The 72089-nt window shown below is 38.0% G+C and overlaps 1 protein-coding gene across 5 annotated transcripts; it reads right to left on the reverse strand.

Moving 5' to 3' along the window:
* Positions 1 to 9691: 9691 nt before the first annotated feature.
* On the reverse strand, positions 9692 to 26567 carry FAM204A (family with sequence similarity 204 member A). Of its 5 annotated transcripts, none has more exons than XM_087765559.1 (8): positions 26527 to 26567; positions 25550 to 25837; positions 24467 to 24557; positions 23875 to 23908; positions 23173 to 23275; positions 21283 to 21372; positions 10343 to 10449; positions 9692 to 9976 (listed from the first exon to the last, which is right to left on the reverse strand). In XM_087765559.1, the coding sequence occupies exons 2-8, from the start codon at positions 25799 to 25801 to the stop codon at positions 9925 to 9927; spliced, it is 729 nt and encodes a 242-aa protein (XP_087621685.1). In that variant the 5' UTR covers positions 25802 to 25837; positions 26527 to 26567; the 3' UTR covers positions 9692 to 9924. The 5 variants fall into 5 exon arrangements, with proteins under 5 accessions (XP_087621685.1, XP_087621683.1, XP_087621686.1 ...); XM_087765557.1 differs by having other exon boundaries at positions 25550 to 25895; positions 26527 to 26561; XM_087765560.1 differs by lacking the exon at positions 26527 to 26567 and adding an exon at positions 26017 to 26519 and having other exon boundaries at positions 23173 to 23272; positions 25550 to 25895.
* Between the last annotated feature and the right edge of the window lie 45522 nt (positions 26568 to 72089).

Below are 72089 nucleotides of genomic sequence, written 5' to 3' on the forward strand. Positions count from 1 at the left end.
CTTCCACTGGATCAAAAAGAGAGTGCCTGTACTTAGGGATTAATGTACAAGTTCATTCACAGCCTCCCTGTGAGGCAGTGTCAAAGTTTGAGTGGCTCTATATGTACCCTCTGGCAAAACCAGAGATTGCAACTGAGCAGTGTCTTTTAAAAGATCAGTAGCATTTTAACAGTGGGCTCTGGGATGGATCTGCATGTTTAAAAATCTGGCTCGGAGCACTTTTTCCAGGGTCTCACAGTGAAATGGTGCCAGTGCTGGATACTGAATTATGATATTCTGAGGAATGTCTATCCAGAGTTTTGCAAATAAGGCTTAGGGACTCTCGGATTTAATAGAGTGGACACAGCACCACACTAATAGAGCTGCATGGATCTGGGATTGGAGCTGGCTGGTTGCTAGCCAGCTTGGATTGAGGACAGGATGATCTTAGACCTGCAAAAGACGGTGGAAAAATATCCAGCGTCCCAATCCATACCTTAAAAACAAGATCAGACTGTTCTTTGAAGGGTGTGGAGGTGGGGGAAAGAGTTTTTTCCAGATTGTCCTTTTTCCTTTGTGAGGGTGGATCTTGTTATGAGCACAGCTGAATTTCTAGATTAAGAAAATTCTCCTTCTCACAAGTTCTGCTTGATCTTACTATCACAAACTGTGTATACACCCCTAATATATTCCTTGACTGCCACTTCTATGTTCCCTTGCTCTTCGATCAGAGATAAATAAACCAAAGACAGCATGATGCCTGTTATCTAAAAGGATTCAGGTAGAGCAAGTATCATAGCACAATCAGGGTACTTGAAAATTGTATTTTCCTGGAAAGGACTTTTACTTGCCTTCTTGGATCATACACAGAGGAAGTCCAGGGTCTAGGGGGAGAAAATAACTCTTAGTAACAGAACGTTTGAACATTCATACAGGATTAATTACTTGTTTTATTTTTTCTTTAATTTTAAATTATTGTACTGTTAGCAAAAGTGAAAAAATAAAGACTCTGATCTATGCCAGGCACTTAGTACATGCAAATACTCTGCAAGTTTTTCCTATCTTGAAGAATTTCAGTGTGGACTACAAAGGCACAGTGGACTGAACCGATCCCTGGAGAAAACATGTGCAACTCCACTTATATAAAAAGACCACTTGCTTCAATAGAGCTGTACCCATTTATCCTCAGGATGAATTCACACATTTTTTTCTATTACTAGATGGACATCCTATTTCTAATGGACTCTATGTGATCTAAGCACTTCCACTGATTTTTTTCTAGAAGTAAAATTCTATGCTTATACAATGAATTGCATTGCTGAGCAGTGCTCTAAATATCAGCTGAGGTACATTAATATTTGCAATGCCATTATGCTAAATCTGAAATACTGGGCTATATAAAAGATTTCAAACAAAGCTCCTGTTCAGTCTCGGTACAGAAAATCTTTTGTCTGTGGCACATCACACTAGCAAATTAGTGCAACAAGGATTATACAGCTCTTGATATGCCATCAAAATGGATGAATTTCACAACAAATAACTAACACGGGAAGAATTGTGAATTTCTAACAATTATTCCCCAAAACCTATTTCAACAAAAATTTGCATCCTAGATGTGATTATGGCTCATGAATTTCTAGTTAACATTTACTTATGACAATAATTAAGTCAACTGAAAACATTCAATCTGGGACAAAGGCAGAATATGTAAGACCTAAGGGTTATGACCAGTGGAAAATAGGTGCTTCTAGCAGATGACTTGTGAATCACAAGGGTTGCTGCCAGGTTCTCACTGTATAAAAGTCAAATGTCAGGTTGCCTGTGCTTGGTTATGATTAATGTGAGATGAGGTCTCTGTATCCTGTGAGTCATATTCTCCACAGCCTTGGCCAACTTTCCTAACCTGCCTGTGCTCTTACTGGGAAAAAAAAAATAAGTGTATTTACCCTAATACTTAGGACTGCTGACTCACAAGGGCCTAACTCTCAGCTGCGTGCATGGTCAGTGCGATAGAAATGAACAGCATTTGACTAAGGAGCAACGAGAGTGAAATTGGTACTCAAGTAGTATTTTGTTCACATCCGTGCAAGCAGTACATGTTCTGCCTACACCAGAGGGACAAGCAGAGGTTACGCTATAGCTTTATTTTCCACATCGCACGACCACAGGGAGACGTTTTCAGAAGACATTCAGGATTACAGAAACATTCTCGCTAGATTACACTAACTGATGGTTAGTTTGGTCAGTTCGTATAATCCAAGAACTCCCTCCTTCTAAACGAAGGAACTCTCTTGATGAAGGTGTGCGCACCCTCAATTGGCGCTGAAAATGTGTCGTACATGGTCTGTTTGGTGGTTATTCCAGCTCTTACCAGTCTGTCCACAGCGTCAGCGATGGGGATTGGTACACCTCCCGTAGCAGTCATCTGGTTATCTTACGTGAGGGTAACGAAAGGGACATGCCAGCTGTGATAAGCTCTCACCGAATAACACAAAAACATTTCTGGGAAGGTCTTTGTTGTTGTTACAGGAGTAGTTGTGTTGAATTTTACAGAGCTCGCGTGCTGAAATATAAACAACATCCAGGCAGCCTCGAGCGAGTTGTTTAGCACCTCCCTGTACCTAAATACCAGCAAGTCATCCACTCTCAGCTTGTGTAAACCAAGCATCTGGTTTTTCATAGACAGAAACTAACTCACCATTGACATCAGGGGAGCTGGAAGTTTCCACCAACCATTTGCCTCCCTATATGTGGTCCTCCAGCCTTTTCTGCTCTCAGTTCCTTTTCTAAGGTTTCTCTTTTCCCCAGCTTCAATATACCCTTTTCCTTGCATCAAAGAAGTAGGGTCTGAAGCCTGGACATCTCACAACGCTCCTTTGTGGCTATTAGTTAAAAACTCCTCCACAACCTGCTCCACTTCACCTTACTCAAGACTGTAGAAAGCCAATATTCCAGAAACCTCAGAGCTAAGGCCCAGATCTTTTGATGGAGCCTGTTAAATCCACTAGGAATCACATTTTGAGGATCTGTAAATAACTGCTAGAACTCTGGCAACATGCAGGTGCTAGGACCAGTGAATATTAATGCAGAGGAACAGAGCTCAGGCACCTGCAAGGCAGTTAACCTGTAGGAGAGCTCTTTCTATACAAGCTGCATCAACATTTAAGTGCTAATTATGTTTAGCAGCACCAAACATAGCAGTCCCTGCTTCATTTTCTCCACCTAACAGTTGCCTTCGGAGTTTAAAGACTTATACACCCTTCTCCACTCAGCATTGAACTAGGAGCTAATATCCATCCCTCTTAGCAAATGCAGGTCCACGTCTCCAGTCTAGTTTGTTTTCATGCAAACTTTGTCACCCTTATTTGTTCCAGTGCAACCAGCTTTGGCGTAAAGGCTCTTATTGATTGAGGGCAGCAGAATATGATCCCCAGAGATTAGTCTGTGGCTAAATGGTGCCACTTTCACGATGAAAGAGTCTGGCAATATATTCCTAGAGCATGGGCTTTTTGAATGAATCAGAAAAAAAAAAATTAATTACATCATACAATTCTCTGCTTCCAATCCATAGTTATATTTAACAACAACAATGTCCAGCATTATTATCAGCTATCAAAATCAATGGAGGTCAATTCTAATGGGAGAGCTGTCAGACTAAAACTGAGCGCGGGCCCCTCGAGTACAGTATGACCTGTGCTAATGTCAGTACAAGAGGTTTATTCCCTCCCTCTTTCCTCTTCTATAGGAACCTCATCCTTCCGTTTGCTCCCACCTCCCTGCCCCACTTGGGCACCCCCCCAATTAGCCCTATAGAACTATTTGTGGAGTCGCACTCTGAATTGGATTACTAAAAGGAACTCCTTTAAAAATAAGACACTTTTTCCTTTAGGAAGAAGAGATGGAAAAGGAAGGAACAACTGCTGAAACACACCAGAGATGGGCAACCTGAAGTCCTGATGGGACGCAAATCTTTAAAAAGCCTGCTAAAGGTATGACATGAAACAGCAGCCCTGCGGAGCTTGGAGAAATATGCTGTTGCCTGACGAAGCACACCCAAATCCCTCCTCTGAGTTGTTCTTTAAGAATTAGTGACCTAAAGCAAAACTTATTTTAAAATATGTTGTTTGTCAGAATAAACAAACAAACAAAAAAACATAGCGAGAGAAGCAAAGGAAATGATTCTTAACAAAGAGTATTCTGTGAAGTCTGTATTTCTGTGGGAAAGGCCCTTGGCACTGCTATGGTGAGAGTGGAGGACATTTTATAAGCGTATTTCTATAAAGAGAAAAGTATTCAAATTGTAAATGCCCATTTGGCTGACTCTCCCCCTTCGCAGCTTGTGTGCTCCTCCAGCAGATAACAGAGGGGACAGCTCTTGCTAGCAGGCTGCTCTCAACATTCTCTTCATTAACTCTGGGAAAAATAAAAGCTCCATGCTACATTCTTTGATGGTAATTAGAAGCTGAATCATGCAATGTGTCAACCCTACACTGTTCTTTGGGTGTTTACAGTTTATGCTAGTGTATTACACCTAGTTTTATTTAGGGCTTTCTTAGAAACCTATGCTATTACAGAGAGCGTAGTCTGGGGAGCTGGTAACATAATATAATTGTGGAAAAGGTATTTTTATAAATTCTACAGAAGAGGAATCAATGTTAAAAAAAAACCCTCAATGGCCCCTGGTTACACTGGGAATCGTTTCAGTTCACAAAAGAATGTGATGATTTTTCATCACAGATGCAGAAGATGCAGATGATTTTTCACTGAATCAGTCATCAGAGAAGATGCAGATTATTTTTCCTTGTCTCATTGAGCAGTTCTGGTAAATTCAGGGGGCTACTACTTTGGAATTAATGGTCTCTAGCTGTAGAGGCCAACTAGCATTTCAGTATTAAGGAAGATCCCACAAGGTCAGCAACCAATTATCCACCCAGAAAGCCTTAAAACGCTATAAATACCATCTAGCTAAGAGATTCCATGGGCGGCATTACACTTTACTTGGTATCTAGATTTGCTGTTTGGGGTATGTGAATACATTGGCCATTTCAGATAGGCTGCCAAAAAGGATGAGCAAAACTAGCCTCTTTGGCTCTCAGAAAGCAGTCGCTTCTCATTTGGGTTAAGAATCCTTATTTCCATATCTATCTTTTCTCTTACATCACATGAATTGCACTCAGTTACAGCAAAAGTTGCAAAAGGCTAACTCATTGAGACATATAACATAGAAGTACAACTGGTCATTTCAGTCTGCGGTCACTTCATGTTGACCTGAAGTCACTTCATCTGTATGAGCCAAGCAGTCAGCGTACCTGGGAAACTCCAAGAGAAATGAATGTATTATTTAAGTTAGGATGATGATTCAATAACTGACATGCTTCTCTGATTTGGAAGTCAACCAACATCTTGGCATGACACTGTCTTTTCACTGCACATAGCTTTCTCCTTCCTCAGATGGTGCCCTTCGTATTTATGAACATAATCAAAGAATGAGCACGAGAAGAACCATCCCATGCAAAACCTGTAGAGCTCATTTTATATATAAGTTGGCTGTTTACGTTTCTTAGTATCCGTTTAACTCCTCTGCTTTCTGATGAGAAAATGTTCTATTCCAGGTCTGATTCTAAGCAAAGAAATGAGAAACTCTTAACTTGGTTACACACAGTCCCAAGGAAACCGGGAAGACAAGATGTGATGCTATAATAAATGCAGCTGGAGGCAGATCAAAGCAATGCAGGCATTTTTCAACAAGAAAGATGACAACTTTTCTCAAATGAAATTAGGGCTTCTACTTACTCTTGTGATTCTTGGAACACCTGCATTCAATATCCCAGTTTTTTTTACCCTCTCGGTAGGACAGATGGTAATGAGGTACCCAATTCCCAATGGCTTTCAAAGAGATATAGGCACCTGCCTCACATTTTTTCCAAGACTTCTTTCTCCATGTCACATCCAGCTATGACAAACTGCCTACAAACCAGGAGATTCCATTTGCCACTTTGCTGCCAGCTTGCAGTTTGCCCTCACATAAATTGCTCAACCTTTGTATTCTTTTTAGCTACCCCATTTGTCAAGTAAAAAACCCCCCACCCTATTAATATATTTTTACTTTTTAAAATGCTTTGAGCTTACGCTAGAGGTACATTATAAATACACGCACATCTAAAATACCAACATTCAAAAATAACAGGAAAAATCCTTGTTGGTGGATTAACTACATCTGACCAATGCCAAATAAAAAGCTACTCTGGTTTTGCTGAGGTCATTTAGTGCTGTACAATTCTTATGAAGTAAATATTTTTGAAAGTGGGGAATGCTCTGAGATTAAGCAATACATTACATTTTTTGATCAAATGCCAGAAGCCATAGGTGAATAGGAAACAGACATCAGTAATTACAGTTTGTACTTCAGCTATTTCAAAACCCCTTGCTTCAATGAGCAAGTATTAACTGGACAGACACTCCTTCACAAATTAGAGGTTGCAAAGGCTTATTACACACCATATTTATCTTTGAAACTTGTCCAACAGAATTAAACTAAAAAAAAAATAATGATACAGATTATGGTTGCAGGCAAAAAACTATTAAAATTCTAACAACTATATATATGTTTTTATCTGTCAAACTGTCCCTGCAGCCACTCTTCAGTTTAGGAGCTCAGGAATGCGGTATTAAGAAATACTAGTACTTCTATTTGTATGCTGTTGTCCAACTTTAAACTGGCTGTATTTTATCACAGGACTTGATAAACAATTTATTTCTTGATTGGGTAGGCCTTAGAATGCAATAGAATGGCAAGAATATGAGTCTGGACTATCCCCAGATGGGAGCAGAAATGTAAAAGTACGATACCCACGCAAGCGAGAAGCATACGACGAGGAGCATCTACACTGCTTAGTGGAAGAGTGCACAGAGCCATCAACTTGCCATTGACCAAGTCTATTGTAAAACCAGAAGCAATCTAACCACCTCACTGTGTTACAGTACCCGAGTAATAAACTTGGTTAAGAGGCCTTACTGGCAAAGTTTGGCACGTAACAGAGCTGGCTTTGATCAGGCCAGGCAGCTCAACATCTCCATCGTTCTTTGAACAAGAGTGCTAATTGTGAGAGGACATTCCCCTTTTCACAGTTAGTTTTTCTGTTTTCTGTGCAAGGACTGCACTTGCGAAGCTATGAGATTTTTCCCTCAAATGACTTAAGACTACTCAGGATATCCAAGAAGGTACCATTACTATTGTTGGAAGAAATACGAAATTGCGGTGGAGAAAAAAATTGGGGCCAAACTAGTGCATGCATTTAGGTTTTTCAAGGCTTCTGAGGGGTAGGAAGGAGCTTAGGCAAGGCTGCCTTTTAACTGCTGCCCAACTCAAGATATCATCAAATGAGCTCCTAACAAATATTTGGCTTCACAACAGATCTGTACTGAAATTAATAATTTAAGTACATTCCTCTACATACATAATTTCAGTCAGACGAGGAGATAGTGCAAACTTTTCATTTGCTAAAAGAATTATTATTACATCTCAAATTTAGTTCAGTGTAAGAGATTATATATTTAAGCTGATTAAAAAGGTTCCAGTTAACTGAAACAAGCATTTGGATTGTTTTAACACTCTTAAAAACAGGAAAAGTTAAATCTCAGAATGCAGTTTTACTTGTTTGGCCAAAATTCACAACACAGAGAAAAACTACTTTACAAAAAAAAGCGTCAGGAATGCAAGACATCTTAGAATCAGATCAGCAATTTAGGAGGATGCTTATTAAAGGTACAGTTATGTGTTTGTTTATTATGTATTCAGATGATCTCTATAAAGCTGTATTAGGCATCTGTATTTTCCCTGTTAATCAGGTTGGTTATTTTTTTTTTTAACATGGTATAATTCTGGGAATTAACTAATATTCTAAGTGACTACTTTAGGTAGATCAAAATACTTGAAATGCAACCACTTTTAAATTCATTGCACGAGTAACCAAACGCAAATATTCTGCATACTTCCTAAATAGTTACATTATTAATGGCCTAACATAAAACTAATTGGTTATTGTAAGTGAAAAATATTACCGGTGGCTGAGTATGCACTGCTGTGACAAATACAATGCGGCAGGATCTCCGACAATAGCTGTTTTGTGAGGGTTTGGATTTCTTTTAAAGCACACTTTCATATCAAACAGCACTGGTCCTTAGAATTAGATCAAGATCTTTATTGGACTAATAAATACTGTTACTATTAAGAGCAAGTATTACAAAAAGACATATAGCATCCATTTCATATACTCTACTTTTAAGTGTTTAATGGAATACTGCTGATGTTTTCAGCACAAAATTATCAGCATCATTCTGCTTTACGGTATATAACAAGCAGAAAGGTCAACTGTTTCTAATATTTGCCAGCTGCTTAAAAAAAAATAACAGAAACTATGGACATAGTGCCTGTAAGTTTTGGACAGAAACATTTAGAACCCAGAAAAATCTTGATGAAGGTTCATGGTGTGATCTGTTTGTTTATACAAGTAAACATGCAATTCACCTTTATAATCACTTTACAAAGAGGTATCATTTGCTTCCACACCGAAGTTTCTAAAGCTAATATAGTTTGTAAACCATAGTGTGAGATTTATGATGTTATACTGCAGAAACCTGTTTAGCCCCTGATTTACAATCCTGGCAATTGTATTCAACTCTGTCATCATAACTAATTACAGCTAACTGTAGATTACCATATTGCAAACTCTCATCTTCGTGAAAGAAATACGATGTTCTGCTAAAAAAAGAAAAAGAATCAAACATCCTGAGGGCTAATGAACAAAAATGCACTATTCCAGGTCGGACTGCAAACCTAAACTCTTCTATCTGGTGCCGTAAAACTTCAAATTGCTATTTGTTGGCAAGTTGTTTTAGCCTCAAGTACTTACACAGTAAATCACCATTATGCTAATACCATACCTTTGGCCTGAAACATATTAATCTTGGTTAACAATAACTGACATTTACATTACCAATTCAATTCAGGCATTGTGGTGACTAAACATACATGCAAGAGCTTCAGGGAGAAAAGTTATTAGTTCTGAATGTGTCCTTACTTTTCGCTGAGAACAATTTTGGAGAAACTTTATCATCAATTCTTGTTATAATCTTATAACATAAACATTCAAATCCTAATTGATCTGTAAAACATTTGACTTGGAGTAAAATCTGCATTTGTTTCTTGGGTGCAGCTAACTGCACAAAGTTAACACATTTCAGATATATTTCAAGATACCTATTTCTATACTTTATCTGTTCAAAGAAACTGGGACTTTTAAAACTTTTAAAACTTCAGTTCTTGGGAAGAAAATGGGAATTTGAAATATTCTGAAGAACATGGCACCAAGACATGACAAATAGTACCAGGTCCTCCCAGGAGAGGGAAGATGGACTTTTTCAGCCAATTTTTTTCTGTTGATATTTATGAAGCCCATAAATAATAATGGTTTTAAACACGTAGGGTTGTTTTGCTTTTCTTTATTTAGTGCCCTCCCAAATTTTCAAGCAATCAGAAAAGTAGTACTTACTGCATTAAGTCTGCATAACCTTAGCAGGAAAACTTGTCCCTCTCCTTATACCCACGCCTTATAGCTGTAGCACAGCACAGAACACACTTCGACCAAGTATTTTATTCCAACTTGAATTCTCTACCAGACTCCAAATGCATTCTACAATGCGTTACCTTAGATTTTTGTATTTTTGAGAAAAATACTATATTTAGCATGGTATTGATGTTTAGATGGTATTTTTGCTACATTGTAAGAGAGAGCCAAAACAAGATACTGCAGTCTAACAGTATTAAGAGAAACACAAGGAATTTGGTGTGTTGGGGTTTTTTTTTTGTGTTTAGATTTAAGAAGTTGCCCACAATGATTTTTCAAGTAAAAACCAGTATTCAACTCCTGAGGAAAGGAGGATGGATTACATGTATCCCATGTTGCTTTTTGTTTCCCATCTTTTCTTGGCTTCAAATCTGAAATAGAGCACAGAAACCACGTTAGGAATCATGAACATACGTGCTTCAGGTATTCAACCATACTATTCTGAATAACAACAAAAATAAAAACTTAGTTTTAATACTGTAATAAAGACATGAAGGCAAATGTAGCCATATAACCAATACATTAATTCTGGTAAAGCCTCTGTACTTAACTCTGATAACACTGCTAAAAAAAAAACAACACCAAACCCCACCCCCCAAACCCCAACAAGGTTAAACTAAACAAATAAGATTAGCACAAGCCTATTTCGACTAAGAAAACATTTAACTGAGATTGTATTGTATGCACTTAGTGCCAATGAAACCACAAATGTTTAATTCCATACTCAAATGACTTACCCCCAAGCAAGCTTCTTTTTCTTTCGAGCTTCTTGGGCAGCCTCTGCTTCTTGCTTGGCTTTTACAAAGTTGCGGCAAGCAGCAGCTTTGGCAATTTTCACACCAAGCTAAGACATAAAAAGGAACAAAGGAAAACTGAATAGATGCAAATGACTCATACGAAATTTAAGCCTCACAAATTACTTGGCCTGATATTGTTTCTCAAAAGTCAACAGATATTAAAATACCTTTCAAATATTAAGCTGATGCTGTACTATTAGACCAGACAAGCAAGAACGTCTCGAGAGAAACAGAGGAGTGGGATCCTGGGGCAAGCAATCCTTTTCACCAAATCCTTCATTTTCAAGAATAAAAGCAAAAGACAATAGCCCACTAGATCCTTTTCTTTGTTTGTTTTTTAAATAAATATATAGACATAGAGATACACACACAGTCTCCATTATTAAGACCAGTCTGTGACTTCAGCTGTGCTAACACAATAGCATCAGGTCTTACCAATACAAAAAACACCCAAAAAGACAGTTTTATACGGGAAGAACTGCTACTACCACACATTTTCCAGTAGCACCAGTAGTCATGTTTTAATCAGTCTGTCCAGAAATTTAAATGAAGCAGCGTCCTTAGAGTCCATCTGGCATTTAGTCTTCACATTACCAGCTTTTAGATTATTAGTGTGATAATATGCATGCTTTTCAAATAAGGTCGTAATAGGCTGTAGGTGAATACTACTCTACTTTCATAAACTTATTCATACTGTGAGAATTAAGTTCACTTTAGTGAAGGGGGGGGGGGGGAGAATAAAGCAAAAAAGATGGAAGAAGGTACTGTGAACTATGACCAGATTATTTTCCTTAATCAGCATTCATAACTTGTTCATTGTAGTTACATTTTGTGACTGCTGTCATGACTTGACATTATCTGCAACTAAATTATGAAAGAATTTGGTGTCAAAAGTTACCGCTTTTCTCCAAGACAAACAAGCAATTCATTTAGCCAGAACTGCTATAAACGGTGATGTGGACAAACAGGTTTTCTTCCTATCCAGGCCAAACCTACTGAAGTTAGCTAACATTTCTGACTGGATATTCTAAATTGCCCCAAAATGTCATGGGAGCATCAGACGAGAGAGGCATAGGAGACCCAAGTGAAAGAACACTCCTTAACACTTCAGGTAAAGTTCCATTATTAAGAGTAATACGCTTCAATAATCTCCAGCGCCTATACAGGCAATTCTTATTTACTCTAAGAGACTTTTTATGCAGATAAGATGAGAGAGAACTCAAGAATGCATCTTCATGTGTAGTTGCACTGACACATCTTTTACAACTCTCCCATCAAGGCTTTGAGAGTCTATACGCATGTAGGCAGTAAGCACAACATCAGTTTCTGCTTGCTTTGAGGCTCTAAACACTGGCAACACAAACAGTTGAGAGGTAAGCATAATATTTTAAAATGTGCAAAATAAATAATGCCAAACAAGTTTTTCATCTACTATTTGCACATGTTATAAGGTCATAAATATGTACTTACAGAATTATCTTGATGCACAAAATTTACGTGACCAGACATTTCAAAACTTATTAGATACATCATTTTCCCCTGAGCATTAACATTTTATATAATCAGTAATTCAATGCCAACACCTGAACTGCCAAATCTCAAGTCAAAGACTAGAACATAACATTCTCTTACTTGCATTGTCACTTAATATTTAAGGGCAGCTATTAACTTGAATATACTTGCAGTATAAAAATGCCTACGAAAACTGACCTAAAATATTAAAAAAATGTTTACTTGTTAATTGAAATAGGACTAATTATTAGCTTAAAAAAATATAGCAATCTGATGGCTGAAGTCAGTCATCAGCAGAACCATGCCTTTATTTTTGAACTGTATTTTACCTCCTAACATACTTAAGAATTAACTTTTACTACCTGATGAATAACAGCATGTCCTTAAAATACATTCTAGTGGCCTACTGAACACTTATACACGTGCAAATACACACAAGTGAGGTCTACACAAGTGCTGCAGAAAAATCTTTTGATGTGTATTTCTTGGAAGACAGAATGAGTTCTTCCATCTTTGAAGAGTACGGAAAAAATGGGATAATGAGATCCTCTGTAGTGTACATGGAAGTAAAAGGAGAAACATTTTGCAGCATTAATGTTATCATTTCTAGGCTACATTGACTCAAATTTTCAAGATGTGAAAACAAATATGTCACATATAAACACACACAAACATTTTAGTCAGATTAAACGTCTTCTGCTCCCACCCACACCCAGACATACATTTTCACTCCCCCCCCCCGCCCCGCAAAGAAATCCATTGGTTTTACATTAAAAAAACCCCCACGCATTTCAGGTCATCAGATAACTCAATAAAATACCATCTTAAAAGAAGTAAGAAAGCATGAATAAAAATATATACAACAATTTCTTGTGTAGTCAAAGTATCAGCATTTTCCATATAGAACATCCAATATTTTGCTGCATTTTAATTAAGGTGTCTAAACATTATCACAAAGAACTGCAAATTGGTCAGAGCACGCAGTAAGGAAAATTAAGCTCTAAAGGCTTTTTATCACCATATTTCAGGAACCAAGGGTGTAAAATGTTCTAATTTGGGATATATTAAAAGCCATAAAAGGTCTTTCAAAAAGATTAATGGTACTTTGCTTGGATTTAAGATAAGGGCTTTAGCTGGTTGGAAAAGCAGGGCCCTGGCTAGACCCTTGAGGCATTCATCTTTACAGCCACTTGGAAGATTTGTAAAAGCGTCTGCATAACCTCAAGCAAACGCACTGCGACATTTTTTTTTTTTAAATTCCTTTCAATTTTACAGGTTTAAAGTGTGTAAATCATATTGGGCAGTAAAGCTGATATAATGGTTCATCCTTGTAACACAATATATATATTTTTAAGACAAACCTAAAAAACAACTCAGTTTCTACAGGGCAAAGACCTTTCCATTTTGAAGTTGACCAATAATCACGTCAAATATCTTACTCTAGATGTTTAATGTAGCATAAATGAAAATTCCTTATCCGTTAGTTTTCATAAATTTTCCACTCATCTGAAATTGTTACCTTGTAACAAATTTCTGAAGCTTTGCTTCTTTTTGAACAGTTTCAAGGCATTTATTTAAAAATACCAATTATCATACTTTAACTTTTTATGGAATAACAGGTCTCTATGAAAAATATTTATGCCATTCTCTTTTGTTCTTTAATTAAATGAAAACAGATGTTTTCTGAAGTAAAGCGGAACCATTACTGGAGTACTTAAAGTGTTAAGGTCTTTAATTTTTATATCAGTTTGGTCTACAATTCCTGATTGTCTTTACTCAAGCTCAACATTAATGTCAAGCAAGTTACCTAGGAGACGAAAGAGATCAAAGAGACAAAAAACCCTCAAATGTCTGATTAATCAAGCCTGCAAACAGCTTATTTCTTTTAGCCTGCATGCAAGTATGAAAATGAGATTCTGGGAGCCGTACATTGTGCAGATTTGTTCATTCTTATCAGAACAAAGCCAGCGGCAGCTTATTTCATGGATCATTGGCACTGTCATCAGTGCTACACAGAACGGGTGACAGCTCCTCATTTTGAGGCTTGAACAAAATTAGCAAAAAGTCGGCACAAATTAGCCTCTCATCTTTTTAGTAATATGACATTATTCATTTACTTTTTATCCAATTTTTAATTTTTTCCTTGTCAGCTATCCCTTTCTAGTGTTTCTTGCACAGCATCATAAAACACTTTTAAAACAAGCAAAGAAATGGCTGAAGTTGAAATAGTATGTAAAGTTCAGGCAGAAGAGTAAACCTTTTTATTAAGTTGCAACAGAATCTACTGTAACTTCCAGAAAACTTCCTTGAAAATCAAGACATTTAACATTAAGTATCATAAAGCTAAGAGTTTTCATTAAGATAGCACTGTGCAATGTAAATGCTGAATGATACAAGTAATGAGACAACAGTTTCAACAACTGCTCCAGAAATATTTCGGTATGATATACAAAATGCTAAACCTACAGAAGCTCTAGCAAAACACCTATATTCAAACAGGTCCCGAAATATCCGATGCTCATACCAGAGAAGCCAAACAGCCTTTTAATACAGTGTTACAGTTTCTCCTCAAATATGAATCTAGTTATTTCAGGCTTGCCTTTAGCAATGATTTTCTCCTTTTATGTTATGGAATGTTATCCATTGCTGACGTATATAAAATATATAAAGCAAACAAGAATACCGAGTGGATTTTGCAGTGAAAATTGTCCCCTTTCAATGATGTGCTCAACTTCCACTGTAAAATACTTTGTAATACCTTTGTTATATTTTTATGCTGTGTATTACAACATCAAATTATATTTGGATGACACAGTAACGGAGCAAGGACAGAAAACTGTTCTAATGTTAAGCTCTTTGCTAGATTTAAACATTTAAATGCAAGTAACTTCTTCCATTCATGAGAAAACACAGCATTAAAAAAATTAACTATAAGCTGTTAGATGCTTTACACAGCCCCCTTATAAGAAAGGCAGTTTTAAAAAAAGAACTGTAGTACTGTTTTCAGCAATTTCTTTATCTCTGTTCTTCTAAGTAAGAAAGCTTATTAACAAGCTTTGAACTTAAAATCACATTTACAATAATGTGCCATCAACAGTTTTATAAGCTAATTAGAAAAAAAGATTAATTAATGACTGGCTGCTAATAAAATGGCAATCATGAAGAAAGAAACCAAGGGTGCTAAGCTTCAACTACCACCAATTAAGAGCTAATTACAAACAAATTATATATGTGTTTTGCTGTGGGCTTTAATTTACTAAAATGGTTTTAATTAAAAGAGAAAACATGCTGATTAATTGAACTGCAGAAAAAATCTACAGTATAAACTGTGCTTTGTCTGTCTCTTTAATTAGACTTGTAACATCTGAAATCTTTTTTTAAGGTTTGTTAAGGAAAAGATATACATAATTAAGGGAGCATAAGAATGTAATTCTAGGTGATAACCCTGCCATGTTCCAAAGGTTAAAAGAAAACAACCTCAATGAAGAGAGATATTTGGGAGCACCTCTGCTAAGCGTTAGAAAGAAAATCCTTCAGACATAAACATATAAACTCTTTTTTTTTCCCCCCACAGGTCCTTCAATGGGCAAGGCTTCCAAGTTAATTGGTGCTTGGTTACATTCCATATAAAATTGCATCAACCTCTTCAGGTACCTAAAAGCACTACAAATTGTGAATGTTGCACAGAATTTAGGAATGAAACTCTATTCTACCAATAGAAGAGCATCAAGCACTGTAACCTGTCCAGCTGAAACAGTAATGTGTGTGTGACCTCATGATCAATCATATCCTACCCAGATTTTCAAATGGAAAACAGCTTCCAGAATGGTTCCCAGTGGTTATGACATACAACCTTGCTCGTGTACTTCCCATTCTCAATTATATGACTACAAGTTACTTCCAGACAACAGATACTAATTTGATCATTAGAAAATTATCAAAACTGATGCAACAAATTTTGAAGACAACAGCAAGACTGATCTTGCTGTAACATGACAATGATATCCCAGTGAATGGCCAATTAATTTCATAGACTACAGTGTAGATCTTTCATTTAAGCTTGATTGCAATACCATATAGTTTTCCTATAAATTGCAGCTTTTTCAAAATGTTTCACCAAAATGCCAGAAGCCACTAAGCGAAGCACTTAGGAACAGTGCTGTCAAAAAGGCTGTACTGTTTAGAGACTGACAACTACTCCAGTAATTTAACACACTAAATTAGAAAAGATTTTAAAAGTTGCTTTTGACAGGTAAGTCTAATATGGTCAAGATTATTTTATCATGTTCAAGTTACAGTCCTCAGGCTAACACACTCTTAGACAACGTGGCACCTACCTACCAGGCAGTTAACATAAAAACCACAAGCGTAATGCAAGGTTTGAGGTGTAGCCCGATGAGTTCTCAGAATATTAGAGCCATAAGAGGTCTGCATTCTGCTTCTTGAGACACTGCACAATGATTTGAGTACAAAAGCACTATGAAAAATTCTTCTCTGGGGAAAAAAAAGCTTGGGAAATATTTTCAGGTTTATATATTAGGGGGGTGGGGGGAGAATCTTTTAAAATTATTTGGTTTAATTAGGAAAAGAACAAGTATCACTCCAAATTGAAACTGATTTACAGCAAAGTGAAATTACCAGGTATCTCCACATACCGTCCTTACTCAATAGGATAAACACCTCCAACTGCACAGTCACAGTGCTCTAATTTATCAACATTTATTCTTCCAAAAAATCTAGGCAGATTCCCACAAACACAGTAGGAACAATTAAAGTACATTTCAAGATACTATTCCAAAAAGATTTTTTGAAACTGTTAGAAAAGGTGACATAATTCCAAATGTCTGTTTCCAGCTACATATCCAAGTACCTGCTACCATTAAATCTCAACTACCCTCCCTGAGACCATCACCAAGAAAACCATTTTATCTCAGCCCAGATAAGTGTCCGCATAAACTTCATTCTCTCAATAACTTTCATTCTAAAAGGTTCAGAATTTTTCGGGTAACTCCTATGTTAATATTAACGCTTCTGTTGGCACCCCTCAAGTTAAACAAGTCATCATTAAATGTAGTGTTCGAACAACAGATTTAGGTATGCCATTCCACATTTGAAAAGAAGAACTTTAAAACATGAAGGACTCTGCCAATGCTGAAAGCCCTGGAACGTCATAATAAAGACAGCAACTGGATTACAATAATAAACCTTAACTGTGCATATTTTAGCAGCACACTGCAGTGAACTGCTAGTTATTTACTACTAATAGTACTATGTTGTAGGTATTACAGAAATAATTCAGTCTAACGGTGTGTTTAAAAATCCACAGTGAATTAAGATTAATCAGTATGACCCACCTGCATTATGTTGACGCTCAACAAAAATTTATCAAAGGACTGCTGATGTTATAGACTGTAACTGCACCACAGCACTGAGATGCTGAAGTTAGACTGGGTTCTAGAAGCAATCTAGCTGAAGAAGCAGAGTTACTGATGGCCTAAATTATTCTGTACAACATAATGCAAACATGCCCATATTCTTTCAGGAAGAATTTCACTCATATATAAAATAACGCAAGAATTTCAGGATTACTAGAACTCTCCGTGAAGCAGAACACCCCACAAGAGAACATGCTCAGGGGACAGCCAAGGATGCTACAGTTAGACACCTGCAACCCTGATCGCTCCCAAACTAACTGCAATCACTTTTCTAGTCCACAAACTAGGATGACAACAGGGGTAATAATTTGTAGTGAGGTTTGCCAAGGATTAGACTAAATATCATCATCATCACATAACTACAATTCATTTTTTTAATAGAAATGCAACTGCCAATAAAAAAAGGGTAAAACATCTTTAGCTAGTCTCAAAAGCTACATATGAATCCACGCCTGCAGTCACTTGTAAATACAGAGCCTCACGCGTAAGGCATCCGAGTTCTAACCTTCTCTCAGTCTGACACCTTGAAAGCTACTAGATCAAGAAGTTTTGTTTTAAAATCACTATTTGTGCATATTTGTCAAAGCAGAAGAGAGCAACAAATAATACATTGCCCAAAGCCTCATTTACAGCAGTACAATAATATTTTCCTTAAAGAACCTGCAACAAGTACCACATGGAAATGAAAAGACCCAAAACCTTGAAGCGGTATCACTTAGGCTTTTAGGGTATAAATTTCAGTGATCCACTGACAGCTGCTAGATTATGCATATTGCCTAAATCACCACTGATTTTAAAGGAATCTGATTTTTAAAAACCTTTTCTCACTGTGTCATAATGATAGCATACTGACAGCATCATATTGGCATTCCTTTGCTTTTTAGGACATGTTTTTATTGCCTGTTCTCATCATCTGTTTATTTTTGGCTTCATTTTTCTAAATACTGAAGCTGCCCTATCAGTTTCACAGGCTTATAAATGTTATACATCAAAAATTAGTTTCACTTATTAAGGCAGGAAACGGCTTTAAGAACTCTGGGATCTGTGCCTCAAAGCAAAAGCTTTATCAGCAGGTTCCAGTCACTGCTTCTTGCAAAAGAAAATGGTGCTGATTAAAACCCCATACACCTGATTTCAAAAAGAACACCTACCCACAGAACATTTTTCACATGGCTGCAAGGGGGGCTGTACCCCAAACAGAAGGCAGCTGTTTCTCATACGCTCCCTGCCCCCAACCCTGCAACATTGCTCTAGAAAAATGAAAACTATACATAAAAAGATGAAGTTGAGATAAAAGAACAATAATTCATCCACTTCTTTCTCCAGACTTCAGAAGTGGTGTACTTCAATACAGCCACGGTACAGTTCCATGCCTGACTTCCTCAGTGTTGTGTGCTGCATTTGGAACTTAGAGGGATACAAATAGCCACATACTTTAAAATTTAACTCACTTCTAAGAAGGATTATGTAAAATGAGTTTTAAGAGGGACATTTCTTTAAATTGCAAAGCGACTGAATCAATACTATACAATATGAAAGCAGTATCTTGTTAATTGTACTTGTATACAAAACAATGATTTTTGAATCAACCTCTTCCATAATCAAATCCTTTTCTAAAGTTCTCCACTGAATCAGAATTAGTCACCATTAGAATGATTTCCTTAGAATAAAAAGTATTTTAAAAGATCAATTAAAAAAAAATACAGCTTCTTAAAATCAGAAAGAAAAATGAATCGTGCAGTGGGTTATGTAGCACATCTTTACAACAGCAGAGAACCCCAGTGAATTCACATGGATTCTGCCTCGACAGAACTCCTCACGAGATCAAGCCAGAGTCATCTGAGTTTTCCTTCTTTCAACATACTATTTATTCAGATAAACCCACTTAACCAAAACCAAGTCAAGGCTGTGAATACTAATAATGTTTCAAGCATTTTGTTTTCAGAATTACAACATGCTAATATTTGAAAGTCAACAATTTGGAGCTAATGTTCCACAAATAATAATACATTGCTGTACCACCTGGGATATGCTAGATGTTGTACAATCCCATGGCTACCGAAATCAGATAACAGTTTATCATAAATATTACAAAACCTTAAAACTTCTTACATTAATTTGTTTTTATAGTCAAACAATTTGCACTAGAACCTCAGTATGTTTTATTGATTATGATACTCTAACCACGTTAGAGTAGATGGGATAATGACATTTGTGAAGGAGAACAGCAAGTGTTTTTCATGTTGTACACATGGAAGGTAATATATCGGTATCACAGCGAGAAGCTGGTCAGACTTTAAAAGAACATTAGGACGCATTCCTATCGCTGTCAATAGCTGTAAATCTTTGCAGATTGAAGTTTTGTGATCACTGGTAAAAAGGCAGATAAGAGTTTAGTCATTAGAAACTGCCCTGAATGACTAAATGTGGGAGTTTAATGATTGTGTAAGAACACACACTGAGGAACAGCTACCCAGCCTTACTTAGAGAACCTTAAGAACTGTATTGCCCATTTCAAAAGCCATCTATTTTTAAAGGCACCACAATATTGTATTATATTGCATTAAACAGATTTAAATCTGCAATTTTACATTAAAGCTTAGATTGAAACCCTGTACTTAGGAAACATTTTCAATATTTGTATGAGAATGAGAAGTATTTGGCATTTGTCTTTCCTTTCTTAATCTTTTTCTAATACCTTTGAGTTTTGCTAGTATATACAGTGGACAGAAAATTCCCATTACCTCTGTGAAGAGGGAAGAACATGCAAGACAGAGGAATGAAAGCAAAAATTATATAATTAATTTCTAATATAAATCTAGAATATTTATAGTTTAAATTATATTAATCAGATAAAAGTTGTAGTTTCCCCACTCACCCCAAATAGTACTTATTTAGTTCTTTTTCCTTACCTGGCTTCAAAACTATTCCAACTATCTTTTTATCCTAATTTTCTTCCTTTGTATTTTCTCCCTTATACACAAATAGCAGTGGGCACAACAGCCTTCATGGATTTCAATTATGTACTTCAGCTGCTACCACCTACCATACGTGCACCAATTTAACTATTTCTTATATGAAATTGCAATTACCAGAGGTATCCGATAGATTCCTCACCAGTTTAAGTATTCACTCAGCACTACATACAAATTTCAAGGGTCTAATTTTGAAGCAAAGAGTAGCATAGCCTTCATAAATTTACTCAGATACACCACATAAGACAACATCTTAAAAAATTGAGTTTCTCTCACCTGGATTTTTTTTTTTTTAGATATGCATTTATAAACTAAAAAATTATGACAAGGAGAAAAAAAATATCTATTCATTCTATAAACATCATTCTAAGGCTACAGCAATATGTTTGACATCCATCTACTCCCATTCTTCTTCAGAGTTCTTCCAGCCATCAACTCCTGATCACATGAATACACAGGAAAAGAGCACTGGGGCACAAGTTTGGGTATATCTGGCCTTACTTGGGCATGCCTTGCTCTAAGCTTGCTAAATCTCTACCTTTCTTCAGGCTCCCCAAGCTTATTGGGGAGGGAATGCAAAGAAAAATCTGAGGCACAGGGAACTGACAGGAAGAGAACATCCTACTCCTGTTTTCTTGGTGTGCGACACGCAGAAAAATCAAAAGCTCGATATAGGTGACTAGTTACTGACTCCTCTGACTCGTGGAGTCAGCATGAAGGCTTTAAAGCAAGGTTATTTAGGATCGTTCATGGTTGTATTTTCAATTCTTATACATAGCTACAGCTGTCCAAGCATTACAAGATCAGCAGCAAAATCCTTCAATCACCAACAGAAATCTGCTTAGGAAATAGGAAAGATGCCCCAAACAATCTTCAATGCTATTTTAGTTATGACACTTTTTGGACAGCCATACAAAACTGAACGTTTCCTCAGAGCTTTTGTTAATAGCCCACTTACCTCACGAATGGCTAATCTATCACTCAGCTCCTCAGCCTTATCAATGTCACCTTCCGCCACAGACTTCTCTATGCTAAGTTCAAGGCCAGACTAGAAAAAGAAAAGCAATTATCTTTAGGACAAATAAAGAAAGAACACATTTAAAGGGAACATCTCCTTTCTAAAAGTATTTCTTTCATAAAATTCTTTATTTTAAGACACTGCATAAACCTGTAATTTCTATGTAACACAAATCACTTTGTCTCTGTATTGTAATGGACAGTATAATTAAGAATTCACTGAAAGGCTGCCTGAGCACAAATCATTGCATTAGTTCCACCTTATGTGCAGGATAATACTGTAGGTTAAAAAAAATTACACGGACTAGTTTATGCCTGTCACAATAAAATTTCATCTGAAGATCTGGCTTATCTCTTCCATCCCTGGAGCTTTCTAAACAAAATGTGAAATATATGTGTCAGGTAACATGAAGAATGGCAATTACCACTGTATCGTTACAGTTCTAAGATCTTATCTTTATCCAAAAACTGAGTTCTGGCATGGTGCCACTCCACTGTGTGAATAAATTAAAAATTCTAGCGCTCCCATGGAAAACAATGAAAAAGCTTCAGAATTTAACCTCTGAAAATAAGGAAATAAGAAGTAATCATAAGATCAACGTAACATAACTTGTTTAACAACAATATTTACAAATAATGTAACAATAAAAAGTAAATATTTACTCAAAATTATAGGTGAAAACCTCTGAAGGAATACAGAAGGGTAGCATAGCAGTAGCACTGACTTCAAAATTTCACAAAAAACTCACTCTCTCATAACAAAACACAATTTACAGCCTCACTGGTTTTAAATATTAGTGATGCTAAAGAAAACACATTTGACTGTTTCATAACATACACTTTTCAATGAGTTAAAAAGTTAAAAGCAAAAAAAGCCAACAGAATTCTTGAGGAACAGTGATCTGCAAATACTGCACTGGAATTATTCAGGTGGAAGTTAAAAAAAAAAGTAGTGCACAATTGGAAGTTGCAGTGAGAGCCAATTCTGTTAGATGTCTTTTCTGAAATTAATGAGACATTGTTCCACTAGTGATAAAATCTCTGAACTTACATGGAGAGAATCTGCATTTTAACACTTTGGGCCTCGTTCCAGATCTATCCTGAGCAGTTTAATGACAACTAAATACCCACCAAAAGTAAGAACTCAGACAGAAGTGAACAATATCTCATGAGTGGCATGCAGATACTTACTTTAGGCAAGTTAAAAATACAAAATTTGTCATAAAGGAGGCTAACCGAACATTTGATGTCATAGAACTTATACAGGCCTTTACTAGAAAAACTACAGAACAGTGCTATGACGAACTCACAATATACTGAGTTTCTTAACTTTTCCATCATGTTGTAGCAATTATTTCAAATACGACTAGTTACACAATAATATTTATGAACAGAATGTGTTATAAATCTAGTAAAACTGTATGGTAGGTTTGGCCCTCTAATTCCCATGGCCACTGGTGTCAACTAAAGGATTTACTTGACACATTTTAAAGTTAAATCACAACTTAAAAAAAAAAAAAAAAAAAGGAAAAAAAAAGTCAAACAATGCATATGAAGTCTTCTGTCTCTCATAATAATAGAAAACAAAACCAGACAGAAAACAAGCACAGATACTGTCTTAAAAGAAAGCACAGCAACCTTTCAACCCAAGTATGATTCACGTGATATCTAAAAGGAAATTCATTAAAAATGTGCACAAAATTATCCTTCTTCAGAGTGACTCCATCATTTACTCACTTTCAGATAATCTCAGTTTTATTCCTATCTCAGTTAAGGCTGAGGTTTTTTACTGCCAAGTACAAGCTGACATTGCTTTTGGATCAACAGTCACCTTTTGTGGAGCCCTGCTATCCACAGGTGATTCAAATCTATCATTGATTCCAAAGTATTGTGTAAGTTCTTTCCATTTGTCTTCATTTGCCAACTGTTGACTACTAAAAACAACAACAACAAAAAAGTCATTAATATAACCAGTTCCCCTTCCACAACTTGCAATATTCTTTTCAATGCTAAAAGTAATTCTTCCATTTGGCAGACATGCTGTTTTCACCCATTCACAGTTTTTAATGAAAATGAAATTAATTATTCCTTCGCCTCTGAAAGTGTAATTCCACAATCTTAAAAGCAAGCTTATAGAATCATAGAATCATTTAGGTTGGAAAAGACTTTTAAGATCAATAAGTCCAACCATTAACCTAACACTGCCAAGGAGGAAAACAGAAGAGGAGGAGGAGCAGGCTGAACAGGAGCTTATATGCAATTACAAACAAATCATTATTAGGAATAATATTGCATCCATTTTAAGTTACATTAAATAACACATTTGTGTTGATTTTTAAAATCAAGCGATAAACTCTATCAAACAATCACTGGTATCAAATTCAGCCTGCCCGACAGAGACACTGAACAACTTCACCAGATATTTTACATGATGTTCAAAGCTAGGCTTTGGCCATGCATGTGGTCAAGCTTTTTACAAGTTTTGCCCGATATTAAAAACAGACCTCAGATAATCACATTGACCTTGTTATACCTCTTAGTCACTTCATCGTTCTTTTTCTGTTTTTCTAGGGGGAAAAAAAAATATTCAACATTACACAGTGATACCCTGCAGCATCCAATGAAGTTAACAGAACTCTAATTGGTCACATTTCCTTTAAAAGATTGACACACTAGGATTTTTACCCAATGATCATGTGGATTTAAACCACTCAGCTGTAAGACTTTTCATAGAAAGAACCTCCTACAACATCTGTGAAGAAGTTTTAACCAGAATACACAAAAGTGTGTTTTACAGAATTACTGAAATACACTTAGCCATTAGAAATCAGTATTAACTGAGTAAATTCTACCTCCTTTTTAAAAAGAGGACAAGTATATTACTTGAACTTTAAGTAGCAACTCACAACCTAGTCCTACAAGTGATGTATACAACTGGAAAAACAAAATCCTAGATAATAGCTAGGATACATCTACTCAGGCATTCAATTCTTAGTTAAAAAACAAACAAACAAAAAAACCCCACCAAACCAAAAAAAAAACCCAAAACCGAGCAAATCCCACTTCCAATGTATTCGATACTAATTCCATTTTGAGAAAATAAATTCTGTAATTATATAAAACACCTTTTCTGCGGCGCTTTCTTTTTCTGCTTTTGTTTTCCTGATTTGCTTGGATTTTCATTTCACGTTTTTTCTTCTGAAGCTCCAGAAATTTCTACAAGATTAAGAAAAGGCAAATCAGTATTTGTAATTTTTTTTCCATTTTTTAAAAAATTACATAATGTGCTGAGAAACGTTGTCTCAATATCTTATTTATCCACATTACCTTGTTATATCTATTACATTAAAATTTATGCATTGAGAACATCCAACTGATAGCGTTAAACTGGAATTGGCTCTAACCTTTCATCACCTCTCTCCTTCTGCCCCCCCTAAATCCCAGCCCTATTCAAACCCAACAGTTTTCTCATGGGACATGACACTGAATACACTGATGCTGGCTGTGCACTCCTGAGCTATTCAGTGCGTTGTTATTCCCTAGCTGCTAGTTCATAACCCAAGTATTACTGACAGCATAGTCCTTGCACACCAGGCTGCCTACATGGATCGATGGATGGAGGAGAATAACTAGGTTTTGTCAATTCTTATTTTGACTCAAAAGCCTAAAACACAGATTGCTTTGTTTATATTTATTTTTTTCAGTCTTTGCATGCAGCAGGAAAATCAAGAGGTTATAAGGAACCATGAGTCTGAATGCCTGCAACTAACCCCTACAGAAAGCAGCAGGGTTTGCCTCTACTTCATGGATATGCATCACCAGTACAGTGGCTGATACACTTAGCTGTAAATCCTTGCTAATGCAAAAAGCAGTTACGAAGAAGCTCAGAGCCCACACGCTACCAAAACCACAAGTCTTTATGCAACTGTACAGTTATCCAAACATCTCCCTGCTGTGCTTTCAATCCCCACTGCACTAGGGGAAAAATAAAAGAGAGTTACATTCATTTCCTATCTAAATTCCTGTCCACACTGCTTGAAGCAATCTAAAGTATATTACCATGACTGCACTTTGATCATATTTTCTTCATTTCAGATTTATATATTGAGTATTCAACATTGAGTTATTTTAATTTAAAAATTAGCCATTCGACTTTGAATATGTTGCATTTATGCTCTGGACATTTGGAGACTTGTAACGATACCCACATTCCACATATTTAAAGAAACTCCAGAAGGGCACATTTGAGATTCATTTTCTCCATCTGTTAGAGACAGCAAAACGGGTTCACTGATGGCATTACTTTCAGGTCCCTTCTCCTGGAATTCAGAAAGCTGAACTCTTTCAATATCTTCTTTTGTATCTTCCTTTGAAAAGGAACCATGCAGTTCGTCTGCCTCATCAGAACTTAAGTCAACATCACTTTCATTCAGTCCTGGAGGTAACAGTCCACTCCACATCTTCCAGTTTAAACAAGTCCAAGCCACTTCAAGTCACTGCAAAGACACCAGAGCTATGTGAGCTTACCCATTCCGAGAAAAAAACACAATTAACCTGCAGAAGAGAGAAGGAAAAATAGAAAAACACACGATCAGAAATATTTTAATTTCTCTTGAGAAGAGTAACTATCGTTAGATGTTTTAGACAAGCACCTTACAAAGCTCCTAATACTTACTAGTTCAGAGAGAAGTAGAGGACTTAAGCACACAGGTCGAAGCTATTAGCTCTCTTTTTTTCTTCCTTGCTCTTTAAAGCTTTGCCACTTCGCACTTGTTTATAGCTGCTTTCAGCTGCAGTGCGATGTTGCAGCAAACGCCTCCTGCCTCTCTCCACGGTCGGCGGGGGAGCGCAGCCCGCCCTCCCACACGATCGCTTCCCGGGACAGGGCAAACGCCTCCCGCCGGGCGGGCATGGCCGGGGGCGGGGGAGCTCCGCCGGCCCCGGGGTGGGGGAGGACGGCGAGAAGAGGCCGCTCGGGGAAGGGGTCAGGGCGGCGAGGCGAGGGCAGCCCGCTCCGGACGGAGCGACGCGAAGCGAAGCGCCGCTCCAAGCCAGGGCGAGGGAAGGCGGCCGGCACCTCCCGGCCCCCCGCAAGCCCGACGGCGCTGCCGAGCGACCAGCGCACCCCCCCGCCTCCCCTCATCACAGCCCCGCCGCCGCCGGGATCCCCCCCGGCCGTGTTTACCTGGCCGCCATCTTGGCACCGCCGGAACACCCCGCCCGCCGATTGGACTCTGCCCCGCAGCCAATCAACGGGCGCTTTGCTGCTTTGGGCCCGGCCTCTCTGGTCTCTATGACAACTGGGCAGGGCGGGCGGCGGGGCGAGGGCCCCGGCCCGGGCGAAGAGGCGCTGCCGTCCCGGGCAGGGGCTTCTCCCCTGGGGACTGTGGGGGAATCAGGCCCCCTCCTCTTAGTGAGGTAACAGGGGTACTCCTCACAGCCAGGAGGGCTCCAGAAGGGTCTGGCGGCCCAAGGTGTGCAAGCGAGGTGGTTTTATCAGAATTAACAGCAGTGCTCTGGTAGAAAGACAGGTGACGAGTTTTACAGCAGTCCTACTTGCCATAAAGGAGTATGGCGTCTATTCCAAAAGTAAACCTTGTAATTTATACAATGCCTAAGTGTGTATGCTGGCACGGAATGACTAGGGTCAGCAGCCTTACTCTTCAAGGATGGAAAAATCCTTTCGAAGTTCCCACTAGTGTCTTGGATTAACGTGGTAAAGAGAAAACCTCAAAAACGCTAGTCCCAGATCTTGCAAGGTTGTTCGCTGTGGGTTGTCTTCCAACATCAGAGCTCGCATTTTCCTTAAACTCCTCCAAGAACGTGGAAAAGCTCTTAGACGCTCTTCAGGAATGCTGAGCCAAATAGCACTGTGCTAGGTGCCTCAAAGGTGAACAGCGAGTCTGTGCCGAGCAGGCAGTAAGGGACTTGCTTATTTGGAATATTCTCTTATACCTTCTTGTCCTTTCAGCTGTCCTAGGTGAGACAGACGAAACAAACAAGTATTTAGGAGCAGCCTGAATATCATTCAGCAAGAATGTCTTGCATATAAGGAGCAACACGAAGGGAGGCACAGAGAAACTGCAAGAAAAAGATGAAGGGATAAGGCTGACATCGCTAGCACTGAAATGTGTCTGAAATACGGGCGGTTTCATGACTGAAATAATTTGTAAGAAGATGCATTTTTGAGTGATGATTTGACAGGTTGAAAACTAAATCTCAGTATCAAGACTTCTGAGAAAGGAATTGGTGATACCAAATCAGAACATAACCCAGTTGTGGACAAACAGTTCAGCTATGAGAAAGGGCAAGAGTTTAAGTGTTATGACAATGGATAACAGGGAGTATGGCTTTGAGTAGGGATTTCATGGTGGATCACAGCTTCTGGGATTGGCTGTGCATGGAAGGAAAAAATAAACACCTTTCTCATGGACATAAAACAGATCTTCAGATTCATTTCCTTTCTGTGCCATAATTTTACATCCTCAGATTCATTTCTAAAATCAATTACTTCCGTAAGTAATCACTTTTTCATGAACTACGTGTAAATTTCACACTCAGCTTGCTAACTAGATTTTCCTCTCATCTGGGAAATCAATTTTTAAGAGATTTATTTTATTTACATTTAATAATTGACTGTATTTGGTATACAGATAAGTGGTAATTGATAAATGTATTGATATTGGATATTCATTGCCATTTGTTCTACCAAGATGTTAGACCGTTAGGCTTCATGATATTTTCTTAATGTGAGCTAATTTGAGAACACTCCAAAAATAGAAAGATGTGTGACATCTTTATGGCCTGTAAATCTATATGTTTGGTAGGGATACATTTTCAGAAGGCAAGTTCAATTTCATGACATAATTTGTATCCAAACATTGTGCTCCTTGTTTAGTATCCACAAGGCAATTTATGGCACAAATTGGCACTGGTGGTGCACACAAATGAAGTACTCAAATGTTCACCTGCATTTCATTTCATAATTACAAATTCATTGTATTTGTAAATTAAAAAGCCAAATTTGAGGATAATCTCCAGTTCTCCTGCAACAAATTCTGACTTCTCACAGGTTCTTCCACGAGAAAAAAGGTGGAAAGAGCTCCTCCCTGGCTTTCAGCAATCCAGAAGCATTTGTATTCAAAAGGTCAGTGATTGCTGAAGCTACAAAAGAGATTGTTGGTTACTTAACAGAATTTGCAACTTACTGTTTTTTTGTTGAAACAGTGTGTAGAGTCTTTTTATCTGGGCAAGAAAGAAGACAGCACACCCTTGCGACCAACGCTGATGTCCCTACCTCAAATTTGTGAGGGCTGCTTTTGCGTCCAAAACTTGATTCAGTGTTGAATTATTCTCATGCCAAATTTCTGTTCCCCGTCGAGCAAATATTCAAATCATCTGATTTATTTCCTTTTGGTCAACTGATCTAACTTCCTTTCTCACTTGAATTCCTGTCCTGGAGACCTGCCAGACAATGACTCTTATGAATGAAACAAGTCATACCTCTGAGATTCCCATGGAACACCAAACTAGTGCAGCACAGTAATTACAGGTTAGATATTTTGGATGCTATTATTAAAAACTACTTGAACTTTAGAAGGAAGGCCTACTGCAATTAGATGTCACATCAAGTTTAATTTGAATCTTTCAGGGTCTCTATGAATTTTCAGGTTCTAGGTGATTTTCTCTGTATCTCTGTTCCCTACCTTTACCTTCTACTGTTGGATATTTACAGATACCACTTTGAGTCCCGGTTGTTCTAGTTTACTTTGCCAGATGTATTGTCTTGTAGCAACAGGAATATGAGGTTCCTGCTACGGGAATCTCTGTAGAGCAAAGCACACAGTCTGCTCAGGAATTGAAAACGGCAGCTCTGGGGGTTGGTCTTTCTATTGTTACTGTAGAGTAACCCAGTATTAGTGTATAGCACTACGGTACTTCCAGTTCATGCTGTCCTGAGGTAGTCTTAAGCAAGTTTGCTTGAGAAGAAGATGCCCTGTATCTATTTGAGTAACCAGTCTGTGCTTCTGATGCTATTTTTATTCCCAGTACTATTTAAGATGGACTCTTCATACCACCACCACATTTGGCCGTGTGCACTGTATCAAGCCTGAACAGAGCATTTTTCCACACCTTTGTTTGTTTTCATGTAGCAGCATTGAAAGAGAGCGTGCTGCTAGTTTCTGGGTAAAAAGTATTGCTTCTGATCTACAAAACTCTGCATTGCTTGGGTTCTTTTTGAAACACTCTCTTAATGAGTAACTGTAACAGAAGTGGTCAAATTTTTCATGTATCAGAAAAGCTAATGGCCGTGTATGCGCCCGGTCCCCATGGCAGGTTCTCACAGCGGAATTCTTTTCTTCAGACCAGCTAGAGGTTAGATTGTTGGGCTTCAGGACACGGGGAAGGCCTGAACTATTTCCTCAGACGTATGCTTGAAGCCGTGTTTAGCTAATCATAAATAATGATAGAGTCATAGAATCATAGAATGTCCTGAGTTGGAAGGGACCCACAAAGATCATGGAGTCCAACTCCTGTCCCTGCATAGGACAACCCCAAAAATCACACCATATGGCTGAGGGCGTTGTCCAAATGCTTCTTAAATGTTGTCAGGCTTGGCGCCGTGACTACCTCCTGGGGAAGCCTGTTCCAGTGCTCCACCACCCTCTGGGTGAAGAACCTTTTCCTAATGTCATGCTTATTTCCACAAAATATACACAGTTTCCTAGTAGAGAAATGGAATCTGCTACAACATAAATTATGCATTATTAGCTGTTTCTTGTTTGTTAGCAGTAAATGAGGACATGAGAGACTTTTCCTTAAGCATGGAAATATGCTACATTTTATCCTTTTGAGACTGTTTTGGAAATATGTCGAAACGATCAAGAACTGAATTCTTGTTTAAACATAATAGGGAGGCCTTATTGTATTAGCAGATTACAGTCATTGTGTTAGTATACTATCTACCTTGTATTCATTTTTGCTAACATAATGAGAATTTTTTCTAGCATGATTATATTTTAATACAATAAAATAGTGTTGGAAAGGAAAATTAATATGATTTTAAAGAGAGATGTAAAGACAATAAAATAACCTCTGTTTTTTTCCTAAACTTTTAATTTGTTGCTAACTTAAAAAATACTTTTTATTAATCCTTTAAAATAATTATATTCAAATGAGCATTTAAAGTCAGTTAAAAGGATTACAGAGAGGTTTTTCCCACGTACTCTGCCATATAAGAACCAAATTAATTCTTGCTAAATAAACATTACAAGAACCATCATAGAGACAATTAATGGAAATCTCCAAAGAACATTATCTAAGACCGTACATTAAAGTATATTAGTAAATATTCTATACTATATATTGTAATTAGTAATGATGTTTTGTAATTTGAGCTCCCTTTACCTCATTCAAAGTAAGACTTTCAGCCAGGCAGGCCCTTGCCTGAGCCCTGATTGAAAGCCCGTTAAAGTCGGCGGAGAGATTTCCATCGGTTTCGTTTAGGTTTGGATTAGGCCAAGAGTGCGCAGCAGAGAGCACAGAGCTGTTACACTGCAACGTGAGTTGGCCGCATGTGCCTACAGTTGGTTTATATACCAGATGTTGTCTCAAGTCCCCTCGTGTTCTCATTCCCATGTTCTCAAGGACACTAAGCAAAAAAGTGGAAAGGGAAGTAACAAAGAACAGTATTCTGAAAAAAAAGGGGCTTGAGTGTAATCCCCTGTGTACAGTTGAGAGGCTTTGCTATGTGCTCCCTTCTTAGTCCTTGTACTGCTACTAGCCAAGAAGAGCTCCACGGTCAGTCCGCAGGGCTCTTTGTCATGCAGCACCAGAGCAGGTCTGCTCAGATGCTTCTAAATTTGCTTGTTTGAGAGCACTACATCACTGAACAATGTAGGATCAAGCCCGGAGCTTCTACTGAGGAGATTGTCGTACTGTCATTTGCTACGTCCTTGTTCCTCTGAGGTTTGCATTTTGATGAAAATTGTGCCCACAGATACAAAAAGAAACGTCTGTGGTTTTAAACATCAGCAGCACATGAGCAGTTGCTTTGTCTACTTTTTTAAAAAAGGCGTCTCTAAAGTATTAGCACACAGTTAGTATTCAGGGAAGACGTAAGATCTTTTGTTCAAAATTCCTGATTGAGACATGGCAGATCTGCACTCAGTTATCATCCTTACCACAGGCTTCCTGTGAGGAATGAGCAAGGTATTTTCAACTTTAGTACCTCACAGGTAGGCAGAGTTTTCATCCTCCTTGTCTACTGCAAGCATAAACTCTGCAGGTTTTGATCCCATTTGGGCTGTTCAGGGCATTGGCAGACACTGGCAGGAGGCTGCATTGGAAAGCTAAAACTGTCAGGCCAGCTTTCAAAGGGTCAGCCTTCATAACAGATGTTACCTTCCCCTCAGTTAGGGATGTCTGGTCAAATTATTAAACCACCACAACTTTCAGTCCTGTATTTTGTGCGGGCTAATTCTGATTATGACCATTGAATAGTATGGTAGTTTAGGAACCAATTCAAAAGCAGATCAGATTTTGCTTTAAGAGTGGTGAAACAGCGAGTGCGGATAGGGAAGAGGGAATGAGCACAAACAGGTAGAGAAGTTTTAGCCAATTAATTTTAAATTGCCACTGAAGGTCTGTGACAGATTTTAGGTATTATGTCAGGCCAAGGAACAAATAACAAGTAGACTAATTAATCTTGTGGGGTAGATCTGCAAAAGAAGTGTAAGCGCTTAAAGGTGCAGATGATCTGGGTTCTTAGAATAGGTTTTTGCAGAAAGCAAAAGCATAACTGAGCTGTTGTAAATGCACCCGTACCAACCAGAACCTAACTTGTTTGAATACCAGCAATGGTAGGGCCACGGGGGTATGAAGTTCACTCCTCGTTAAGTGCCAGAGCATTTATTCAGCTACTTGGGACCTGATGACCGTTGTGCTTGCTGACCTGACCCTATGTTGCTACAACTACATTTGTTACTTTGAGTACAGGATATGTTTTGTGGGACCTGCAGCCATGTAGGTCACTGCAATGTAGACATCACCCCTGTCTGATGGTCTTCATCTAGTATAGGACAAACTTCAGCGATCCAAATACATCAATCCCCATTTTGTTGCAAAGAACACAAAATCCATATACTGGGTTGGGATCTTGGATACATTTCTTCTGCTCTGGCAATAGAAGAGAAACACTCTTCTGCCATATCACTAAATGAAATATCATCTGACTGGTTTTGCACAAGAAGAGTCAGAAAGCAGTTTTCTTAACCTCTCAGAGAGTTTTTCTGTGTGTTAATTGACTTTATTTAGAAGCGCAATAGTGAGCCTTACAGCTAGGAGTTCCTTCATGTGGCGCTCAGATATGGAGCCAGGGCAAGGCACTTAACCTCTCCTTGATTTAGTTTGTGAAACAAACAACACTATTTTAAGCACTTTTCAAGGATATTGGATAAAATTAATTAGTTTAGTATTCATACTGCAATAAAGGTCTACGTAATTGGAAAATCTTATAAGAATCTCGATCTTTTTAGTTTTATTTTGTGTTGATTTAACTTTGAAGGGCTAGTTTTGATACTCCGTACCGTATTTGAAATCTGCTATTGTTTCATTTATATAAATAACAGCTACTGTAATGAACCTATTTAGTCTCTATGTATGCCAATGCCCTCTACTGGTTTGAAACACAATTGCTCAGCAGAGGGTATTGCTGTTCTTTACTGAGGAAATTGTAATATTTAAATTATTTTCCTTTGAGAGTGGTAGAATTTTGGCTGTGTATCCAGGCTGTCTGTGAAGTGCAAGTCACTGCACCATGGGCAAGCTGACGTCTGGGTGGCTGTTGTTGTGCTACACATCTAATACTGTGCCAGCTTTTTTGTTGCCTTCTGCGTGTTTTTGTTTCACTGGATTTGCTATTCTTGCCGTGAATGACAAGCTCATAGGTAGCTGTCCTGAGAGGCAAGAAGACTCTTACCTGAGACTCGTTCAGTACAAAGCTGCTGTGTAGATGTTCTGTCAACACAACGGCCACCTCTCTAAGGAGCCTCTCCTCTCTTCTGGTCCAGGGCCTACCTCAGAAGGCGAGGGGCAGTTGTGTTGACAGGCTGTGGTATAAATAACCCTTGAGGCACAGGAGCCGCAGAGGTAATGAAGTGCCTTGAGGAAAAAGTCTTAACTATCAAGGGATGGATCCACTCCCCCCTGCCACAAACCAGAGGTCACGTGGCTGGGGAATGTGTATCCAAAGATAATGCTACCTTCAGAGAACTCTACTTACAGGTAAGTAACTCTTCTTTAAAGGAGGTATCTTTGTGTGGCAGACTGTTTATGGGAGCAATTTGAATTGAACTTTAAATGAAAAAGGCATATCTCTGTAAGTGGTAATAATTTTAGTCATCTCGCTGTGGCTAGGGGTTGTGGAATTCATTAGCACAGATTAACATATAAAGTGGGTGAGATATCTAATAGCAAACGTAGAGGTTTAGGGACCTTAATTCATCACTGAATGAACAGCGTGTACAGTATTAGGGACTATGAAATTTTTAATTTACACAAAGTGTCCAAGAATATAGGGAATAAATTTAAACCCAAAACAGATAATGGAGCTGTGCCCTGCCTAGCTGGCAAGTTGAATTGTTTTTACACTGAGTGAAGAAAGCTAATTATCCCAAGCACAAGGAGACTGCTAAAAATAATAAGATTATAAAGAATAATTTGCTGATATAATTACAACAAAATTGGGTACACACAATCGTCAGATACATGTATTGCTTGACCTGGGCGAGAAAGTGAAATAAATCCTTCCTCTATAGCCTTCGTAAATTTGTTTTTATCATCTCCAAGTGGTGTTTGCACAGGCAGCACAATTTGCATGTGTAATGTGGCTGTACAAATTGACAACAAGTAAATTATTCAAGGAAATAGGCTGGTCGTGGGTCTGAACTATCTCGCAAAGCCTATTCATTTTGAAGAATCACTGAGACGTGAAGCTCATACATCAACCATTTTCTGACAATCCTCAGACTTATTGTCTCCTAAAATGTCATTATGGCTATTATTTATGAAGCTAATTCATTTATTAATATATATTTAACTCTGACTTGTCATGCACCTTAGCAGGCATTCTGTGCACTGCATATTTTTGAATAGATGAAAGAGTTTTGCATGCTTTAATGATTACTGTAAGCTGCTATAGATTTATAGAATGCAGCTTTATTATCTACTTGCATTAATACCTTTTTGTAACTTTTTTTTCCTTAAGGCCATCAAATATAAATGGCAAATGACATATCCAAAAGATTGTATAAAAAGAGATTTTCTGAGTTTGTTGACTTTTAGAACAAAATGAGGTAGCTAACTGTTAAGGCCTAATTCATTTTTAAGAGTATATAACAATTATGTTGATTTTTTTTTATTTTGCTAAAAATATAGGATGAAATGTATAAATTTAGATGTTGATTATACTTTTCTCTTCGAGGGCAAGTGGCCATCTTTTGATTATACCAACAGGGGGAGTACAGTTTAGAGGGGGGAAATGTAGCAGATGGAAAATAGATCTGTCCTTCTACAGTATACATAGAATATAGATAATTTCCATCATATAGAACAGTCCTTAGGAAATGAACAGCACAGAGAGTATGGATAATGAGGTTGCCTATGGTTCATGGATTTTTTCATCTTGATTCACTTATCTTTAGGGCATATTAAAAGACATGGGGATCGCAGTAACCCTTCTCTGACATCTGCAGAGTGCCGGGGAATTAAAAATTGCAATCTACTATGAGAAACATATTTGGGGTAGTTCTAAATTTTATTACACACACAGAATTCAAATTACACTTGTAATTATAATAACAAATTGGCTAATTTAAATGCATAGTTATTATGACTGTATGGTCAACTTGAGTATTTGCAAGGGCCCGGGATCACAATTTGAGGCTACTGGCCAGTAGCCTAAGAACTGATTTGGAAGTCACAAGCTCCTGCTTGTGATATTGATGCCACCCACAGATTTGATAGATCATTTGCTCTTGCTTCCTCAGCGTTCTCATCTGTAGGACGAAGATAAAAAGTTTGACTTGTGTCCTGGTGGCACAAAGGAATAATCCGTTGGGGTAAAGGAACTCTCTGGTCAGAGTTGTTCTTTAGTATTAAAATTAGGAATTGTCTTATTTTTCACCTACTCCCAGGATGTGCTGGGTAGTAAAAGTCATATGATTATGTTATACCATGGAATGGACAGTCTATGAATAAGGAGGTATTTCATACTGTATCTTTACCTTAAAATCTTGCAGAGCTGTTCTTCATGGTCAAAGCTATTTCACTTTAAGCAGAAGGAGAACACAAGAAAGTCTTCAATGTTCAGAAGTCTTTGCAAAACAAGGAATTACCAACTCCTTAGGTAGCATGAAGGTCTTTTGAAGCTAATGGTAAATACTATAGATAGTCATATTGGAAAACTTACTTATTATTTTGAATTCTTCAAATTTTTTAGAATGTTAATAAGAACACAAAAAGATACATAGGAACAAACTCAAGTGACAGAAATAAAGACACTGTGAGAAACCAACTCAATCCAGACAAGAGCAAAGAAACCAGACGTGGTTCTGAGTATGTGTGGTGAATAACTAAGGTTCTTGCGTGTCTGAAAGTCAGTAAGAATAATAACATTCTGTGCTTTGGAAATAGAAGCTTATGTTTTCAAAAGTGTGCTGTCACTTGTGGTACTTGCAATTTCAGGTGCCTGCCTTGAGACATCTTAGAAAGTAAACCCAGACTTCCAGAATATTATTTTTTTAACTGAACCCAGTAGAGTGATGTAAATTTGCTCTATGGTAACTCAGAATGTTTTAAAATTGACGAAATACATTATTGAACTCATGCAGCTTAAATCTAGATATCTTTTGCTACTTGAAAAACTTTGCAGAATAAATATTGGTTGGTCTTTTGTATTTCCAAAGAAAAATGGTGTTTGCGGTCAGACCTTCAGTCATTCAGTAATCAACGCCTTCACAATTTTTTAACTTGCCGGCCAGTTTCAACTAAGAGAGGTAGATACACAAACTCCCTGCAGGTTTGTTGACTGTAGCCAATTAAAGATAGGGATGGAAAATAATGTTGCCACTGAATTAATGTGGAAGACTGATTTCTGGCATATTTTGTGTTAGTTTACAATTAATAAGAGTATTTAGGTAATCTCAAAATGACATGTGAAAGAAGATTCACTGAGTGTTTCCTTGTTATATCTGAACATGTTTAGAGACTTCCCAGCTACAGTTTTCACAAATAAAACAGAATTTGAAGAAGAGATTGACTGAATTGTTTAAAAAGAGCTTTTGTTTTCCTCATCCAACAAGAGATTACAGACTTCTGCAAAGATCCTGTGTGGCACATCAAACTCTTAGTTCATGCCGCTACTGTGTACAGTAGCGGAGCTACTTTTTTCTTTTCTGGAGATCAAAATTACACCTGCTACATAAGGTATTAATTCATCTTTATTCAGTAACCTGTAAAATTCAGAGTGTAGAGAGGGTGCAAATCTGCTTGATAGTTCTGGACAAAATTTTTCAGCTGTGATTTTCTGAGTGGCTCAGCCGTACAGCCGCAGAATGATGTGCAAGGAAAGTGCCCCATCAGACTGCCTGTGCAGCTCTCGCTGCTGCTCCTGATGACACTAATCCATATTCCACTTCTAAGTTGGCTGCTTCTCAGGGAAACGCTGCTGCTTCAACATCTTTTATTGCTGATCCTGCTTTACATTTTTGGAACAACCCAGGAATTCTTACATCCTCCTTTGTAACCAGGGAAAGTAAACACAATGTATTGTTTCATTAAAAAAAAAATTGTGAACCATAAAATCGTTATGTATTCTAGCTGTACCGCCTTGTGTTGTGTTTAAGAGCGTTAGTATATCCTGTGATAGTCTTTGCTGGGCTACCATGGAATCAGGCCGTATGGATAGCCTAAGTGGCCAGCTTGAGATTCTTCCAGTGTCTTGGGTCTCTGTAGCTACAATAGTCAACTCATTTTACTGTAGGCAGTATGTCAGCACTGTGGCAGGTGATACCCAGGGGACTGCCTGTAGCTGGCTGCCTGATAATCCTTGAAAGCTAAAATCAGAAAGGACGTAGTGTGAGCAGCTTCTAGATGCTATAGTTGCTGCAACCAGCCTACCCCTACCTCTACCCCAAAATTGCTTTCCTTTTAACTATACCAAATGCATATATTGGAGAAGAAAGTTTGAACTCTCTTGTAAAAAACCAAACCAAAACAAAAGGCGGGCTTATTCATTGTGTAGCACCCTTCATTCTGATGCAGTCACCCAATCAAGCATTATCATCCATTGTGCAGCTAAAGGATGCTAACCATCAAGATACCATGGGAATGCAATAATAAGAGCTGGATTGTAAACCCCAGTGCTTAATCCTGATCAAATTCCAAGTTAAGTGATTATATTTGCCCCCTAGACAGATAACCGATTCTTCGCTTTTGTTATAAACATTTACACAGTATTGCCAAGTGCTGACAGTTTCAGAAATAACAGTTGCGTATCAGCACTGGAAGTTGACGTGCCATGTTGTTAATTATATTTGCAAAGCACGTTGGGATTCTTTGGGATAGCACAGTCTGTGCAAAAGGTAAGGTAATTGGTGTGTATATTTTGGGAGATGAAAGAGTGTACTGAGCACACATTGTTAAGTGGGTGCTATTTAATTTTTTAAAAATATCTTAAACGGCCTTTGACTAGAAATAAACACTTCAGGAGGAATTATCTGTTTAAATAAAAGAGGAATTAATGGTTGTAAATCAACAAGCATTTTGGAAAATGTTTCTTCTTAATTCTACTTAGAGAGTGTCAGGCAGATCATCCTAATTTAGCGCATTTTAACCATAGTTTTATTGTATCTTATTTTTCAACAGTAATTTCCCAAAAGCTTTGGGTTTGGAATGTTGTTAAAAAATTAGGTGTGATACTTACAATACACAGAATCCTATTCTTTTCTCATTAAAAGTTGTCTTGCCTATTTGCAGTTTACACAGAGCTGGTTTCCTAGAGAAGGGTATGGTTTAAGAGATGGAGACATCATCTATATCATCCCTTATCTCTTAACAGCCAATCATTTGTATTGCAAGTACCCAGTATATTTGCTTCATCCTTTTTTTCTTCAAAACTGCACAACTTTGGTCTGTTTCTTTTTTTGCTGAGGAAATGAATGTTTTGATAAGGGCCCAGTTAAATCAGTGCTGAGTACTCTAAATTCTAAATTTAGTGTTCCCACTCTAAATTCTTAGTATATCTAGTTATGTATATTTCAAAGTGTCAGAAAGCCCCAGTCACATATTTTCTGTATACTGATCTGTGTGTGCACAGCAGAAGTCTATCTGATGTGGATTTCTGGGTGGGTTTTTTTAAGGTTTGCACCTTCCTTGCTACCCACTGCTTTATTATGGATAGATACCAGTGAGATTGATTCTTCTAACCTGGTTTGGTATATGAATCAAAACCAGTCTGGTTTATATCAGGCCCTTGATGAAACTCAGAAATACTAAAACTGGCTGGCTTATCCATTTAGGGTCCCAAACTGAATCCGGTACTGTTAATCAAGAATCCCAAAGAATAGATGCGTCTCTTGAGTTGCAGGCAGCACTTGGCAAATTAAGTATTATTTCCTAAGAGTGCTATGGATTTCTTCATTAACTGACTGCTGCGTTTTGCAGATGGTTGGATCAGCAGCAAGATCTATGCAGCTGTGTGTAGCTGGCAGACGGGTGTGTAATTTTTCCATTTGTGAGTTAACCATCAGCAAGAAATAGATTTTAGCAGCAATGGGAAAGGGAGGACTTGAGTACAAGGTAAACCTTGCTGTTCATGCTTCTTTTACTACGGATCCAGTGTCAAATTCTGTTTCGTATTGGAAAGCTCTGTTGCATCTCCTACAATCCTTTCATGCACTCAAATTGCCATCTTCTTAATAGTGAAGTACTCTTAAAATGTTTAGTGTTTATGAGAATGTAGACTAATACAGTGTGTCTTGGAAGTAACTGAAACGTGCAGTCAATGAGTCATGAAGTAGAAAGAGTGAGATGAAAGTGGTGCTCAGACAGTGAACTCCAATATAACTTGCTTACATTATGTTGGGTAGTTACAGGTTTCTATTTAAATGTGAAACAATCTGACTTTCTCCAGAACTCAAATGAGGTCGTACAAAGAATTTTACTTCTTTTGTTTTCATTATCTTTAAATTCTTTATATTTTTCCAGTTTGAGGCTCTGATGAGGAAAGCAAGTCAAAATAACAAATTGCCAGGGCCTGGAATTTTTTGCTTTCTTGTATAGCAACATGACATGTGACAAAAAAGTAAGATCTAGGTATACAGCAGCCCCCTCAGTAAGTATGCACTTAAAACTATCTGTATCTCTGAAGTGCTCTGCAAGACATAAAGGTAGTGTCATAGTGCACTTGACTTTGGCTGTGTCTTAAAAGACAAAATTCAAAAGCAAAATTAATTTTGGAAAAGGGTTTGGGTGCCTGAGGATTAATTACAAAATTTTCCTGCAGGTTCAGTCCCCAAGAATGGCCTGTATAATAAATATGATACTTCATAAGATTTGCAGAACATTAACAGATATTTAGCCCATGATGGGCCAAAAATTCGAACAGTTGTAGGAACTCCTCTTACAACAGAAAAATGTCTTGCCTTTACAGCAGTGGTATTCATACTGACGCTTATTTGTCTGAGCATTCTATAGATATTTGGTATTTAAAATGGGAAAAATATAAACAAGAAGGAATGGTAGAGGGAAAACCAATTACCTGTGCAAAAGCCCATGCATTGGAATGAGAAGAATTATCCACAGCAGTCACTTCTGGGAATCACATATCTTCCTGAAAGTTACGAATATACTTGAGATTGAAATTTTAAAAAACATGCTGGGACCGAGACAGATTAGGGAGAAATTATATATTTAACAGTCATCTTTACTGAATAATCCACTCCCCTTTACCGTATACTTGGTTTCCACTAATTCACATAGGAAATGTTTGGAGATGGTTGCTAAACTCAATCCTGTCCCATACATTATTATTGCAGGACTGTACTATTTGGTATATTAATCTCAATAATATGTATGTATATATTTTCTTAAACTTCCAGAGTCATGTTTCTAAGCATTTGAAGCATAGATCCCATAGGATTATCTAAATCTGACATTTATCTGGGTAAAAGCTAACACATAAAGTGTCACAGCTAATCACATGTTTTTTATACTTTCGCTAGGAAAAGAAAGAGTACTGGAAGTGACACACTAACAAATAATACATAATCTGTACACGTGAAGTAATCTTTACTGCTTTGTTACTTCTTAAATATGCGACATGCACCGCTCACAAATACAGCTTGTTATCTTTGTAGTTGGGAATCATGATATTTATTGTACGTAGCACAAAAAGTAAATCATCACTGAAAATTTGACTTGGGAGAAATTACTTGTTTAAGATTCCAAGGCATGCTGTTATTTTTTTAGTCATGTGATTTTAAAGTAGAAATCTGCGGCAAAACTTTCTCCTTAGTCATACACTATATGGAAAGTTAGCAGTTATTCTGCTATGCTAAATATACTAAAATGATAATTTTCTTTCAATTTCTTTTTATTTTACTGCATTTCTGAAAATTTATAATCATGAGATTACATGAGAGATCAAACCACCAAAAGTCTTATTTTACACACCTTCATAAAATCTGAGGTCTGGAAGGAACTCAGGAGTTCATCTAGTCCATCTTCCCTGAGCCAAAGGAAGCTTTACCTATGTCATCTTCACCTCGATCTATCTCACTGTTCTTGATAGTCAAAAGCTTTCCCTGAATACTTCACTAAAATCATTTGGACTGACAGCTGAACCTATTCTCCCCTCTACCCAAATTTGAACCATAAAGCATTCTCTAACTTCCCTGTTGCTGAGAAAAAATGCAAACACACATGTATTAGGAAATATGTTTATTTCTTTTACTTACTATAAAAGTCAGATTCTGACATGAAACGCGCCATGCAAATTTTGACTGGAAAAAAATAAAAACCATAAACAGAGATGATAAAGATCAAGGTCTATTTCTTCCCCTATTTCTGTGCAAGGCACATGAGACTATAGAATAATAAAATGCAACATTATGTCAGACACAATTCAGTAGGTATTCTAGTCAGATATTCTTCAAGTGTTGCAAAATAATCTACCTTCCTAAACGCGTGTCAAAATAACCCTTACCTTGCTTGTGCCTAGAGAAGCCCAACTACATGTGCTATTAGTGTATAGCTATCATAAAAATAAATTAGCCAGTCTGCATTTTCAGGTTAATCTTCAATTTCATAATTGAATCAGTAATTACTATAAGTTAATATAATTAGGTGCTAACACTTAATTGAGAATTATTTATTCAGGAATCTTCACTATTGTAACATTTTTTATAGCGCCAAATCATTCTGAGTAATATACTGCATCAAATAAGCTTAACCAGAAATTGAATGGACATTGCTTGGGATCTTGCAGTTTAGGATTTTTAAGCTACTTTTTATCACGAGGGTTCTTGCTGAAACAAGAGAAGAGACAGTTATTTTGGCAGTCTTTCTAATTCTGCCCGTAGCTGAAGTGCCACCTGAGCATTTTCAAAGGGCTGAGCCAACTTATATTGGAAAGACTCCTACTGTCTCCAGTGGTTGTTGATGAAGGTCCCAAGAGGAGACTTTACCTCTAAGTCTCTCTCAGAATAAGTGACTAAGAGAAGTGAATAGTAATCCCCGATCAGCATCTGGTGATTGCATGTGTGCTTGTACCTTTAGCCTCATATCCAAACATGAATTCATAATGTGTTTGTTTCAGAAAAAATGGAGCTTTATATCATATTACATAGGTGCTCTGGCTAATATACCTGAAAACACAAGTGATGCAGTTCAAAGATTGTCTTAAAGACCAGTGAGGTTTTAATCTTTCTTATTTGGATTAAATTAATCCCTGTCAGTAATTTACTGAAGATACACAAGTTAGTTTCTGTGGCTTTGTCTTTTTTATCTGTGCCTGAGCATAGGCTCAGTTTTTCTGTACCATATGGTTTGAACAAATTGCATTTCTTTTCTTCTGCGCACTTGAATTCGCTTGAGTTTGCGTCATCCTTCTCTTTGTCTGCTGCACCGGTTGGCTCACTCCAGTATTAACCAAGGCGTAAATCAACGTGTAGCCTGTGAGGTCAGTTAGGGGAGTTTAGATTTGAGTGTGAGCACGAGTCTAGAGCTAACATGACAATATATGAAGACAGTATGTCTAACTCTTTTAGCTAATACTCAATATGCAAAAGTAAAGGAAATATGGAATAATCACCTTTTGACCTCAGTCCTACTATAAATCAGGTCAATTTGGTAGAAGGAAGTATGATAGAATTTAGAAGGCAACTTGTGTCTTAAATTTTGCATTGCTGATTCAATGTATTCCAGACCAAGGTGTGTCTTGGTGAGCAGTTCACAGTGGTTTCTCTTGCTGGTTCAGCAGAGAAAAAATGCATTTTTCAAAGTGGTGTGAGAGTGTTAAGCTGTCTGACTCCCAGGAAAGTCAGTATTAGTGGTGCTGTTCGATGGCTGTTTCCTGCTTTATAAAGTAACAATGAAGTGCAGTAGGTTCAACAGAACTTCAGAATTACTTTGATAAATCTGTCAGAGGAAAAAAATATTAAAATCTGTGTACTGTCTGTTTGCCTTTTTTCTTGAAATATAAATTAATTATGACTATATAAAAACCTTTTACCATAGCTAATTAATCAGAATCTCCTCATAAACTATGTGTCGACAGCACTGTATGTCTAATTATCTTTTTCACTTCAGAATTGTGTGGTTGAATAATGAAGAAAACATTACCTGATGAATTCTTTTATTTTATGATGATATCTCTAGAGACAGAAAAGACAGAGCAGCTTAAATGCCATCTTAAATTACATCTTGGCCTTGGCAAGCTTTCAGCTGGTTTTGATTTGCATGGAAACCATTTTTGTAAGACTCATATTCTCTGAAAAACAGAATTTAAAGCTATAACTAGAATAAATTATCTATAGCTATTTAGGGCTCTATTAAATCTAGATGCTAGGCACCCTTTTCACATGCAGAATGCAATGGAACAGCTTTTAATACCCTGTCAACCTGTTCTGTGAAAAGTCGATTGGGCAGGGAAGGTTTGATTTGGCTGGTTTTATTAAAATATCTTTCCCCTCCTTACGCCATCATGAACCATTCAGCCTAATTTAAACCAGGCAAATTCACCAATCTGTCTTGCATGTCTATAGAAACAGCTTTTATTTTTTAAAGTGATGACATCTACCCGTAACTGTTGGCATGCAAGCTCAAGACACAGTTATTCATACACTGCTGATAGGGAATTGTTCTTTATAGGATATACCAATATAGGGAGCACGTTCATGGATTAGATGCATCCATGACTCCCTCTTTTGATTGCATCATCCTCTCTATGGCTAGTTAAGACTTTTGCCTAGGACACAGGAGGAGGGCCAAATCAAATAGCGTTAGACTCTGCATCTCATTAGTCAACCTTTCAAGTTTGTTATGCTTTTATAATTTAGAATATGTCCACCTGCAGTACCACTGTGGAATGTAAGTATTGTCACACCACACAGGGGTTCATAAGAATGCCTGTTAGTACAGTAAAATTATGATCTGATCTGGTCTTATTAATTATTTAGATCAGCACTTAATTTGATCTAATGTCTGAACTCAGTGCTTGTTTACTGTGGTGCAGACCAGCTAAAATCAATGTATGTACTGGTATGTACTGGTGAGAAAAAGGAAGACAGTTATAAATATCTTAAAAGCAAATACTCATAATATTTGAATGAAAGACTTCAAAAAGCTTAAAAAGAGAGTTGCTCTCTATTTTGCCTGCTTAGCTTGCTGGAAATATTGGTCTAGATCATGTTGTCAAATGTGGTTTAAAAATAGGAGTGTCTTGTCTAAGCATTGGATTTCCATCTGCCAAGTCTTTTCTCTGCAGATCCTTGCAAAGTTTCTGGGAAAAGTTGCAATAAAACAATGTTTTTTTCTTGCAGTGCACAGGAGGAAAATAACCCTGAGACAAGACTAATTTTAGCTCTGAAATACTGACACTCACTGATATGTACATATGTGAAAAGACTATAGAAACCTAATAGAGAAAATCATATAACTTTTATACATCCTAAGAAGCAATCTGAGAATGTATACCTTAAGTTCAGATTTAGAGCATGTTAGAGAGTCAGCTAGTCTGACCTCCATGGTTAATGAATTCCATGAGGAGCGAGCAAACACTAAAAATGCCCTGTAGCTCAATGTCTTCAGCCAAAAAGAACTAATCCAATTGACTGAGACCAAAGAAAACGACTAGGGATGTATGGTTCCAGAATGTCTCTGAGGTATTCAAACCCAAGTCAATTTAAGGACTTGTAAGTTAATAACTAGGACTTTACACATAATCCTGTACTTTACAGGTAGCCAGAGAAGGTTTTTTACAACCAGGGTAATGTGATTTTCATGCATGGTGTCAGTCAAAATTTCAGCAGCTGAGTTCCAGACTAACTGAAGTTTCTTCATCAGTGCAATACTAAGACCTACAAAATGCTGACATGGAATTGCATTAGCTAGTTCTAGAGTGGACACAGGCTTGCAAACTTGTATTAGCAAGAGCAGATACCATGTTTTTTTCTCTATGTTTTAAAACAGGAGGAAATAAACCACTCAGTAACTAGCGGAATACGAGTACTAGAATATATGACAGCCTCAATTATTACCTACAATTTTATCATAAAATTTCACCAATCAAATATGGTAAACCAGTATATTTTGGAGCTTGAAACTATAAAAGTTGGGGAGTCTGTATTAGAACAAACTGGTCACATTTTTTAGTACGTATGTGTTAGCTGTAGTAGACACGTATTGATGGAGAGGGTGGGAAATGGTTTTCTGAAAGAAAAATGTCTGTGATAAAGGGTTGTTTTTTCTTTTTCATGTTTAAAAAAGTGAAACTGGTATTTCTAGACACTGGATTCCTGCTTTAGAATTGTCTGAGTGAAGGATACCATTTTCATCTCGAGTGGTTGTTGTTGTAATGATGAGCTGTTTGTACCTCACCAGCTGATAAATAGATACATAGACATTTCAGCATAGAGCCACCTGAGTTCATCTTTATGCTTGCCTTGGCAGATGAAACTTGCTTTTCAATAGCTATCCTCAGATATATTGCTGAAAGTTAAGATATGAGAATCAATCATTAGGGATGAAAGTGCTGGGTATTTATAGGAGAAAGGGTTATTAAAAGAAGATCAGCAATGGTTTTACCAAGAATAAATCCTGTCAGACAGAACACGACCGAGTTCTTTGAAGGAATGACAAAAGAAATAAATGATGGGAACGTGGTGGACATAATTTATGTAGACTTCAGTCAGGGGTGTAGCCAGCAATTTGAAGTTTGTACACATCCTGGCTGATCCCTTGCCCCCTGCCTGCAGTATCCCCATAATCTCGCACAGCAGACAGGCCATTGCGTGTGATCACTAATGCAGCAGGCACACATAGATGTAGATTTGTATCAGAGCTATGCTTTCAGAGCCCAGAAAAAAATGCTGGCCCCAGGAAAAAACAGATTGTGTTTTGCGCTTGCTGCTTAGACTGACAGTTTTAGAAAACATCTTCGGTAAGACAAAATCATAAATACAGGTATCAGCATTATAAAGGCAGAATGACCTCAGTCAATTAGAAATGTATTTCTGTTGGACATTTATTAATATTTCTTCTGACATCTTTCCTCTGTTATTTGCAGACTGAAAATCAAATCTTAATTTGGGGCATTTATCATTTTTTCTGAGTTTTTAAGAGTTTAGGAACTCTGCCCCTCTAGTTCCTGTTGCCAGCACCAAGTCAATAGTATGGTTCCCTGTTTCCAAAGGTCTGCTCCACTAGGATGACATCATCTTATGTCAAATGCAGATGTTTTCACTATGTTTTGCAAGTATTGCGAATCCGATGAGTCAGAAAATCTTCTGTCAGCTTTTGTTCTGCCTCCTCTGAAAAACTGAGTGGTAATTATACAGGATTTCAACCACCATCCCTATACTATTTCCTAAAGTAAGGCCAGTTTTCATATCACATCCATAGATGGTAGACTATACGCTGGTTACTTACTTGTAACCTTTTCTGATTGCACCTGTAAAGAGTCTACCCTTCTTCAGTTTATCTCATATAATCTATGATATATTACTGGATGTTATTACCTTCAATAATGTCATGCTCCTGACTCATATTATTTCCATTCTCCTGCATGTAATTAACTAGACGTCATTCTTCTGTGTTTACCTACATCTTAAAATTATGCTTTCCCTTACATTTTTTCCCAATTCCTCTGGCTAACTTAGTCTTTCAATTACTATTTCTTCATAATAATAATGTTGCCGCTAAGCTTGAATTAAATCTATGGCTTTGAAGAGCCACACACCTACAATTTGAGTTCAGTTTCAGATCTGAACTTTACAGGTGAACTACACTGGGATACTGAGTCCTGAAACTTTGCATCCGTATTTCTGTTTTATAGCTCACCTTGATTTCTGAATAATATATGTATTAGGCACATATTGTTTCTTTACAAAATTATCTGCAACTGAAGCAAAGGAGAACAGATTTGTTTGAAGCTGGAGACAGATTTTTAAAATCTGAGCTACATACTTTTCCTAGATCTTTACCACCCATCTTATGCTACTAAGATTCTGCCACGTGAAATATGATTGAATGTAAATACAGAGCACACTGGGTTGTTTTGGTAACACATAGTATGCAGAAGATCTAGTAATTCTGCCCTCAGGTGCCCAAACACAAGTACTTTTGACCCCAAAGGAGCTGTATTCTTGGTTTTTTGGAACATAATTTGAACCTAACATGAGAAGTATTTTATTTGCAAGACCTTGGTCTGTCCTCTAACACTTGCTTTGCTTTTAGCTTTTGCCTAGAACTTTAAGTTTTGCAAAAATTTGAATTTTTTCCCCCAACATTTTGAGATATGAAAGATTGGAACAACATGAGGAAAATCTGTCATAAAAATCATTGCTTTTTCTTTTTGTAGCATCATATCTGTTTGTCTCTTCCCATTTCTACTAATGCTCACCACTAGACAGCCAGGGAGATTTGTTCAAGTAAGCATGTAATTACGTCCTCTAAGAAGTGGTGAACCAGATTACCACAAGGCGTGCAAATGTTTGACAGATTATTACTAGCTGTATGCTTGCTTACAAGAGCCAGACCAATCTGTTCTCTTTTCTGTGCTATGTAGGTTCAAATACTAGCTGAATTGTTCTTTGTGTCTTATTATGTAGGCTTCCCTGAATGGCAATATGTAATGATATATGGTGGTCTCTCCACCTGAATTCAAGCATTGACACGTACTGAACGTTTGCGTTGGATAGCAGCAGCTGGGATTTTGTTGTACGTTCATCTTTCTACCAGTGCTATCCTTCAGGGTGTCATTATCAAAGTAGAGCATACTTCTCAACCTCAAACAGTGTGAGACTTGTGGAAAAAAAAAACCAAGCAGTGAGATACGTGAAATTCTCATTGAATTAATGGGCCTCTTTGATTTTTTGCCCAGGAGAATACAAAAATCAAAAAATTTTTAAGCCAAAAAAATCTGGCGTCTCCTGGGTAAAATGTGAGAGTTGAGAAGTATGACATAAGCATTAGTAGCCTTTGTGCCTCTTGATAGCTCTGCTGAATCTCCCAAGACTCTAAAAGTTGATTTGTCAGCTTAACATTAGCTTCAGCCTTAGCTGCAGCAGTAGCTGTTGTTTCACCTTTATCAGCAGAAATGGTACAGCTACTGGAGGGACTGATGTGGTAAATCTTTTTGTGACACCATTTTGTTTTTGCTACTATCTCTAATTGGCTTGCTCGTGCACTCTGCATCCCAAGCTAGATAGGCTGAAAGCTTCATCACACTTTAATTAGAAAAGAGCTATTTTAAAGTTACAGAGTTGACTAATTTTATTCATCAAGTCTCCAAGGGTCACATTTTTCAAACTGGATCACTTAAAAATGTCATTGGTGATATTTTGCACAGGCTGAATTCACAATACTGCATTATAAGCATCATAATTTGACACATTCACAAAAATGAAGTCTGCAGCTACAAGCAAAACACTATGGGTTTTGTGTGTAAGAAGTTAACCGAGGCTGGTTAATATTTACTCCTATCTTTTGTTGTGCTTGCCGCTTACAGCTTCCATCTATTTGATCAATATATATCTTATATATATCAATATATATCTTAACACACTGTAGAAGTAAGGGTGGCCACAGGAGGATCATGAAGAGTTCTAGAGCATACTAGGGCTGTATCAAATGACAAACAGTAAAGCTGGTGCGACTGAACTTTCTGGACGTCCACATCCTCATTTGTGAGCCAGCGTGTGGGAGGGAAAGAGAGACAAGGATCATGGAGATCACCTGAGATGAAGTGCACGCTTTGCTCAGGGTAATCTTGCAGTGTCCTTGCAGTGTCTTGTGGGACTACAGGACAGTCACTGTTATCTCTCACCTGCTAATCACTCCCTTGCTTCATTGTAGTCAGAAACGTTTCTTACTACAGCAGGATCCAGTTGTTCATTGGCTTTCTCAAGCATGCAATATTATAGCTTCAGATATTCCCCAGAGCAGCTTCTATGTGAGAAGTGGTTTTCGGTTCAGTCAAGCATATTGAGATTTTTATTGTTCTGGGTCCTGATTTAGGGGTCTCTGATGCAGATTGTTCTTCTGTATTTAGCTTATTTTTTCTGCCAAATAAAATCCATTTCCATTATACAATCTAGTACCATTGTAGTCTGGGAGGGAACGCTGGCTCGGTATTCCAGGTAGGTGGTGGGGCACAAAAAGCCACATCATGTATGAAAAACAGACCTCACATATTCAGGTATGCTGAATGTTTTCTTCACAGAAACATAGCCGCCTTGCATTTTTCTTCTCTCAGGTACAAAAATAAAGGTAACATAGACAGCCTATAATCCAGTTTTGAAGATAACGCTAGCCAACCACATATTCCCAGGGCTGGCATAGGCTGGTGGTAGTAGGAAGCCACTGCTGACATGCTTGAAACAGTGAGAGTTCTGTGATTTACCTGCAACAAGAGCAAGCAGCTCTTTATTAGTCCTTTTGTGTTCGTGTAGAACTGCAACATTAAGTTGACCTTTGATTTTTAAAGCCTTCAATTTGTTTGTTTCTCTGGTACAAAGAAACTTCTTAAGCAACAGTTAACATAATCTCTTTTTCTTATTATGGCTTTAGATGTTATCGGTCACAGTATCTTTCTTCATTTATAAGGATAGAGAGTGGAGCAGGAAATCTATCCTCACTTGATAATCAGCAGAGGAGGATTCACCTTGATTAAATGCAGAGTTATGTCACATCATATTTCCCATCTCTCTTTGTAAGGCTTAGTGTTAACAGAATCTGGGGTACCATGATGTATTCAAGCAATTTGGATGGCATTTAAGGCTTTTTTTCATAGAATCATAGAATACCAGGTTGGAAGGGACCTCGAGGATCATCTGATCCAACCTTTCTAGCACAATCTAGAGGAGATGGCCCAGCACGATGTCCAGCTGAGTCTTAAACGTGTTCAGCATAGCAGAGTCAACCACTTCCCTGGGGAGATTATTCCAATGATTGACTGTTCTCATTGTGAAAAATTGACCTCTCATCACCCGATCTCCACGACTTCTTGAAGATTATAGAGAGTGGCCCCGCAATGACATCAGCCAGCTCTCTCAACACCCTCGGGTGGATGGTGTCAGGGCCCATCGATTTGTAGGGGTCAAGCTCCTGTAATAATTCACATACTGACTCCTTCTTCACTGATGGTGGGTCTACGTTTGGATCCTCCTGGATTTTTGTTCCCAACGCCTGGGATCCAGTGGTGTTGGTAAAGACAGAGGTGAAGAAGGTGTTGAGAACCTCTGCCTTTTCAGCATTGTTGGTGACTGATTCACCTCTACTGTTTAACAGTGGGCCTACGTTTTCCTTTGGTTTCTGCTTGCAACTGACATACCAGAAGAACCCTTTCTTGGTTTTTTTGATGTCTCTGGCCAGTTCCAATTCAAGTTGAGCTTTTGCCTTTCTAACTGCATCTCTGCACACTGGCAATGCCGTTGTAGTTCTCAGTAGACAATCTTCCACTTCTCCATCTCTGGTACGCATCTCTTTTTTGTTTGTTTGTTTTAAGGGTGTGTCTGCACTTTCTTTATAAACCCCTAATTTCTGTCTGTATTTTTTCCTCCGTTATTTCCCTGTCCCCTGTCTTCTCAAATATGCAGCCCAGGAGAAAATATTTTGCGAAGTACAGTTGAAGGTGCATCTTTACTATGTCCTGCTATGATAAAATGTTTGTTGTACGCACACAAAAATCTGCAATTTATAGTAAGATACAGTTTTGCTACACTTGGCGTGCTGCATTGCCCACAGCGATTCTGACGATACATGCTGCAACATGAGGAGACAATGAAATTTTGTGATATTTTAATTGTATTTCATCTTTTAATCTCATTTCAAGTGTGCAATGCAGGTGAACCTCTACCATTGCTTCACTAGTTTTCTTTCTTTCATACTGTTATATTTATTTATGGTGGGCAGCAAAATGAAAATTGGGTATTCCTTGCAAGGTTGTTGGGAACACTGCCATGCTGACCTCGGTTTTTGCCTTCTCGCCATGCAGCCAACTGTAAACCGGTTTTAAACGATCTAAGTTTCTGTGCAGGTATGGAAGAATTGGCTGAAAACAGAAATATCTACTATGCCGAAGTTTTGGTGTTTCTAGATTCATTATATCAGGCTGATTTTTCAGTGTAATGGGTAGTTACATAAACAATTAAAATTATTAAATTGTTTCATTTTAGTTTGTTAGACCAAACAGATGTTTTCTGTGGCGTAGTTTAACACTGAACTGTGTTTTCCTTCATAATATACAGCAGTGATTCATGGGAAGTGTAATTCAGATGTTTTAAATACATCAGCTTCAATTTCATTTTTTAAAAACAAAACAAACCCGGAACCTCTTCCAGTTATTTCAAAGGGAGTTTCCACCTGATGGATATATTTAATTCTGTTTTTATAAGAAAACGATAAAGTTTTGATTCTCATGAAAAGAGCACTTTTTTTCCTGGAAATAGCGTTTTGTAAAAAATTCTCACCTAGCTGTAGTGAGATACTTTCAGGATTACAACCCTGGAGAGAAAGTGAGACATGAATGCCAGTTATTTTTCCTAGATTCTTTTCCAGTGTCCTCTACATCTATATCCCGCTGTGTATTGAGATTCTTGGTTTCTTCTGAGCTCAAGCCTCCTCCTTTGTGTTCTTGTCCTTTCAGGAAGTTGCATGCAATGTAGAAGGATGGGCTGCCAGGACAGTTAGATTGCAGAGTACTAATATGTCATGCAGATAGCTGGATTAATAAACCTGTGGTTGTTTCAGATCTGAAAGGTGGGCAAAGTGATTTAATGTTGGACCTATTTGGAAGAGGCAAACTAGTCTGTGACAGGACGCTTCTGTCTGCCAAAAAGCCAACTGTAGTGAAGGCTTGGATGATGCTCAAAGGAAAATCAAAACCAAAACAGGATTATACAGACCTTGCCAGCCTCTGAAATTGGTTTGATCTATACATCACAAAATGCAGGCTTCCCTGTTTCTTCTGTGGAGACTTCTATGTGACAACTTCATTAGTGATTTTGGAATCTGAGTAGTGTTGGGTCATGGCAACATACTACTTAAAACTGGTTATCATTTGCAAAAAACAAAATCTGTTTTGTGGTCAGATTTGATCAATAAACAGAAGCACTCAGATGACCTTGACTCAGATTTATTCTGGGCATGTGTTACTTTTATTTCACTCTCTGAGATCTAGTTATAGCAAGTAATTAAGGTGTCTTTAAGAGGTAAGAAGAAAGTTATGGCCAGTTCACTGGGGTTGAGGGCTGAATAGATTGAACTGAAGCACAAATTGTTTACATTGTTTTGGACAGTAATGACAGATTACAAATTAGCTTACTTTATTTTATTGGCCTCTTAGGACCAAGAGATTAATGCAGAGGAACAGAAGACAGCCACCCAAGTTTCCATTTATACCTAATGGCAAAGTATATCATTCGGTAATCCATCCTGTACATTGTGTGTTGGATGTCTTGGGTTCTACCTACAGCATGTCCTAATGTCCCCAAAATAGAAATGCCAAATATTATCTTAAACATAAAGAAAGCTTGTATCCTGAGATACATGTGCTTCCAGGAACGTATGTCACACCGGTCAGCATAGTGATAGTAATTGGCCTGGGACTGCTGTCTTTTCTCGTTTCTAAAACGACAGTGGTTCAGGGCTCTTGAACCTTCATTAGATGAGCAATGATAGGTGTACGGGCAGACATGCAGTACACTGCTGAGAAGCTCTTCTCAGGGTACATTTACACTTCTCCCATTGAGAAAGGGAGGGGAAGTGTATACCAATGTTGCTGAAGGAAGAACAAAAATTAATTTGGAATATTTTATTATGCTAGATGTTTATCATATACATTTGGTACAATATTCTACTTACGTATGTGTATGTGTGTACAGATACGCATACATGAACAGATACGTACTTATCTTGTATGTATTAAATACTTGTGACATGCTTGATATGGAAATAGTGGCAATGTGTATTAAACAAACACTGAAATTTCTGAAAAGTAAACTTCATAGGTTATAACAGAAGTCTTTGAAAAACAGCAAGTCCCCTGTCTTGCATTTCTTTCAGACAGAGGTTATACTCATGGAACGGGAGTTGAAGCCTCCCCCCTTTTCTAAACAATATTTTGTGTTTTCCCTTTCAATTACAGCCTTTCTTGCACACCCTGGAGAAATAATATATATGAAGTAAATTAAGAATTGGAAAAAGAAAAAGCTATCTTAAAAAAAATTCATGCTAATTAAATTTAGTCTTTTGTATTTGAGCAAAAGCCTGAGCCAGACCAAGAGCCTTTTGTATATCAACAGCACATCTTGAACTGGTTCTAATTTCCACTGAAATTATCATCTGGATGTATAGAAATACTTTGCCTGAATCTGGCCGAGTATTGTTGCTGTGGTTTCCTATATTAGAACATTCCATTCTTACTCTCCTTTCTGCCATGCAGTCTAGCGCCTTCTATTCTGATGGAAGCTACATGATCAGAAAGCAATCCGTATTGTGGGTGACATGTGAAACACAGCTCTACATAATGTATTTGGATAACCATTGATTTCTGAGTTTTGGAGATAATTCTTCACTAAAATTCTGTAACTTGAAAAAAAATTATTCTTCTACATGATAAAAAAAAAAGTGGTTTTTAGCAGAAAAAGAATTTTTATTAAAATCTGATTTTTGTATTTTGGAAATACAACTGCGTGTGCTTAAGAAAGAAATACTACCAATTTTTATCCACAATCAAAATGCTAAAAAATATTTTTTCTCATCCTGTCTTTTAGCTTTCTTTGAAGTCACAATATTAAACCTCCTTAAAAATATTTATGTGTATTTAGTTAACAAAAGCTCCTGTAAGTTGAATCCATGCTGGCAAAAGGTTCAGGTAAGCTCTCTATATAAGCTTACAGACAATTGTGTAAATCTTCAGCCATTAAAGAGAAAGGAGAAAAAAGCCATCCTCATTACACTGCTGTCATTTACTCTTCATCTCCTGTCCTCTTTAGCAGCATTAAGATGGGATGTAAATTTGCCAGTTAATGCTGTTAGAAAATGGATGGTTCAAGAAGGGCAGGAATTAGAGATCAGTATTAGGTGCAGATAAGCTCCTTTTCCTCCGCAGTGGCGGCTGTTTAACATTCATGGGAAAATCATCATCAAACAGCGTTATCACAGCTCTGTTGATGGCTGAGGAACTTCATCACTATGATAATTTTTTTTTTTATAGCTGTGAGCCAAAAAGCTCCCTTTTATTTCTGCTGTCTATAACTGCGATAGAAGCTTGTTTGTATGGGTAGGGTATTGCAAACTCATAGCTCTTCAGCCAGGTTTGATTTCTTTCCACCATCACTTCCCCCCTCAACCCCTTGTGTATGTTGCACTAAACAGTAATGCTGATAAAAAAAAAAAGAGTGCTCAAACAATCCTTCAAAGAATAACTGATATTTTTATGATCAGTAATTCAAAGATTGACAAGTGATGCTATTCTGTAATGAAACTGTCATCCATTTTGTTGTGAGTAAAGGGTAGAGACTATAAAGCAAGCAGGCAGGGAAGAAGTGAATATCTAATGTCACATTAACCTGACCAGGAGATGGTTTAAGGATCACAACATAACATATTTTTTTTCAGTAAGAGCCACTTTTTTTTGCTTTTTTCATCATCAGGTGAAGAGGTTCACAGCCTGTTACATCTTTTTATCCCCTCCAACCCGAGAGAACTGTACTTTTCTGTATTTTCTCAAATCTCTTTTAACTTAAAGAGATGTTAGTTCATCTGTAGGTATTTTGCCACAACGTACAATGCCCAATTTGAAACTTGTCAAATTTATATAAGGACTCACCTCTAAATGATATTTCTACCACATGCTCAACCATCTTCAAATGTATCTGAGATGGAGATCATGGTTGTTCTTTGCCTCGTACTTGGGAGGAGGGAAGATACACAGTTCCAGACTGTATGCATTCTTCCAAGGGAGATAAGGTGCTATTCAAGGAAATTTTTTAATTTATTAAGGTTCTCAGCTTATGCTTCTTTGCAGCTTTGACCTCATTTTTTGTAGTTTATCTGCTCTAAATGACATTTCTCATTTTGAATATAGCTGGAAAACATTGTGCTAAACAGCAGTTTTGTAGCCTCTGCAGCACCACCTGATAATTTTGATATTTCCACTTTGAATTCAGTATTGATTTGATTACTTAGGTAATTTACTTTTGGCACAAGCTCATTCCTTGTCTTTTCCTGAGCAGGGACTTCCAATCATGCCATGTTGTGCTGAATTATGTTTGGAGTTTGGAGATAAGGACTTTTGTCTACTCGACACTCAGCTTAGGCCACCAAACTCATTTCCCATAGGAGGAGGGTTTGAATCCAGTCAGGAACCTAAAGGTGAAAGGCTAGTGCTTTATAATTTAAATATTACCATATAAACATAAGTTTAAAGCAGATATTGTGTGGTTGGGGGAAGACTAGAGTTATTTTGAGTGAAATTTCAAGGAGCTCTTCCCTAAAGAACAAAGGGGCTCAAGAGGCCCCCAAAGCTGCTGACTTCCAAAGATCCCAGTTGTCCCCAGAGTGACCCCTTGCTTCTGGACCAGGCTGCCAGGCTCCTTCTCAGCCTGATTGTCGTCTTCGGGAATGGTGCCAGGAGAACCTTCCCGGGCTGCCTCCCTGGCTCTCCCCAGTTTTGCCAGGCTCCTGCCGGAGCAGGGGTTTAAGACCACAGGATAAAGCAAGCCTTCCTTTGCTGAGCTGCAAGTCAAGGGAGCTCTCAACCATGGCCAGAATGGGGTGGTTTATTATTATACTCTTGCATGAAATCATTGTACTTCTTCCTGACAAAACAAGGATATACTAAAATAAAAAGGCATTCTAGTCCAGATTGCCACTAGGACAAGAAGCTTATAGCTACTATGGGAATCCAGCTAAGGCGACTGACTCTTTCTGTGTAACAGCCTCGCAGGCTGGAGATGGTTTAATTTTTCTTCAGAGGGAAAGTTTGTGTCTTCTCCCGAGTTTCTGAAAGGAACAGTCACAGCATTATCAAAAGAATTTTTCAGGAACCATCACAGGCTTTTGAAAAGGTGAAGGAGTTGTGATATTTGGATTTGAGGGGGTTGGTTTGTTTTAGCAGGATAGTAAAAATTATTATGGAAAGTTATAAGTACCAAGCAAGGTCTGTTTTGGAGCTGTTCTGCCACCATTACATGCTTCTCCTTATTCCTTGCTTTTCTAAGCAGGTAACCCCATCTAGTTTCGTCATCAAGGAGTGTTGAAAAATAGGTTTTTAAAATTTTTGTACTACTGAACTGGATGGGATTTTTATCTTGCAGTAGCTGTACAATTTTCTTTCTGTGATGAAAGGGAGGAAGCTTGTGTTACCATAACATTGATCTTAAGATATGGTAGTATTGTTGAAAAGACACATGTTTTCTAGCCTTTTCCAGACTCTGTGAAGCCTGTGAAATGGGCAAATACATTGGGGTGTTTCAGTATTGCTTCAGGATGCCTTCATGACCCATTTAAATGTCCTGGGTTATATTCACTTCTTCCTGGGACATCATAGTTTCTTGTATGGTTCATTTTAAAATAACTTGACTACAAAAAAAATAAAAATGCCTTGGGTTCACAAGAACAAAAGACGATGATTGTAATTTGCCTCTGCCCTTTAGCAAAGCAATCAGCAATTTTCTAGTACTTTACACTCATCCATCTAGCTATCTATTCATCTTGTAATACCCTTACTTTTTCTTGGAAATATTCAAATTTATTAACCTTTTAGTAGCTAGTAACCATTAAAATGCTGTCTTGTATTAACAAAGAGAAAACTCGTCTCTGTAAGTCTTTGTGTGCTGATTTATTGCTTTACTTCCTTTTCTGTAGACAAAAGTTGTCAAATTGTTGCCGTAGCCAGTTGCCAGCTGTACTGCTGTGGCTTCCACATTGGCAGGATGGTAGGTATTACCTGGTTTACAGTATAGCTACTACTGAGGTGATGGTGGATCTATTAATCTCCAGCAAAGCTGGCTCTTTGTTTGAAGTCACATTAGTCTCATTAAGAAGGGTCTGGAATTGAAAGTGAGATGATTCGGCTCACCCAGCCTGTTATAGCAGTGCAAGGAGACACAAGGCAGGTTGTGCTGGCTCACTGGACTCCACTGGAATGTGAAAAAGATGGGAGGGTCTTTGGTTGTGAGAAGGCTAAGGGCGGAGGTAGGCAGTGTGTGCCTACTCATGTACTGGTTTCGTCTTGGTTACTTAAGAGATCTTTCTCAAGCAATAATAGAGTGCATATTCATCTGTATTTATGGCAATGGACTCTGTACATCCCTGCTAAGCAAGGCATTTTTAAAAATTACAATTTATTGTTCTATATTTTCTGAAGTATCATGCAAAGGTATCTGATCAAACTCTACATTACCTAACTCGGATACTAACAGCAACATACCTACATCAACACAGTGCTTTGCTGGCTAATTAGCCCTGGGCTAGCTCAATATTGCAATGTTGTGTAGACATAACCAACACTTCTACACTTGATAGTTGGGAAAATCTAGCACTTCTGTTTTGAAAAGAAAGGTGCTTTGTGCCTCAGTTATTTGTCCCATACATACTACAAACTCATTGACTGCTCTTGGCTGAGTCTTGAAAAATTGAAGTGTAGATTCAAAAGTGGGCCAGACTGTATCAGAAAGAATGATTTAGATAAGACTGGGCTCCTAGTTGTGTAAACTATAAAACTAGGCACTGATCAGATTTTTGTAAAGGTAAATAAATGATTATTTATCAGAGGAGTTTACATTTACTAGTCTTTGTGGCTAGAATCCGTGCTGCAACCTCTGGCCTTGTATGGGTTTGGTCGTGCTTCATTTATGCACTAGGGCTAAAAAGATGCAAACAACTAATGCACAGCACTGCTGAGCTTTGCACTCTGGCTGTCCTCAGCCACTGTATTCTGCAGGGGCAGGGCCTGTGTGTCATCTTGGCTCGGTGGCTTCTGTATATACTGGGATAACCAGAAACTAAGCAACTTTTGGACATTTATCTGTAACCTTTAATAATTTGCTATGCATATCCACTCATTCCTTTGTTATATTATCAATATTCTGCAGTGCTACTGGTTTTAATAAGAAGCCTTTTCACTGGTTTTCTTTGTTCTAGTCATCTAATCTCCTAATGGAAGTTTCTAATTAAATTCCTACAGCCATTTTCAAACTGTGTTTTGAATAACAAAGTCTTGCGAATGCTCAAAGTATATCTCTCCCCCTGACTTGGATGCCCTACCTTCCAAATAGCTGTGGGGAAGTGATGCAGGTCACTGTAGAGAAGTGTTGCTGAGAATCTCTCTCAGTTGAACGAGAGGCATATAAATGGCACGTTCCCTATACAGAAAATAATGCAGCAGGTTTAAGAAAAGTCTTCCAGGGTCTCACTCATAGTTTTAATGAACATGGGACTGATGAAGAAGGAATACCGTGTATTCATGGAGCAAGGAACACTTTCTTGATGGACCTGGTGTTCCACAGAAGGTGAGAAACCAGGATCACCAGTGAAATTTGTTACTTCTCTATCCAAAACCCTCATTTGGGTTTGAACTTCACCCACTGGGAGCAGCTAAGTGTTGAATTGCTGTAATTAGTATCTCATCAGCATTCTTCAGATACTGCTGAAGCAGAAAGGAAAAAAGTGAAAAGAAAAATGTCAGAATCAGCTCATAAATATGATGAATATGATAAATATGAAAGACTCTGTTTGTCTAATTGATCCTTTTATTAATCCCAGGAAATATTGCAACTGGCATGTTCCATCATTTCCAGATGGATCAGCAGCAGTACACAGAGAAATCCAGCTAGCAAAAGGTATTTCTCAGTGTTCATGCCTGCATGTGGTTCCCAGATAATTCTGCATACAGACCTGGTCATCCTCTGGCATGCAGCTAAGTGTTTTTTGACTCCAGACTTGATGTGAAAGCCTCAGCCAAAGCTGCCACTTTCTCCCCTTACTCTAAAGCACCCTTACATTCCTACTTCTCCTGCACACCTGCAGAGGATATTGTTTTGGCCAGAATAAGATGAGCACAGGTGGTAACGTAATGCACATTGCATCTAGATTTAACACCTGTTGCACAGAGGGCTTACGAGTTTTAATCTGTTTTATTCAAGTTTTTGGCACTTAGGTTTTTTACTTTTTTTTTTTTAAAGCAGTTTAATAAGTGGGCAAAGAGCAGCAGCAGATTTATTTAGAAGTGGTTCAGATTTGTCATCAGGGGCCTGGTCACAGAGGGACTGTGTTTCAGAAGTGTTTTTTTCTATTTGCAAAAGTATATATGCATAAATAAAGAGGTTTGCACATTTTACAGATGTATAAATTCAGCTTTCTTATGTTAGAGCTAAAACCCAAGTCTGCTATGGCCATTCTTACCTGACAATCACAAAGCCAACATGGATTCCACGCAAAGGTGATTTTAGGGGTTAGATAGGTTTGATTTTAAACCCTTCTGCCTCTCCCCTGTCTATGGGATGACCCAGTAGGTGAAGTTAGTTAGAAATGCCTGATATCCACAGTGTAGGCAGCGCGGGTTTATGTCTTTGTGTCTCATGTCATGTACTGACTGGTTCCAGATTTGTTACTCCTTGCGCTTTTTGCAAGCATAGAACAATTTTTGTGTTGAAATTAAATCCCATGTAAAATGAGGAAAAGCCTTTGAAATTCACTATATGTACAGTGCTCAGTACCCAGAAACGTCAACATTTCTGTTCCCTCAAAATTCACCACAGAGGCTTCTGTCCAGCACAGCACTCTAGCAGCTGTGCTATTAATTTTTTTATTTAACAATACAATAGACTCTTTAAAAGTGACTTTTATGAGCTACCAGGAAAAAAACTTACAGGAAAGCTAGTTGGAAGAGACTGTCAATCTAATGGTCTTTTTAATTCCATCTAGCTCCGTTCGCAGCACTCTTTTCACCATCATCTGAAACAAACTCTGCTTAGTCAAAAATATTTTTTTCTGAACTTGGAAATTGTATTCCCAGACCATTCTAGGAGAAAACTTTGCAAATGTGATATTTTTTGAAAAGCAAAGACAGAAAAGCTTTCAGTTTTCCAGTATGTTTGTGAATAAATTCCCTTACCTTTTTCCCCAAATAAAAAGACCAGTTATCTCCGTGGAGGAGACTCTTCACTACAGAAAACTGAATGCCTCATCGGTGATGTAGATTTCAGGACAGACAGTACATTGCCTGTAAACTTGAAGCTCAGATGACAGATGGAAACCAGATAAAGTGAGTGTGCCGATCACTGCAGAGAGATTAGACTCTGTAATTTGCATCTTGTCTTCCAATAACGTTTGCTCCATTTTTGCCTTCACATGTACCTGAGCTTTAAACACAGGCATTTGAGGCCTGAACTTATATGAACTTTATTTTTTCAAGTGGAATATTTCTGTTTATCTGGACTTTAGTTCTACATCCAACAAAATACAAACGCTTCAGGGAAAGTGTGTCAACATTTCTGCTCCCTCAAAATTCACCACAGAGGTTGCTGTCTGGCGCAGCACCCTAGCAGCTATGCTTTTAAGTTTTTGTATTTAATGACCTCAAGTGCCTCAAGTGTCTCTTTGAGGACTCTGCTCTAAACCATGTTTCTGGGAAATATCTCCTTTTCCCCAAAGTGCTAGGCCATTTTCTAGCTGGCTAAGCCTGTTCCCCTTGAGAGACAGACAGGATGGGGCTTAGGGTCCTTCCTAAGGGGCCACACGCCCCGGGCACTGCAGAGGTAGGTTGACATTAGCTAGCCTGCACAAATATTTGCTTGCATCTTTGCTGGTTTCAAATTCTGTCTCTCTTGTTTATTCTTCTTTGTCCCTGCCTATCATGTTTCTTTCCTGGCTGTTGCTATTAGTATGTAATCTTTCTATTCTGTGTCCTAAACTAAAGCACAGTTGTTGTTCATTATCTGTAAGACTCTCTATTAATAGACATAAATAACATTGCTAGTGCTTTACACATAACTATAGTATCAATATTGTTTATATGAGGTGCCCACCATGCAACATAACACATTCTGTCTGTAGCCAAAGGCTTTTACTGCTGGGCATTGCAAGGCCAGTGTGCAGCTGACCTCAGGTAAAAGACATCATTTGATCAGTTCTGTATGTAAAGATTTGTAGGAGTGGAAGAGGAGGAGGCTGAAGGAGGGACAACAATGAAAAGCTGGCTTTCCTTACTTCCACATTGTTTTCACTGGAGTATTGTGAAATTCCATGGGGTAGGAGATGATCTTGTCTTTTAGCCTGTGTAAATGGTATTGGGTGTTTGTGGCATTGTACATGTGAGCAGATTATTGCTTGAAATGCTTAAAAAACTGTTCTGGGATGGTAGAAGTAGGATGCTTACTTGCATGTGCTCTTAAAACAGGTTTCTGTAAATTCGAATAAGATCATGTTGAAGAGTTTGCATATTTTGCCATTCATCTTGAACAGAAAATGTTTCTGCTTGCTTCTAAGTTGAAGACATTCACCACCAGTGGGACTGAGACCTTATCCCTCTAAGGAGGCTACCAGAGAAAACTGGTTTCAGCTAACTGATCTTACGATCTTGTGATGGATCTTAGGATCCATTTTTAACTGTGTCTTTAGAGGAAGGTGCAAAAATCCTCACGAACAACTGCTCTGAGAGGAAGCAGTTTTATCACCCTTATCTTGGGGTTCTGTCTGGTCCAGTATACTGATCAGCTGAGCCATTGGGTACTTTCCCGTACACTGTGGAAAGAACCTGTCCTGATGCTTATGCAAGCTCTCTAGCACTACACACAGCTCAAATCTTAAGCCTTTTTTTTAGTAGCAATTAATGAGAATCGTGTTGTAGAAATTAAAATGGTACTGAGCTTTTAGCATAATGAAAAGAGCTTGTAAAGGCAAGAAAAAGCATTTGTGGGTCTCCAAGTCACATTGCTCCCCAAATGCAAAAGTAGATGTTAGACTTGGCTGGAATGAGCCGCATTGACTCATTTCATTTTGCACAAATCTGTTAAAGCACCCATAACCCTTATGTCATACAGAAAGATGATGCACTCATGTCTCCAACCTCATAATCTAGTGTTCTTCTTATCAATAGCTTCGTTAATTTGGGGCTGATAAATCAGTATGCTCATTTTGGCTTGATTATTTTTTCTTTTGTTTGCATGTGCTTAATATCTTTTAAAATGTACCGGTACAGAGTGATGTACAGTCAATGATTTAGGAGCCCAATAAATATCTAATGCAGTTTAAGTCTGTAGAAAATAATGTCTTTTTTATGTGACTCAAATTATACTTGGGGCAATTTAGGTGAAATTCAACATAATTTCTCTAAATTAAAAATAAGTGCAAGTATATTATTTTGATCTTTCCCTCTCTCAATGAGTGCTAACAAGAGTAATACCATTTTAAGGAGAGAATCAAACTCATTTTTTATGAGTAACCCGATTGCTTTTTTTGATGATTGTGTGACACTGCAAGTCTTACAAGTATCCATGTGTAACAATGAAGCTTCTCTCTGTGTCAAAGACACCTAAGAACATACAAGAGTTTGGAAGGCTTTTAAGCTTGGCCTGATAAGCAATTCATGAATATTGTAGCTAGAGTATGCTCCTCACTCTTAGCTGAATTGATATATTGAATAGGTGTCCAGTTTTATGCAGCTGAATTGAAAGTAAACTTCATTTGTAGGGGAAGAGGGAAGAAAGCATCATTCAGAAGAAGAGACTTTGCTTTTGAAATAATTTTCTTTCTTTTAACATATACAGAACATTCATCTCTTTGAAGTCTGGCTCCCAAATATAACAGGTTTTATCTCAGAGGCAAGAAAAAACATGGTAATTAAAAAAAAAAAACCAACATGAAAACTGAACAACCAAAACAAAATATATTTTAAACTGTTTCCAAGTGTTTTCAGTTGTTTGGGCATAGGCGGTGCCTACATTTGGGGTCTAATGGAGAGTCAGGGATATTTACAGAACATCTTTTCTTTTTCTCTGGTTTTGTTTTATGAGCATAATTTGTACCTACCTCATTAAACAAACATATATTCTCACAAACATGTTCCTTTTGCATTTCATGGCTGTAGCTTATCACTCTTCATATTCGTTGGCTCACTAGCCTATTGACTTCTTAAAAAGTTGGAAAAGTTTGAAAAAATAAAAAGTCTTACTCTCACCAAACAACTTTGAGAAACTCAGTGGGAGTTTTCAAAGGTGTTGGTATAAGGAAAATGCCCAAATTGCGTTATATGCCTAAGGGATTTGTGAGATTGACTTCCTTATTCTGTTTGAAAATCCGGCCTTGAAGACTCAATCTTACAGTTCAGTATGAAGAAGAGGAAGAAGGTCACAGATTGCCGTGTCCAGGATGCGGGTGGTACCTGTATCACCAGAGTGGTCAGGCGCCCTGCGATGGCTGTTAGAGCAGATCTCACAGAATTGCCCTGTTCCTGAAGCCACCGAGAAAAATGCTTAGCGGGCAGCTGGGAAACTTAACAGCACAGCAGGGTATTTTGTTCCTAAACCCTTGACTGAGACTGATCACCTAATGAATGTGGGGCTTTATCCTCCTTATCTAATGCAACTGTGGATGTGCTTATAAATAGCTAATTTTTTAATGTATCGGACATGGATGGCTCTCTGGCCAACCTATACATGCAAGCTATCTCCGTAACTTGAAGTTATGTATTTTTTGATCTATCTAATGAGTAAAAGAAAGCAACCTGTAGGAGGAAGCCCGTACTGCAAGCCTGCTTATGAGAAGGTACTTGTGAGAATAAGGTTTTCAGGAAGGGAAGGAGGGGGACAAAGACTAACTCTACCAAACAGGTTTACAAAAGAGATACAGTGCACCATATTATCTAACAACGCGCTGCTTTTTCACTCAGGGAGACAGACATTAAGGTGCATTAGTCCTATCATTTGTATGTCTGTAAATATCAATAAAGTATGTTATTTGGCATTCACATTTACACAATGAAGGAGGAGGACTATCCTTTTCAGGAAATTTCACAGAGCCATTCACAAACAAAAGCTCAGTAATTTAATCTTTCAAAAGCTCAATAATGCTAAGTTCAAAATTGCAGGTTTTAAACTAATGTACCCGATAAGTCATGATGACAGAATTTAAAAGGTCCATTATTTGGTAATCTAATATTCCCAATCCCAGTTATCTGTCAAAGAGAATACTCTCCCTTAAACAGCGCTAATGTGTTCACATCTACATTAATCTCTTAGGGAGAAAAGAAGCATTCTTTACGGGCTTTATCTGTTTCCAAATGTCTGACTCCACAAGGAGCCATTTCGCACTGCTGATGAAGCTATGTAAATGACTCAAATGTCTTTGTATGATAGGTGCGATTTCTTACGGATACACGCGATACCGTATTACCGAGAGGCACTCCCTGGCCAGGCAGCCCTCAGTGTTCGTTTACATGCTGTGCCTAGTGCCTTTGAATCCTCTGCTGCTTCTCCACTCCAAAACAAACATCATGCTTACGGGTTTGCTCCTCACCTGCTTTTCTTGCATGATATGCTGCTTTTCTGTGCAGCACAACTCTCTTCTTCTGTTGTGTCATCTCCCATCCATACTCCAAAGAGTCCCGAGGCCATGGTATCCGTGTGACAAGATTCACAAAGGGAGAGCTTAAAAGAATTGTGCCTCTCCTTTCTAGGAAATTATATAGGATGATGTACAAGAGAGTCAGGATCAGGTATGCCAAAACTGCCCATGGAGTCTGAATTCACACAAGGGTGCATAGGGTGGCACAGGGAAATGGAGTCACGGTATGTTTTCCTTGGTCTTGCAGGCAAGGCTCCTTCCTCTCAGCTTCGAGGCTCTATGAATTTCTCAGCTTGCAGCTCAGCCCTTTAAATCTCAGTACAAGAGAAGGTTTTGACCTCAAGTAAGCCTGAGTCTGCCCTGCTCCATTCTAAATTCAGGCTGATACAGGACTTTTTAAAGTGTGTATGCAACAGAATAAAGGCAGTCACTACTTCAGGAATATTGTACTTTTTCCTGGCTGAATTTTTCAAACACTCATCCAAGTAGACCTTACATAAGTACACACAGAGTGCTTTATGTTTCTTATGTCTTACTCTGTCTTGATTTTCAGAACTTAATGACAGACACCACAAAGTGACCCAGAAGGAAACTTTTCTGAATCATTAAGTATATCAATATAAAAGCTTTCTTTGCAGTGCTGCCTAGAGCAGTGAAACAATGCAATTTCTCTCTGCATCCTACAGAGCAGCATGTGAATGCACTCGGCATAGTGCTGTAAAAGAGTTCTGAAGGTGGTGTTGACTCAAAGTTTTTTTGTACAATTCAAAGAAAAGGATAAATGGTCGTAATTGCAGTATTGTTGAGAAGATGTAGCTGTTTACCGTGTCTGCAGGCTATTGGTTTGGGAAATTAGTTGAGTGGAAATTGCTTTTAAAAAAAAAATCCTATCCTGAGTCAGGAAAGAAAGTCTCATGTTCACATGTGAAAGCAGCTCTGTTTAAACTTAAAGAGTGAAACGAAAGGTCCAGTTCAAGGTACAGTAGCTATCTGTGCTTAAGAGAATTAGTGCTATGAATCAAGAAAGAGTGTATATTAAAAATTATTAAATTACACATTAAAATTATTAAAAGAATATGTCACATTCAATATAATGAGATATTATGAATGCAGTGTCTGAAATAAATAGATGTGGTATACTTGTGTACGTAAAACCCACCAAGACCATGAATTTCAAGGTGTGCTTTTGCAGCTCTGGGGATTTTTTTTGTTATCCTTGGAGAAAAGGAAAAAAATCTACTTCTAAGAATTTCAGAACAGCATAACCTTAGGAGAATGTCATATAAAATATATCCCCAGGAAAGCTGAGAGTTGTCTCTGGCTGGATCACACACAGGGAAAAACTATTGAGGTCAGTTCTATAGTGGGACAGCAACAAAACTGATCCCTTAAATCAGATGGAGGACAATAGCTAGTCATACATGGCTGCTTCCAAACAACGTGTCGCCACTGCTCAGAGAGCAGGATGTCTTACTAGCACCTGCTGAAAGCTGGGAGCTGCATTTGCTGCTGATGTGGATGCTGCCTATGCAAACTGGGTCTAGGAATCCAGTAAATACCAGTTGGACAAAGAACGGGATTTATTGCAATTAAGAAGATCATCACGATGGCCATTTCTGCAACACGTGTGACCCTCTGGAAGCTAAATTTACTGTGGAAAACAAATGCCTCCGCATACTAAGCCATGCATTCAATAACTGGCTTGAGACTAGCAAGCAGTTATCAGCCAGCTCCAGGAAAGCTTTGAAGCAAGTGTTTAAATCTGCATTCATATTTTAGTGTTTTGTCGAATCATGGCAAGGGCAGCCTGTTATTAGCATGACATGTGTAACCCTTGTGGAAACATTCAACTTATGCATATATATGCTTACCCCAAATGTAATGTCCTGCCTGCCAGCCTCAGTATCCACTGCAACTGAGTGTACAAAAGGCACAAATAGAAACTTAAGAAATGTTTACTGACTCCCTAGTAGCATTTGACTCCTGTTTTTCCTCTGTGGAAGCCTATAGGGAAAGCTGGCCGTTTCCATCCCGTTTGGCACATTAGGCATTTATTTGGTGATGCTTTGAAAGGTTTTGAAAGGTTGCAGTACATTTTGCTTGTAGCTGTGTGATTCAGGGTGATTGCCATTTTCACCAAAGACATCTCAGCACCACGTGTTACATGGGAAGATCAAATCCTGTGTATGTGCCACTGAACTAGGAGAATGTGCAGAATATTCTTTGTGTTTCTCTGTTTTACTTTGACCCTTCAAAACCAGGGAGTGCTCAGTTCCCACCGGATATATTTTATCTGATTGCCACAGAGAAATTGATCTTTATCTACAGAAAGAGATCTTTTCTTCTGCTCAAATGAAAGCATCTTCCCAGATGATGTTTAAACAACTGCATATGGAAGAGCCTTTGCAATATCAGTAATTAAAAGTAAATGGGTCAGAGGGTTTGTTAGGTGCTTTCTGTATTTCTAGGTAATTCCCTTTCAATTCCAAACATACCTAACAATTAATTTCTGCCTTTAGTTACTTCTTTAGTATCCCAGCTTTTCCTTTCTTTTATTGTTTCACTGCTCCTTTGGGTGCTTTTAAAAAGGTCTTTTCAACATGTTTGTTTTGATTCATTCTGCTGTTAAATATCAGACTTTGCTCCAGTTTAGTTCAGCTAGCCATCAACTCAAGCGTACAGATGTTTTCATTTTTTAGGCTGGTCTTTCTGTCCTTCTAAGAGATGACAGCCCGTATCCACAACTCAATCAAAAACCTGTACCAGGCCTGCCTTAAAAAGTCTGGGTTTCTCCTCAGGCTTGTAGATTTCCCCCCTTCCTTTCTTTTTTCCTTTGAATTTGCTCTACAGGTCTTTAGCTCCAGCTAGTGGCTTACTCCAAAATGCAAATTTTGTCCAATGCCTTAAAAGAAAACAGAAAGGTGGGATTTCGTTGTAATTCTTACAGTGTTCTGAAGTGTGTGTTGAGAGGGAGAATTACTCCGAGGCGTTAGTCCTTCCTGGCTAATTTGAGTTAACCCACAAATTCTTTAAAATGTAATAAATGCACTCCTTTTTCAGATTACAAGCTCCTGTGTTATCACATTGGGCCAAATTCTGCCCTCAAGTCTAGACTTGTATGCTCTTCTGGACTTCAAAGGAAGCTACACATATGTGTCTTAAAGCAAAAAAACAGATGTTTTATCAAATAAAAAGCTTTACCTTAGCTCCTGCTTTGACTCGGCACCCTTCTCATTGAGAGTTGGTGTAGCCTTTGCTACAATGTGCAAAAACAAAACTAGAAAGCCTTTATTTTTAAGTAGGGTTTGAGATTTGCACCCACCTTTGGTGGGATCCCGTTTCTCTCAGGACTTTGTAGTGCACGTGGATCTCTTCTGGGTCTGGGAGCCCCCTGCTCAGGCTGGACACTACTGGTGGCAGAAGACCCCTTGGCAAACTGTTCCCTGGAGCAGCACGAGAAGGAAGCTTTTGGAGGGTCCACTGGAAAGAGTGGTGAGAGCCCCTGCTGGAAACCTCTCTTAGGTGAATTTGGGCTACGGTTCTGCAGGCGCAGTCATGTTCTGCTTTGGTAAATCTGCAGTCACAGGCAGGGAGCGTTTGAGAGAATCTGAACACTGGGGTGGAGGGAAGCAGGTTGTTTCCTTTTGAGGAGAGAAAGAAGTTTTTCCGGTGACAAATGATTGTGTCTTACTTCAGTTAATTCACACAGACTGCCCTAATCTTCAGAATGTTAATTTTAAGTGGTAAAAACAAAATGCAGTTTAAATTCATAGAATCCCACACATCACGTTCTCCGCGGTTTTCAACGGAAGTTTCATTGAAAGTGTAGGTTAAATAGGTATAACGTAAAACTCTCTTCTTTCCCTCACCCCCCACCCCCACCCCAAGAAGAAATATGTATATCCATACTCTGTGAGATGAAAGCACATGGGCAGACACAAGTCAAGCTTTGTTGTGTGACCCTCGGCGCTGGCACCAATACAGATATGGCTGCCTTGGCAGCACTAGAGGAAACCCATTTGAATTCTACAATCCTCTTGTTTAAACCCAAAGACTCAAATGTCTGTTGTTTGTTCAAAGACTTTTATTGTTTCCATTTCATTACTTGGTGCACTGGATACTGGGACAGGTGTGTCTACAGTCTGTTCATATTGACTGTCCATCTAAGATACCAGATAACATGATAATGCATTCCTGGGTTTCACAAACTTTGTCACTTCTGCCATAAAACCCTGGCACCTAGTGTAAATAAATATATCTGGAATATAGTAAATTCGATCCAGGTCTCTCTCTAAGGGCAGTAATCTGTTCCTGAAGGCCTAACCTTCCTCATCAGTCAGAAATTGTGCTAGTCCTACACTATTGATTCAATCCTTTCCTGGAGGTGAGAAAAGCACCAGAGTACATTAAGAGATGTTATGTCAACATCTCAAATGTAGCTTTTGCCATAGCTAAAGCCTGCAAACTAAACAACATATATACTGTGCAACGCAGGGAATGCCTGTATGTGTTCTGCCGTGATACAGATACAGTTGTATCTCTGCTTTGTCTGTTTATACACCTATGCACAAACTCCCTCATGTATACACACAATGTATGTGTGTGTACATATATATTTGTATGAAAAAGTTTGCATCTGCACAGTCTCCCACCAGTTTGTCGGATTCCTTATCTCTCACAAACACTTTCATTTATTTCCAATATAAATGTTCAGAGAGCGGCAGAACAAGTAGAATTGTTAAGTGCTTCCCAAGGTTCTGTTGTCAGCGAGTGCAATGTTATACCAAGGCAAAAAAATAACATATTAGTGCTGTGATTTTCTACCGAGTGCACCAACAACACACTTGGGACCCATGCATAAGTCTATTGATCCACTAGGTCAGGGACCTTAAAATATTTGAAATTGTTCTTTAGAAAAATAAAATAACCCACACTTTTTTTGAATTACTGTGGTCTTTCAAAGTCCATGTAAAGTATTACGCAAGGAGACAAAGCTATTTTACCAGGCAGGCAGATATTCCAAATTACTGGTTCTTAACAAGCATGGTAATACATCAGTCAAAAGCAATAAATTTAAACTTAATGAAATCTCAATTTGCCTACAGTGCATTTCACTTTGACATTTTCTACATTGCCACGGTGCTTTGATAAAGTTTTTTAAAATGCAAAGAAAGTGTCTGTAAGGCTAAAGAGCAGACTTGGTGCCATTGTGCCCAATGGAACATTACAGTACTTAAGTTCCATCACTATATGCCCTGTGGCAGACTAAGCCTGAGTGCTAACATAGGTTCAGTTTTCATTATCATCATGTGATTATCCATTTTACTGCATTTAACTGATAATACAACTACCAGCTCACCTTAAAAGAATTAGCTTGGAGGTTTCATTGCTTTCCAAATGGAATTCATTTGACAAACAAATGACAATTAGCCCAGTCTCCCTGTTCTGTGTCAGGATGGTTTTTGATTGAACCTAGACCAATTTACAATTTTTAAATGAGTTTAGACATTTACATTTAAAATGTCTAGAGGAAATTAGCCTTGGGACATCTAACAGCCAAAATGCTTTTTGAAGTTGATTATTATTTGATCTAGTACCCTCTACCTGTACATTTTGTTCTGACTTCAAAGTTTTGGAATGAAAATGCCACCTACACCTCAAAGCATAGGGAAAAACTTAAAAGCAGTTTTACTCATTATGTTATGCAAAGAAACCTATATTTTAATATTCGTTTAATATGGTTAGTTAGCTTTAATGACACCAGTTTGACAGTGTCATAGTTTTCGAATATAAGACATTGATTGAAGTTTCCTGTGCTTGCTGGCTTTTTTTTGTAGAACGAAAGAATATCTTTTGAAGGTGAGATTCATATGCCCCACACTACCATTCTGCCACAGATAGAAATGTAATCATTTACAGATGAATGCATGTCTTTGTACAGAGTCAAAAATATGTTGTCATTTCTATATTATTCTGTGTATCAAAATCTTTATTGATGTTTGTTTTCCTGCATACCGAATTTTTCCAACTATATTTATGTTGGTCTTAAAGCAGGAGGGTCTCCTTATGAAAACAAGGTTGTCAGTAATTCCATTATAAATATGCAGGCTCAGATAACACAGCCATGAAAATTGGGCTGAAATTAGGCACATGGTATCTCAGCCTTGAGGTAATTTGGATCATACTATTTTTATTTTGTATTATTAATTTATGCATTTTTGTAAAGTTAGAAAACTGTACATTTGGCCACTGTAAAATTATGAGCATAAAAATAAGTCCAGTTGCTTTTCTGGGTTCTGAATCGTTAAAGCTCCACTCGATGCCTACAGGAGTCTTATGGCTTTCAGAAATAGGTCTGTTTTATTTTAACAAAATCACTATTTGGCTTTCAAGCAGTAATGATCTCTTGGGAAGTATTTTTAAAAAGCGTTTCATGACTTTCTGATATACGTACTTTGTATGAGCATACAATGTTATCCACAAAGTATGCTCTTCTATCATGAATAAATATAATTTTCTTATAACAGTTCATACAAACCCTACTCAACAGGGTTTTAGGCTTCAGAGGCCTTAAGTTAAGTGTCCAAATACAGCTGAAAGCAAATGAGATTTTGGGACAGGCTCTGTTGGAAACCTAAGTCTGAACCAGCAGCACTAGTGTTTTCTCATCCCATGGTTACTTTTGCAAAATCGAAGGAACCAGATTTTCTTGAGGAGTATATTTCTTTCTCATATCGTCATACCACTGTTGCCTAACTTTCAAGTAGTGTCAACTCCTGTGGGTGTCTATGTGATATCAGTTGCTGGTGTTAAAAAACATCTGCTTTACTACATGCACAGAATACTGATTTTTGCCAGCTCTCAGCTAATGTCCAGGCTCAACTGGTATCCATAGGTTAGCTGTTTCTCTGCATTTGTCATCTGAGAGAATTGACCCAGTAGTCCTAAATATCAAGCCAGAGCCATACAAATGTAGTGGGGGCTGGTGATTTTAAAGGGAGCAAGACGATGATGACACCCTACTCTTACCTGATTACGGCAGCCTCCCCAAACTAAGGCAATGGATCACTTTCTTTGAGAGTCATGGCAAAGTGTCCTTCCCCCTTGGCACAGGGAAGGATTTAGGATAAACTCATGCCTCTTTTGCCAATTCTGGAGGCTCACTGCTTGGCTTACTGTTTTTGTCCATTCGCTCTGCAAGGCACGTAATTCTGCTTTTGCTTTGGATGTGAAGCCTAAATGCCTAGTTTAGATTTCCAAATTTTGCTGTGAGGGCTCAGTGATTAAAAAGTAAGTGCATGGATCTTAGGCAATTTGGTAACTAAGGTTCTTTTTGGACCTGAATCTTAGTCTTCTGTGAGTTAGTCCTTGAAGAGGACAAAGTCTTTGGCCTGAAAC

The sequence above is a fragment of the Nipponia nippon genome, unplaced genomic scaffold, assembly GCF_047370975.1.
Source record: "Nipponia nippon isolate SJK-2023a ecotype South Korea unplaced genomic scaffold, ASM4737097v1 scaffold_3, whole genome shotgun sequence".
Taxonomy (NCBI): domain Eukaryota; kingdom Metazoa; phylum Chordata; class Aves; order Pelecaniformes; family Threskiornithidae; genus Nipponia; species Nipponia nippon.

Coding starts and splice junctions, on each gene's coding strand:
- FAM204A (XM_087765559.1), bottom strand. CDS start 25,801: ATGTGGAGTGGACTGTTACCTCCAGGACTGAATGAAAGTGATGTTGAC. Junction 24,558..25,549: donor TTTCTTTAAATATGTGGAAT/GTGGGTATCGTT, acceptor TTAATCTTGTAG/AAATTTCTGGAGCTTCAGAA. Junction 9,977..10,342: donor AAAAAGAAGCTTGCTTGGGG/GTAAGTCATTTG, acceptor GCTCTATTTCAG/ATTTGAAGCCAAGAAAAGAT.